General features: G+C 39.1%; 5 protein-coding genes across 9 annotated transcripts; 1 reads left to right on the top strand and 4 right to left on the bottom strand.

The window, feature by feature from the left end:
- The first annotated feature begins 9,833 nt into the window (after positions 1–9,833).
- On the top strand, positions 9,834–14,839 carry LOC102702697 (E3 ubiquitin-protein ligase RHF2A). Of its 3 annotated transcripts, none has more exons than XM_006662910.2 (9): positions 9,834–9,968; positions 11,263–11,420; positions 11,505–11,551; positions 12,702–12,764; positions 12,868–12,976; positions 13,075–13,460; positions 13,541–13,651; positions 13,738–14,109; positions 14,548–14,839. In XM_006662910.2, the coding sequence occupies exons 2-8, from the start codon at positions 11,280–11,282 to the stop codon at positions 14,051–14,053; spliced, it is 1,173 nt and encodes a 390-aa protein (XP_006662973.1). In that variant the 5' UTR covers positions 9,834–9,968; positions 11,263–11,279; the 3' UTR covers positions 14,054–14,109; positions 14,548–14,839. The 3 variants fall into 3 exon arrangements, with proteins under 3 accessions (XP_006662973.1, XP_040384625.1, XP_040384624.1); XM_040528691.1 differs by having other exon boundaries at positions 13,057–13,460; positions 14,573–14,839; XM_040528690.1 differs by having other exon boundaries at positions 13,057–13,460.
- Positions 14,840–15,393: 554 nt separating this feature from the next.
- Positions 15,394–19,170, bottom strand: LOC102699453 (sialyltransferase-like protein 5). Of its 2 annotated transcripts, none has more exons than XM_015842315.2 (11): positions 18,990–19,170; positions 18,802–18,881; positions 18,151–18,237; positions 17,974–18,051; positions 17,801–17,892; positions 17,517–17,718; positions 17,136–17,226; positions 16,649–16,707; positions 16,320–16,468; positions 16,138–16,219; positions 15,394–16,056 (listed from the first exon to the last, which is right to left on the bottom strand). In XM_015842315.2, the coding sequence occupies exons 1-11, from the start codon at positions 19,105–19,107 to the stop codon at positions 15,670–15,672; spliced, it is 1,425 nt and encodes a 474-aa protein (XP_015697801.1). In that variant the 5' UTR covers positions 19,108–19,170; the 3' UTR covers positions 15,394–15,669. The 2 variants fall into 2 exon arrangements, with proteins under 2 accessions (XP_015697801.1, XP_015697802.1); XM_015842316.2 differs by having other exon boundaries at positions 18,996–19,170.
- A 5,168-nt stretch (positions 19,171–24,338) lies between these two features.
- On the bottom strand, positions 24,339–34,565 carry LOC102722999 (replication factor C subunit 1). 2 transcript variants are annotated; one of them, XM_015842548.2, is made up of 22 exons: positions 34,254–34,565; positions 33,984–34,130; positions 32,805–33,407; positions 32,664–32,731; positions 32,449–32,524; positions 32,314–32,375; positions 32,081–32,232; positions 31,618–31,781; positions 31,346–31,534; positions 31,131–31,252; positions 30,844–31,051; positions 30,378–30,431; positions 29,954–30,123; positions 29,023–29,113; positions 28,220–28,401; positions 28,093–28,132; positions 27,878–28,002; positions 26,920–26,992; positions 26,460–26,552; positions 25,425–25,671; positions 24,976–25,035; positions 24,339–24,872 (listed from the first exon to the last, which is right to left on the bottom strand). In XM_015842548.2, exons 1-22 carry the CDS (start codon positions 34,254–34,256, stop codon positions 24,739–24,741), a joined length of 3,063 nt encoding a protein of 1,020 aa, XP_015698034.1. In that variant the 5' UTR covers positions 34,257–34,565; the 3' UTR covers positions 24,339–24,738. The 2 variants fall into 2 exon arrangements, with proteins under 2 accessions (XP_015698034.1, XP_015698035.1); XM_015842549.2 differs by lacking the exon at positions 33,984–34,130 and having other exon boundaries at positions 24,340–24,872; positions 34,254–34,564.
- A 4,227-nt stretch (positions 34,566–38,792) lies between these two features.
- On the bottom strand, positions 38,793–43,089 carry LOC102703160 (protein WVD2-like 4). The gene is made up of 9 exons (XM_040528957.1): positions 42,635–43,089; positions 42,266–42,512; positions 42,130–42,188; positions 41,968–42,029; positions 41,672–41,749; positions 41,478–41,574; positions 41,307–41,378; positions 41,118–41,225; positions 38,793–39,544 (listed from the first exon to the last, which is right to left on the bottom strand). Exons 1-9 carry the CDS (start codon positions 42,818–42,820, stop codon positions 39,098–39,100), a joined length of 1,356 nt encoding a protein of 451 aa, XP_040384891.1. The 5' UTR covers positions 42,821–43,089; the 3' UTR covers positions 38,793–39,097.
- Positions 43,090–63,292: 20,203 nt separating this feature from the next.
- On the bottom strand, positions 63,293–66,843 carry LOC102722722 (receptor kinase-like protein Xa21). Its single transcript, XM_015842211.2, is given in 3 exon segments — positions 63,293–63,723; positions 64,075–66,372; positions 66,375–66,843. Coding segments are annotated over 3 exon segments (3,138 nt in total). The 3' UTR covers positions 63,293–63,352.
- Positions 66,844–69,280: the final 2,437 nt, after the last annotated feature.

Below are 69,280 nucleotides of genomic sequence, written 5' to 3'. Positions count from 1 at the left end.
GTTGACCGGGGTTGCGTTCAACCGAGCTGGCACCGACGTAACGGGGGGAGGGGTATTCGTCGTCATGCCTCTTGGCGTCATGGCACGGCGCTACCTCATGGCGCCAACCCCTCGCAGTGCGGTTGGCGCCCACTTTCCCCTCCCTTACCCTCCCCTCTCTCTCCTCTTTCTTGTTTCCCTCCTCCGCCTTCCTTCTCTCTCACTCCTCTCACCAATCCTTTCCAAATTGACTGAAAACACAATCGCTTTGTGAAATCTCAAGGTAATTTCTCGTCATCCTATTCCTTTAGTTTTTTTTCTGGTTTTATTGGTCAAATTTGTAGATCGGAGGAAGATGATAGAATTGGAAAATTATTGGTTCTAGCAAATGTAGTTTGAATTGCTCATTTGTTTTGGTGGGATTTGACAATGCGATGGATAAACTATTGAAAACATATCACTTGTTGTCACATCTTATGTGGTTTTTAAGAATGAGTGAAAAAAATTATTATTTTGTTGTGAGTTTAAATTGTTATCGTTGTGTATGTAGCCATGAATGGATGTGTGCAAGCGGCGTATATAGTCATGATAAATTAGTTTGAACTATGGACATAAGTATGTGAAATGTGAACCATTGTTTTATTTTGTTATAAAGTTATTCCCTCCATTTTAGATTATAAGACCTTTTGGCTTTACCTATATTCATCCATGTCTCAATGTATATGTTTTGTATATGACTATATGTGTCTAGATTCATTAGCACATATATGAATCTAGATAAGATCAGAAAGTCTTATAATCTGAAATGGAGAGAATAATAGTTTTGGATAAAATAATTTTGCTATAAATGATACGTACACTTAAATTTGAGCCTCTACGTTACTACTTTATCAGTATCGTTGTCAGTGAAGAAGTAGTATCACAGAGGATCCCATTCCACTAGCAATATATATTTTGGACATCGTCTTCAAGATTTCAACAGCCACGAGAGGCCGTATGAGCCGCGGGATCACCCAACAAAGGCTAGCATCAATATCACCATATCCTCCGACCACGAGTTTTATTGGGCTCCCATATTTTTGATGCACCTCGGTGAACACTGTAACAACATTACGACCTACAAAATCGAAGACAACTACGTGTGGAGGCGGAATCTTCTAATTACATTGTCTAAGGTTGGCACAATAAAAAAATAGACAGGATAAAATATTTGTAGATTTACCAGCTATATCAAATATATATGCATGTACTTCTGTCTACGTTGGTTCTCTCCTCTCATATTGTGGTGTCCGTCTATATGTTTTGAGAGTCATGGTCGGGAGATAGGTTAATGTTTTTGTGGACATCGATTTTCATCCACCTCCCCGCCATTTTCAAAAGCCTTGAAAAGCCATTAACTTTGAAGACAGCTAGCATCATCAGTAACCTTGTGTCACGTCCAGAAATTTACACCAAATTTCTAAACAATAGCATGTATTAAATCTTGGTTCAGGAATCAGCCCGAGTACACACTATGACAAATTAATACATAGTTCCACGACTTAAAAATAAATAAAAACAATTATCTATCGAAATACAGCGGAAAAGGAAAACAAGACTAAACCATCTAATCTTCAGCTTCAGCTGGCGATGACGGCTCCACACCACAGGCATTCTCGACGACGGACTGAACTTCACTTCAACCTTGGGAACAACCTTTTGACTTCTGACTGAAACTCTGGCACTTGCTCTGGCACTTTCTCTGGTGGGGAAAAATTAAGCAAGGCTGAGTACAAACCACCGTACTCAACAAGTAACACCCAAGAGAGGGAGAATAATGAATGCAATAGGGTATCAAGGATAGGATAAGGTTAAATTGCATAAAGCAACAGTATTTTAGCAAAATAGTAGATAAAATAGACTGAATAAAAGTAAAGTAAAACATTTAAAAATAAACATCCACTGTCCAACGTTACACCACGTAGTAACAGACCCAAACCGCTGTCGAACGTTACACCACGTAGCGACAGGGTCAACCTCTGCCCAACGTTAAACCACGTTGCGACAGACTCAAACCACTGCCAATGTTACACCACGTTGACAAGATCAAACCAGTTCCAAATTAATCAGGTTATTAAAGGTTCAACTAATCCCAGTGAATTTGTCAGTTCACCCAATAACCGCGGGCATGACTATTCGAATAGTTTTACTCTGCAGAGGTGTACAACTTTACCCACAAGACATGGCTCCCAAGCATGTTACCATGCCCCAACGTATCATCACGATACCTCAGTACAGAAACCATGATAAGACCTTTCACCTAACCCTCCCTAGACAATCGCACCGCACTTCAGGTTTCACCCCTCCTTTACACCAAGTCAGGCAGTCCCCTCTTGTGCCTTGGTGAATCCGAAAGCAGCAGAGGCTTTCGTTACACCACGATTGCCCGTCCATACTCCATCACGCTCACCCTTGCCTTGGTACATCGAATAGGGACAAGCTAGATTACGAGTCTCACCGTTGCCCATTCTGGCTTGTGGTTAGTACGTGTAAGACTTCTAGGGTTTCTCGAGAACCGGTCCTTAATTGCCATGGGCACGACTCTCAAAACCATGCACCCACAGCCCACCATAAGCAATATTTTAGTTGTATTACTCCATATCGGGAAATTAACCATAATCACAACCATTACGGTTTATCAAGTCTAACAAATAATTAAATAAGAATTGGTGAGCTAGTTGAATTAAGCATGGCTAAGCATTGCCTAAGCCTAATTCTAGTCAAATTAACCCTGGGATGACAATAATAATAAATGGGAAGCAACAGATATAAGGGTAATTGCCCAATAGATAAATAAAGTAAATACATTTGAATACAATGCATGTTTGAATGTAAAAGCGGGAGATTTTATAATCAAAGGTTCAATATGATCAAAGAAGGGTGCCACTTGCCTTGCTTAGACCCACGAGGAACTTCGGCGACGACTTCGAAAACAAATGGCGCTGTGACGGGGTCAAAACCTACGACAAACAAGGCAAAACAAGCAAAAACATGCTACAAAACTACTGAAACAGGGAAAGAAACTATTTTTAATGGATTCTTCACATTTTTCTGGATTTAATGAAACTTGAGTGGACCTAAACGGAGACTAGATGAATTAGCTATGAATTTTAGAAGTTTTCTGGGTTTTTAAACTAAACAGAGAAGTCCTAAATCAATTATTGCGTAATTATTGGAGGAGCTGACGTCAGCGAGGAGAGAGGGGAGGCTGATGGCCGGGACCCACTGGCAGTGACAGAGAGAGAAGTGGAGGGGATGACACATGGGACCCATGAGGAGCGAGAGAAAGGGAAAAAATGACGGGTGGGGTCCACCCGTCAGAGAGAGGGAGGAGGCTAACGGGTTGGGCCCGTGGAACAAGGGAGGAGGGAGGCATCGGCTCGGCCAATGGAAGATGGGAGCGGGGCGTCGGCCGGGGCATCGGCTCGGCCGATGGTGACCAACGGAGGGCGGCGACGGGGTTGCGTGCTCGGAGCAGCGACGAGCGCGTGATCGGGTGGCGGCGACATCCGAGGGAGAGAGAGGCGGTGGTACGGGGACGGTGCCCGACGGCGGCAGCGACGGCGCGGAGCAGTGCCCGACGACGGCGGTGATGGCGCGGAGCAGTGCCGACGGCACGAGGATTGTGGTGGCGGTGTCTGCCGAGCAGCGCGACAGTGGGCAGTGGGCGGCGCAAAGGACAGCGGAGATGAGGATACGGTGCGGCGCGACGGTGGGCGCTGGGTTCGGGTGGAGGCGGCCGAGAGGGAAGAGAGGGATGGGCGGTGCGGCGCTTACCGGCGCGACGACGACGGCGAAGCGGAGGAGTAACGAGGGTGGCGAGTTCGGCCGTGGCGATCGGTGATGTGGCGGGCACACGAGGGGGCGATGAGCCGAGGGAGAGAGAGGATGGAGAAAGGGGGAAGGCACAGCTACGGCGCTCGGAAGGAGGCGATGCACGGCTGACGGCGTCGAGGGCGTGGCACGAGAGAGAAGGGAGGGAGAAAGGGAAGAGATGACGCACTGGTGCGACGATGAGGACGGCGAGGGCGTGGCGCACCAAGGCGGTGGCGGCCGCCGGTGTGTGCATGGAGGCGACATCCATGGGCCGCGCGCCGCTCGAGGGGCGAAGAGGGAGCAACGGCGGCAAGGGAAGGGAGATGATAACGCGAGGCGGTGCACGACTGGCGGTGAACGGCGTGACGCACTCGCGACAGCGGCGCGAAGGGGGAGCAGCGGGGGCGCCCGGGGTTTTAAGGACGGGAGAGGCGATGGTCGGCGCAGTGGTTGCGCTGGTTGCGGCCGGCGGAGAGCGAGAGCGGTGGCACTCGCGAGATCGATTGGCAGCGCTGGAACTTGGGTGTGGCGGCAGCACGGTGCAGTCGGACTCGGTCGACATGCCGAGGGCGGCGCTCGGTCGCAACGAGCGGTGGGGGAATTCGGCGGCGGCACGAGGCGATCGCGAGAGAGGAGCGAAGGGGAGCGACAGCGCTGACGGGGAAGGAATTTAAAGGGGGATGGAGATGCGGCAACGGGCGCGTAGGGCGGGGAGGTTGTTTGTGGCGTGGCCAGGAAAAGCGGGACGGCGTTTGGCGACGCCCGGGGGAAACGGGGGTGGTTGTGGGATGCGCGTGGCGCGGTCGGGATGCGGCGGCGACGCGGCACGGAGAAGAGCGGCGGCGGCGAAGCGGCGCCGGGGAAAGGAGGGAGTAGCGGCGTGAGCACGGCGGGCGGCACGGTGGCGAGCGCTGGCGCGACGCGGTGGTAGTGGAGAGCGGCGGCGTCGCGAGGTGGTGCGGCCGAGAGGAGGCAGAGGGGCAGCCGGGATGCGACGGCGACGACAGCGGAAGGCCGCAGAGGTGAAGGAGGCGGGAAGGTAGTTAGTGGCGAGCGCACGCATGGTGCACGCGGATAAGGCGGCGGCAGCAGCGGCCGGCTGTTGTGCGGCGACGCGACGCGGTAATCGCGTGCGTTGGATTGGCGGGATGAGTGCGGCGCGGCGCCGACGCGGCGAGTGGACGTCGCGGCGGCACGACATCGTGGCACGACGGCGAGACGTGCACGTGGGCTCGGTGAGCACGTGGGAGGATGCGAAGGGCGGCAGCCGAGCGGCACACGGCCACGGCGGCGACGAGGACAGGAGAGGGAGACGCCTCTAACAGGTGGGCCGCACCTGTCGGCGGCCGGGAGATGGGGAAGTGAGGTGGACTCCAGGGCAAGCATGCTTTTGGGCTGCAGCCTGTTCGGCCCAGGCGGGAAAAGGAGAGAGGAAGGGGCAAGCTGGGCGGGAGAAGGATTGGGCCGACCCAGAGAGGGAGGAAAACAGGGCGCGGGAGGAGACAGGCCAGGGCGGAGGGACTGGGCTGGCTAGCCAGGCCGACGGCCTGCTGGTCGAGAGGAGAGGGAGGCAATGAGGACTTCGAGCGCAGGTTGGGCCGTGGCTCGGAAAATTGCGAACAGATAACGTTTACGCTTAACAGAATCAAAATGTGCACGAATCAGGGATTCGCACGACGAATTAGATTCGAAACGCGAAATTGTGTACTGTTAGCGGGAAGACGACATGATTTAACGACTCGCTAAATAGGGATCTTGCGACTTTAACGTAAAACCAATCTACATGTACGAAATTAAACTCCACACTGTAGATCAATCTCACGCTAGCTAATAGATTGAAAAACCTAAGCAATTACATGGTAGATTAATGATAGATTGATTTGCATGAATAAAACGTATGCAAACCTGAGGTTTGGTGGAGAGATCAGTGACAGATGCGGTTGTTCCTCGCTGTTCGGATAGAAAACCTAAACAATAAACGGTAAATAAATTAGATTGATTCACAATAATAAAATATATGCGAACCTGAGATTCGTGGGAAAAAACCGGCAGACAGCTGCACTGCTGCTCTCTGCTGGACAGGAGGTGGCTCGAGGAGCACGGGAGAGGGAGACGGGGAAAAGAGGCGAGGCTCTAGGGGATATTTATAGGGGAGAGCTAGAGATAAATCTAGTTATTTATCTCCTATTAATAAGAAATAAATAAGATTTCAAAGAGATAATAGATAGATTGGAATTAGTTTTGGGTGGAGAGGTGGGGCTGCTCGGCTGGCAAGGATAGGGATGTGCGTGCGGCACTGCAGGGGAGAGGTGAAGGACGTGTGATCCTGGGGCAGGGTGAGGGTGGGAGATCGCACAAGCAGGAGGAGGGGAAGAGGTGGTGCGACCAGGGAGGAGAAAAAAAAAGGAAAAGAGAAAAAGAAAAGGGAAAGAAAAGAAAGATGGGAAAAAGGAAAGGAAAAAGAAAGGAGGAAAGAAAAGAAATTGCCTCTAATTTTCTGATTTTTATTGTTTATTTGAACAAATTTTATTGACTACAATTCAAATTTAAATCCTGTTAATCATTTAAAATGCTTTCGGGACATCTTAGAATATCCGAAGAGCTTCCAATTAATTAATTAATTTACACTAGGTTTTCTCCTGAACTCTAATTAACAAATTATTTTAAATACATTATTTAATTATTTATTGGCTAGGGTAAAACTCAGGGCGTGACACCTTGTAAACAATTTCGATTCTTATCTTAAAATTGAAGCAACAAACTAAGAGCAAGGCTAATAATATACAACAAGTTGGCTATAAAGCTTTTTATAGTCTTTTTTTAGCCCACACATATAATAGTTAGCTTATCATTAATGTAGGACCCACATGTTACTCTCACAGAGTTTATTGGTTGCTGTACCCAAGCTGGCTAGAAGCTAACAACTTGCTTACCCTCTCTCGTATCTACTCTCTCCTTCATATAAGCATATAGCTAGCTTATAGCCTGTTATTATACTTGCTCTAAGCTGACATCAACAGCCCTACGAGGCCTTAACAGTGAGGGTGAGATTAATTCACTTGAAGACGAGATTAATTCACCTGAGAGATAGAGAGTACATACGTCCGTGCTGCATCGAATTGTGTGGCTAGCCATGATGAAACCTCCATTTGATTATCAAGTCCAAGACCATTAGAATCTGTTTGCAAACCTCTATCAACTTCTTACCACGATCGCTTTAGAAACCTTAAAGGCCCCTTTGATTCAAAAAAAATTATAGAAATTTAGAAAATTTCATTTCTATAGGAATTTTTCCTACAAAGCCCTTTAAATCAAATGAATGAACCCTATGAAATCCTATAAAATTTCTATGGAATGCCTCTTCCATACAAGTTTTATAGAAAATTTAACAAGAGGTAGAACCTTTTGAAAAAAAAAGATCCTTTAAGTCTTTATCTCTTCTTAAATTCATATGTTTTTTCTATGGTCCAATCAAGCGGTCATTTCTACGTTTTTTCTGTGTTTTGCAATCCTCTCATCTTTAAATCACAGGAATAAAAAAACGAAGAAATTCAAAGGGGTCCTAAGTTCTTTGTTCAAATAGGAGAGAGAGAGCGCATCATCTGCTGCAGACTAGGTTCTGTGTTACCTTCGATTGGCTCTACATGGATTCAAGGCTCTTCCTGTTGGACAACTCTTGCAGAAGCTAGTGGCTTTCAAAGCTACGGTCAACACAAGTCAATTTAACCTCACACGATTCACAGTGTTGTGTGCCTTCAGCTTAGCATGTAGGTTTTTCTAATTCCCATTTATAGTGGCTGTTGATTTACCTTGCACGTAAAGGTGGGTCTTGGCCGGCCCATAACAAGTTTGGATCATACATATAATACATAATAAAATGAGTAAAATAATTCCATGCCATTGTAACTTTGGCTATTTGGAAAACTTGCATTACAAATCGTGAAACCACCTTAATGTAATCGATATTTCTTTGAAATTGGAATAATGAGACATTATAGGCCCACAAATCAGAATCGAGTACCATAAAAAGCTCCATACAAAAATAAGGTACGAGGAAAATTAGTTGGAATCTAATTCGTGGGCCCATAATAATATGATTCCAATTTCAAAGAAATACATATTGCCTCAATGCGGTTTCTGCACTAATATTTTTCTAAATATCAAAAGTTACAATGACATGGATCTAATTTGCTCTGATAAAATTAGGTTGAGTTACGGAGGCCTTAGCAATCAAGTCACGGACAAATAAAAAATAGTTACATTTAACTCATCGTATGTCTCCAGTGGTGTTGAAAGTTCTATAACAAATCCGCTACACAAGAGAGAGGGAGTACATTTTTAACCAACCTAGGCCGCGTTCGCATGCATGGCTTAGTTATCTTAGAGGATGTTTAGTTCCCAAATTTTTTTCCCAAAAACATTACATCGAATTTTTGGACATCTAAATAAAGCATTAAATATATATAAACAATAAAACTAATTACATAGTTATGGAGGAAATAGTGAGACAAATCTTTTGAGTCTAATTAGGACGTGATTAGCCATAAGTGCTATAATAACCAACATATGCTAATGACCGATTAATTAGACTTAAAAGATTTGTCTCGCGGTTTCCATGCGGAATCTGGAATTTGTTTTGTAATTAGACTAAGTTTAATACTTCAAATATGTGTTTAAAGTTTTAATGTGATGTTTTTGCAAATTTTTTTTGCAAACTAAACAACCCCTTAACACCCTCTTTTTCGCGTGCACGCTTCCCAAACTACTAAGCGGTGTCTTTTTTGCAAAAATTTTCTATAGGAAAATTGTTTTAAAAAACCATATTAATCTATTTTATATTTTTTTAATAATTAATAATAATTAATCATATACTAATTTATTGCTACGTTTTTCGCATTGGATAACTAACACACCCCACCCCCACTCCCGAACACGGCCCTAATCCTATGTCCCCAAAGGCCAAATTAGTAACAGAGAACCTGCCAGGCCCACGTGGATGGCTGTTAATTAAGGGTGTTTGGATCCTCCTAACTTTTTTTTAGTCTTTGTCACATCGAATGTTGGATACTAATTAGAAGTATTAAATATAAACTATTAATAAAACCCACCCCATATGCTGGACTATTTTTGTGAGATGAATCTATTAAGCCTAATTAGTCCATAATTAACGAATATGATGCTACAGTAAATATTTGCTAATCGTAGATTAATTAGGCTTAAAAAATTTATCTAATAAAATAGCCTTTATTTATACAATTAGTTTTATTATTAATCTATATTTAATACTTTCGAATTAGCGTTCAAACATTCAATATAATATAACGAAAGATTAAAAAAAGTCACTGCGACCGACTCGTCTGTAATTACACATGTGATACACCTGTCGACACAAGCAGTCTGGACAGGAGAAGTCTACGTAACAGCGCCATTAGTCTCAGTGGGCCCCACCTGTCGGTGACCGCCCACTTTTCCTACATTATCCTCGTAGACGGTGGCCGGGCTCGCGGTGCCGACGTGCCGTTACCCCTCGAAAGCCGCGCCCCTACACCACGCACGCACGCACCGCCAGGTCTCACTGACGCCGTGGCCCCACCCGCCTCTCCCAACCCCTACCCCCCCCCCAAAAAAAAGCAATTTCCACCGTCACGCTCACCCACCACCACACCCGCCCGCCCGCACCCCACCCTCACAATCACTGACGCGTGGTCCCGCCTGAGGTGGAAGCGGTCAAAACGTACTTGAAAGGCGACCCGCTTGTCTCACTCCCCCCCAGCCCCCGCGCGCGCGCTCCACCGCGCCGGTTCACCCCTACCTCACCGACACGTGGGTCCGCGGTTGCTGGTGGCCCACGTGTCGGCGTGTGGGCGGGCAGGTAGAGGCGGTCGGCGTGCGTGGCGGGTGGGGCCCACTGTGCGGTGTGGGGTGGGGTGGGGTGGCACGCGCTCGCCTCGTCGTCTCGTCTCGATGATACCCTTTTCCTTTCTTTCCCCATCCGTCTCTTCCTCAGAGAGAGACAGAGAGAGAGAGGGGGGGTTGGGAGGTTGGAGGAGGTGAAGAGGATAGCTAGGGTTTCGTGCTCCTCCACGCCTCGGAAGCCGGATCGGATCCTGCGCTCTCGGCCGGTTGCCTGCCTGGTAAGGCTGGATCCCGATCCCTCCCGTGCGCGCGCGCGCGCGCTTGGGCGCCTTCCCCCCCGTTCTGTTCCGGTGGTGGTGGTAGTGGTGGTGGTGGGGTGGGGACGTCGGTCGGCGATCTGTAGGGGGTTGGAGAGCAGGGCGGACTTTTGATGGGGGGTGGTGGGTTTGGTTTCTCGGGTCGTGGGTAGGGAATTGGAGCCGATGTTGGTGGGTTGGAAGGGGTTCTGTCTCGTGGCTTTGTATTTGCCCGGGGTTGGGGGTCTGATTTGGTGCGGAATTGAGGGGTGTTCGGGATGCGCGATTTGGAGAATTGGCATCTTTCCGTGGGTACACTGCGTGGTTTTGCTGAATTGCGTGAAAATTTTGGTTTTTAGGTGGTTATCTTCGGGAGTTAGATTGATTTGGGCGTGGCTTGGATTGTAGTTCCCGGGGAGCTGGTCCGTTCTATGTGTTGGTGGGAGACTCGGTGCTGTTCCCTGGTGGGGGTTGCGTTTGATTTGGTCGGCGTTTGCTCAGGTCTTGAGGTATTTATTGGATAGAATTTCAACTGGGCGAGGCTTTACTGACTAGAAAATGGGCCTCATTCTGGAACTGTGACTATAATTACGTAGCATTACATGATAGAATCATTCTGGTGCTACTGGAATTGTGATTTAGAGGAATAACTTCTTTTTAAAAGATTTTGGCTTAGGGAGCTTCTACTTAAATAAGTCTACTTTTGCTAGTACTAAGCTACCAATATCATTAGTTCAGAGGTATTGAGTAACTGATAGTTTTCGTCAACAAATATGCTTGCTTCAACAGAGTGTCCTATGAAAAATGGCATTAGTCTTTTAAATCCAATTTTTGTTAGGCATAGAAGTTATTGAAAAAAATGAACTACTAAAAGGGATAGGGGATGATATGTAATACAATCTGACAAAATATCTCGATCAATCAACTCTCACAAGTGTGAAAGAACATAAATTAGTGAGCAGTAAATTTGTATGCACTATCCAGCAATTCTAGTTGAGTTAAACAACTAATTGGATACAGTACTTGTCAATCCTCATCTGTGGTAGTTTTCTGGCAACTTATGAAAGCTATACCTAGTTACAACAGGATTGGCAACTTAAGTTTATCTTTTTTAACAACGTAACATGATTGTTTGATGTGTATTGTGTATAACACATTTGTTTTCATGGTATCCTTTTGGCTTGATCTGTGAATAGCTGAGTGTGTTAAGTCACTTTGAGGCTATGGTCAATTGAAGTGTTAATTCTAAGTCCTTTCTCCATATTCTGGATATCAGGGCTTGATTCCTTAGCAATGGCATCTGGAACTGATGAGAAAGCCAAGATGGAGAGTTTGTCATCAGCTGCAGCCTTTGTCGAGGGTGGGATTCAGGATGCATGTGATGATGCATGTAGCATCTGCCTTGAGGCCTTCTGTGAGAGTGACCCTTCTACAGTAAGATGCCATATCTTCAATCTGTGTAATTTTTCTCTTATATTACATTTTTTAAATCATTTGTATTGTTTCTCTCTTATGTAGTTGACTGGTTGCAAACACGAGTTCCATCTCCAATGCATTCTTGAATGGTATGGTACTGACTCCAATATATGCATATCACTGGTGACATATTTCTTATATTCCGTCTGTGCGCTGTACCTATGTCTGTGAATTTATTTGAGCAGTAACCCTATCAAATATATGCATGTTGACAACATATATCAAACTATCTGGGACAGTTTTGATGTCATGTGGTCAGCTCTGAATACTTGAGTGTTTGGGTAGGCTGACCTAATATCAATTGTCCCTTTTCTATTGAACTGTTGCTATAGAATTCAGTTAAAGGGCTGAATTCAATTAAGGAGTTTTCCAGACTTCTAGTATGCAATATCCTGCTTTCTCTAGGGTGCTATTCCCATATATTTGTACCTTGATGATATTATGTAATGTATTTATTGTATCACCTACCCCTTGCTACACCTCTTTGTCAGCTTTTCACAGTTATGTACATTTTATGTCATTGTGGCTAGACAAAAATACCTGCACCTTTTCAACTATCAATCTATTAATATTGTTTTCGTGTGCAAATCTATGTATTACATGCACACCATGAGTGTTTTTTTTAGATTAAATTTCAGAAAACCCTACTAACTTTGATTAAACTGCAACAAAACCACATTTGTAAGTGATTGTTTCATAGAACCACACTTATCTTTAAAGTTTTTTTGGCAAAACTAAACTTTTGTTTTTTCCATCATATTCAATGCACTGGGGCCATTTGACACTCTCACAAGCCTGTGTTCCATTTGCGAATTTGGCTAGGTTGGTGAGACTAACAGCTGGTGTCAATATGATGGTAATGCATAAAATATAATTTTGTAAATTGTGGTTATGAATTTCCTTCTCAACATTGCAATTTGCGATAGCTTTAGCCTTTTGCAAATGTCGTGCCTTCTTTGTTAAACATATTCCTCCTTTATTAATTGAAGGACTGTTGTGTTATATAACGTTTCATGTGGTAATGTCATGGTATGGGTGAAAGAAGATTTGCGATATGTATTTTCGTATGCCTAATTGAATAGTGAAACTTCACTGTTAGTTATGTTTTTGTAACTTGTATGGGAATTTCTCCATAGATTTTGACCGAACCGGGACACTTTCTCATGGAAATTCCCTTATCTGTCCATTTGTACCACTCAATATTTTTTCAATTTGATGATTGGTGGTCCTTTTGTATAGGTGTCAGAGAAGTTCCCAATGTCCTATGTGTTGGCAGCCTATCAGTTTGAAGGATCCTACCAGGCAAGTTCTGTCAAAATACATTATTTTCACTTGCCTATACAAATATCAAACACAATATCTCAACATGTAAAAAGGGTACTAACCTCTGGCCTACTGATGTCAGTCAAGAGCTGCTTGAGGGAGTGGAGCGTGAAAGGAATGTAAGGACCAATCAAACTCGAAATACAACTATATTTCATCATCCTGCTCTTGGGGATTTCGAGGTGCAGCATGTATGTGTTATGAAACTAACTTATGATATATTCCTTCTTATTTGACTAGGGAGCACTTTTTAAAATGTTATCCTAATTAGCAAGATGCACTTTTGCAGTTACCTGTTGTTGGAAATGATGCTGAACTTGAAGAGCGTATATTACAGCACCTAGCAGCTGCCGCTGCAATGGGAAGGTCACACCACCTTGGTAGAAGAGAGGGACACAGGGGTCGTTCTGGTTCTCATGGTCGCCCACAGTTTTTAGTTTTTTCTTCGCATCCAAACATGCCTTCTGCTGGTTCAATTTCTTCATCTTCCGTTCAAGCGGAAGGCGATAGTGAATCAAGTCCTATCCACCTAGCTGGTGAATTATCTTTACACGCTAACACCCATGAAGAAGCAGGAAATCAAAGTCCTGGGATGCTTACCTATGATGCTGATCAAGATGCTGTCGTTTCGTCTGGAAATAGTACTCCTGTGTCCAGCCCTAGGTTTTTCAACAGGTAAACTAAGTCATCTATATGCATACACAATGTCCTTGTGTTAATTTATGAAAAGCTATATGATGATCCTGGTGTATCAGGAGGCATTCCACTGGGCAGTCAACTCCTGTAAACAATGACAGAGCTGGACCATCTGATCTTCAGTCATTCTCAGACTCGTTGAAGTCTCGCTTAAATGCTGTCTCTATGAAGTATGGAGTTATATTTTCTTAAGTTGCTTCGAAGGTCATCAATCAAATTTTATCTTACATATGCTTCTCTTTTTTTTCCAATCCAGGTACAAGGAGTCTATTACGAAAAGTACTCGAGGATGGAAGGAGAGACTTTTTTCGCGTAATTCATCTGTGGCAGATCTTGGTTCTGAAGTAAGAAGAGAAGTTAATGCTGGAATTGCATCCGTATCAAGGATGATGGAGCGTCTGGAAACTAGAGGTAACAATAGTAGAACAAGCGATGGTCCAGCAACATCCGCTTCTGAAGCTCGTCCCAGTACAGAATCAAGCAATGAGAGAGTTACAGAAAACAATTCAACTACTGCAGCGACAAGCACTAGCAACACTTCTCCTTGTGTTACAACATCTGGTTCAAATTAGTGCATCTTATAGGATCTAAAAGAAGTCCTGCACATGCAGATTCTTCTCCATCAAAGGTATCACATCATTCTACTGTGGAAGATAATTATTCTGATATGTGCTATCTCTGTACACAAATATATGGGATGTCATCCATCCATTGTATTTGTGGAAGTTTAGATATGCATTATTTCTTCAACGGAAGAACAATTTTGTGTGACCTAGAGTTCAATCAACCATGACTGCCTTACCAAATGATGTAGTCATTTGGTGCTGCCAAGGCTACAGGGTTAGTTGTTTACTGTCTGAAATAACATTTGAAAAAATGCCATTTAACAATAATGGGAATTTCATTTTACACCCTATGTTTCAGATGATACATATTTACTGCATATAATTAAGTTTAGTTAATCAATATGGTTTGGTGATTGATTATATGATTAGCTCCATTGGATTCTCTTAATTCAGTTGTCAGTTTGCTTATAACTGATTCATATTAAACTAACGGATGACAGGATTGCCATTGCCATGCATGGGCAGGTGACCAGAGTTGAAACTGCAACGTCATGATGATGTCATCCTCAGCATTGCATAAACCACCAGAAAATCGGGATGACAATTTGATGTATTGGTTTGATAAAAGGGCTCAGCCCGAGGTATTACTTACCGTAGGATGCCGATTTGTTCTGCTTTTCTCTATGTAAAAAGGAAAAAAATCAAGGACGAGTTTTTACCAGTATAAATAATGGATTTTGTGACAATAGCACGCGCAATCGTGATAAATATTATTGACAGCAGCGTTACTCATTGCAGTACGAGTCAAATCTGTTCTGTTCAGATCCTACGGTGCGCACAACGGCATAAAGTATCAGAAAGCCAGGGGGTGATTGTGTTTGTTTTTTTCAAAGAGAGAGACGATATATTTGTAAACTAAAACTTATTTATGAATAAAATTTTTATACACGTATTTTTAGCGAGCTAAGTCTATAAAATAAATTACGATGAAAAAACCTTAAAATTAACTTTAAAATTAAAATTGGAAATTAAATTTTGGCTTATCAGCGTAAAAGATTTGCTCTCAGGGCCACTGGCAAATTAACGCGAATTTCCAATAAACAAGGCTCTATACAACTTACCCTTACATAAAATGGACTAGCCACATTGAAGGCTGATGATCAAGGTTCTCAGCAAATTTTCCCCCCTTAAACGTTACTAAATTTTCTTAAGGTCAGATTCCCTTGCTATTCATTGTTTAGGCAAAATTTTGGATTCCATTTTCCATCAGGATCAAGCGTAAATATCTAGAACAAATATTTGTTGGCAGCAAGCCAGCAACAACTGAAACCCAACGGGGAGGCAGCTAAGCAGCATATGGCATCCTGCAATTCATCAGTGTAAGTTACAAAATTGCATTTCGGAGTATCCTGATTACTGGTTCATGTTACAAGTGACACCAAAATCTCGTTACAGCCAAGTCCATAGCGAAAAATCCTTAGGCATGATTAAGCTACTGTACCTACAAAACTCGCTAGGAAACCAATAAAAGAATATTCTGTCCGGACAATGAGAAACTGAATTTGTTGCCTCTTGTAATCTTACGAGTAAAGATGCCATATCCATGCAAAGTTTTGATACCACTAACTAGATGAATGCTCATGCCTCACACAAACAAGATCATCTAGCTTGTTTCCATCCATCTTGTACAGAGATACGCCACCCATCTGGACATGGTGTTCCTGAGCCTCCCTTCGTAGACTCTCAAACGGGAGTACCTCCCACTTGTTGTAGTTTGAGTTCTTTCGTGTTTCGCTCATATCTGAAGTTCCTGATACAGGTCCGTAATCTGGGTCAACGGTTCCCCAAACCTTACAGTTGCTAAATGGCCCCATTTGATCTGATTGACCAGTTTCACGCCTTTTTAGACGAAAGGCTGCAGCATGCGCAGTTCTGATCTCTTCCCTGTCTGGTATATCTGACCAATCGTCTATTCTTTTTGCTCTCATGGGGGAGTGGATGCGAATTACCTGCATACAGGAAATCAGCAATCAAATGAAACGATTTCATGTACACAATATATGAACATGGCTGAGAGCATGAAGACTTACTCCAAGGCATTCCAAAAGTTGATAATAAGCCCGTCCTTGCAGTGGATTGTGCCCTTTCCTAGGGGATGAGAAGTACCTCGTCCTGAAACAACGAAGGGGGCAATAAGACATCCTTGTACAAAAATCATTGTAAACAATAGTGCTACCATGGAAATCTAGAAACAGAACCCTAGTGCAATTACCATTCTGTGTAGCCAGGATCAACTGTAAAACCGTACATGTCAATAATATCACACATGGAAAGTGCCAATTCTATTGACTTCATACCAGTCCCTTTAGCACCTCTTCTCAGGACTATACCTTGAAAAAGATAGACAGGATTCGGAAGTTCCTGCCAGTACAAATAATTGCCAAGTGTTAATTATGAATGATTCTAGTCTCCCACAAACTATAACAACGAAAAAACATAAAAACATCAAGGAAATAATTGTACGAGTCATGGACATGCAGGAAATAATTGTATCACATGCTCAACATGATGAAAGGAAAATGTAAGCATTATTCTTTTTACCTTTATCATTGCATTGATTTCTTTGTGCGTCAAACTTTTAATAATAAGAACCTCATCAACTGCAAGAAAAGCATGAGATTAGAAATACTGTTTTAGAAAGCACATCCAGTGGCAGCTATTATAGAAGCAATTCAACACATCTGATCTTTTTTTTTGGGTAGAAGAAAGCAACTTATATTAAATTCCAATAAGAACGACCAGAGTCATGTGTTAAAATTGTCTGGTCTAATTACACAAATGTCCTTGTATGGAACACTATATTACTAGTCCACAAGTGATGCATGCAATTAATTATTTCCATAGAGCTTAACAAGATTAGTATTTGAGTTGTGAAAACCAAGGACACTGCCAAGTGTTTTTCTTGTAGTTCAGAAATAATAGAAGTAACCACTAAACCAGTATGAATACTATTTTTCCTCTTATATGAAGTAAAATAAACACTATTATGATTGAAGTTGTCTGGAAGAAATCAGGATTACAGCATTACAGGAGCCCTTCAGTATTGCCGCCATGTTTCGAGCAGCACCCCTGACAACCAGTCGAAAGTCCCTTTTCAAACCAACAAATTTTGCATACTTCTGCAGGTGAAAGATGGAATAAGAACAACGTCAGTAAAGGAGTGTCAAGCTGCATCAACTGTAGAGGTAAATCTAGTTTTTCAATTGTCAGGAGTAGAAAGACACCTAAAACAACAAAAGAAAAACTAATAAAATGGCAAGGGCTTCAGGGTATGCATTAAGAACAGTGGATAGAGTAGTAACCTAATAAAAATGATCTTAGGTGGTCAGGATGTCAACAAAAAAAATACTAAATATAGGCCATTTACATAAGTTAGCTTAGATGCATATGAATAATTCAATGAGGTTACCTCATTAACAGGTGCTTCATTATCTCGGAACACAGCATCATGTGCATCAATCTCTTGTCCAAACTCTGTTTTCAAGAGATCTCCTGAGTTACCAACAACAGCACATGTTGCAAACTGGCGTGGATGGAAAGGAGGCTTAGCAGGCAACAGAACACTAAGAAGATCTTCGCACAAAGTACGATTGTAGCATTTGTCAGCACCACTGCACATTTTGAAAGCACATTAACCAGCATGAAGACTAACATTACTTCGTTAGGAATAACAATGCAGCATATCAAACTTACAGCTGTGCAATCCTTTTCGCTGCATAATCCAACCACCCGTCAGGTCGCACATCCAAGTACTCCCTTGTCAACACAGTTGTCATGTTACGGTACTAGCATCACATTAGCATTACACGTAAGTATATATGTTCATAACGAATAATCATATGTTATTTCATAAACCATGCACTAACCTGTTCCCACAAAAGGATAGTTTCGCAGACATCATACTTGTATTCAAGTGGTTCAAAATATTTGAACTGAGTGTTATACTGCATAAGTCAAAAGAAATGTTATCATGAGTGGATTGTTGACTGACACCTGATCCTTAACATAAGTAACTGCATGTGAACATTGCGATGCATACTTACCCAGGTGCTGTTGGTTCCTTTAGGAAATTTAAGGGCTAGCTTGCAATGATCAATGATATCAGCTGTGAGGCCAAGTCCCCTGCTTGCCTAAATAAAGTCGAGATTTGAGAAGCAAGCTAGAATACGAGCAAGAGAGTAAACAACCCACAAATAACACCTCTACTGCTGATTAAAGAAAAATGCTGCAATTCTTGAGAACTTGAAACTGAGTTTAAAATAGTTTCTAGATGGCCATTTTGCAGATATATTAATTGTTCATTATGGCACAGTATCCTATAAATGACACCTCTATTCCCCCCTACACAACCAAATTCATGAAGAGTAAAACAAGAGTACACCAAAACCGAAATGAAGCAGCAATTTTCATGAATAATGAATCCACAACTGACTGATTGCAAATACCACATGCTTCTTGTTTCAGAGGAGACAACACATGAGTAGACCAAAAAAGTATAATACTAGTAGCTAATTCCCCTGCCCTCCAGTGCCCCCAATTGCAGCGTATACACTAGTTGGCTAGTCCTGACCTATGAACAAACAAAATCCACCTCTTCACAGCAGAAACGCGCGACGCTAAAATCAATCAGGGTTTTCATGGGACTCAATTGATTGAATTCAAGCGAGAGCACAGAGCAAGCCGCAGCCACATACCACGCATTGCTGGACGCGGGACTGGAAGCCCGAGAGCGCGCGCACCTCGTCGGAGTCCAGATCCACCCTGTTCGCCGCCCCTGCGGAGGAAGAACCCAACCATCCCCCCATCAGGCCCAGCTCGATCACAAGGAAAGGGAAGGGGAACCTAGGTTTTCGGCGGCGGGGCGGGGCGGGGGGAAGCGCACGCTCACTCGACGCGGTGAAGAGCGAGGACTGGATGGAGAGGACGGCGAGGCAGAAGGCGAGGGCCAGCCCCAGCAGCAGCACCACCACCGTGGGCCTGCGCGGCGGCGCCCTCGCCATCGCCGGATCGGAGGCGGCTCGCCGGATTCCTTCTCGTCCGCTTCACTCCACTCGTCGGAAAAAGGCGGGGGTGGTCGGTGGAGGCCTCGCAGAGAGGAGGGGTTAAAAAGCTTTTTTTTTTTTTGTTTACACTCAAAATTGCGTCTAAATGTGAAATCACTTAAAACAAAATGATACTCTGTTTTTTTTCACGTTTGATGTCATTGACTTTTAAATCTACGCTTGATCACTCGCCTTATTTTAAAAAATTATGTAATTATTATTTATTTTGTTATGATTTGTTCTAGAGTTTAGTACTCCATCTATCTCATAAAAATCAAACGTAGAAAAGTATATGGCGCTAGTTAGTATAACGAATCTTGACCAGGTTTGGTTTTTATGGGTCAGAGGGAATAACTTTTAAGCGTGACCCTTTTTTGATATATTTGCATAAAAAATTGGATGAATCTATAAGTAAATGGCGTAAAACATAAAAGTTTTGGAGGGAGTACTACTATTTGAACTAATCATGTTCATCGACCATGTCTTTGGGTTTGGTTTGATATGGTATTTTATAAAAGAGGAAAATAGAGTATAAAAAAATTGTTCGATGGTAGTGGTGTAAGTTTTGCAAACAACTGAATAGGAGGGATCGAGGCGTAGAAGAATTTGATTTTGATTCAGATACCATCTCAAGAGCAGAAAATTATGGGTGGTGATATTTTTGTTGGTAAGGTTCCATGGGCTTATGCATACCTGGCAACAGACGCTCCTCAGTTCCTCTTTATATGATAATTGTTCTTTATATGATAATTGTTGTTCCTATGCTAAACGCTTATGTTTCTGCTTATAAGTTAAAATTTGGGTTTTCAATATTAAATTTAGAGTTCATTTTAGAGCTTTTTCACCGTATTTTATTTTACAGGCTTGCCTTTTGCTTCGCAAAGAATACATATATAAAAATCTTTCTAGCAAATTATTTTTCGTTTACAAATATACCATTTAGAAAAGCCAAACAATCACCCTAGAGTTTGAGAGTAAAACACCAAGCTGAAACAACCAACAATATACAAATTATTAATTCAACAGTTCAGTGGGAGACAATTGAACATGCATGCGAATCATAAACAAAATTAATTTAACGTCTAGTAAGAGCTGATCAGTGGAGTTAGTGAGTAATAATTTAGTGTAAATCAAGGCCACACATACCACGTATGTCGGACGATGAACAGGAAACTCATATTCAGTGTCACTCTCGTTGCTCTCTTCGGTTCAGCTACAGTTGAGTTCCTGAGATTATGAGCAGAATTACCAAACAGTTAGGCTTAGCTTTATTTAAGAGACATTCAACTAGCAATAACATCATTCGACGAGATAGAGGTATGGAGAAACCTATCTGTTTACCACTCGGAAGATCCGGTTGATGGAGGATACCAGCTTAGTTTATTCAAAAGTACCACAATATTTCTAATATTCCATCCATTTCATATTATAAGACCTTCTGGTCTTATCTAGATTCATATATGTGGTAATGAATCTAGACATATATATAAAATATATATATTGATACATGAATAGATCTAATCAAACCTAGAAAGTCTTATAATATGTAATTGAGGGAGTAAAAGACATCAACGTTCCAAAGCAAGTTTTTTTTTCTACCGGAAAGAAGATTACAGTGATAACTGTCCTGCACTATTTTTTCCAGTGCATTAGCATGTTCTTACTTGCATCTCACATGCAAAATACCGGCCAATACACTAGCTAGCCAGCAGGGTTTCCCTTACCGCGCAAGCCGCCAAAACCACGGTACCGCGCTCCCGCGGATCCCGCACGGCAACCGTAAAAACCGTAAAAACTGAAATGAATTTGAATCTAAAAAATTTGAATTTAAACTCGCGCGATTTTCGTGGCTTACTGCGCAGTAAGCCACGAAAACCGCGGTACCTACTTGCTGGAACAACACATGAGAACGGCGGTTACCGTGGATTACCGTGTGGTTTTTGTAGCGGAAACCGTGGTTACCGTGAGGAAACCGCGGTTACACGAGGAAACCACAGATGTGATGTCAAATAAAAAAAACTTTAAAAAATCTAAAAAAATACATGAAAAATAGGAAAATATTCTGTGATTATATTTATGACAATAGGACATGTTATAGGGAAAACAAGAAAATTTTCACATGACATTTTCTAAATTCTTAATATTGCAACATACACACATACACCGGCATATCACCCTTCACTAAATAATTCACTCCAATAATAAGTAATAACAACCTCATTTTGATTGTTGCGTTACAACTATACCTACTACCCATTATTATGAATAAAACTATTATGTACATACTAAGATGCACGTATAATTTTTCTCTATACATATTTTCATATATCCATCGTTGTATATTTGTATTTCAACATTATGTACCCTAGTATCTAGTGTAAATTAATAATGACTCAACACAAAATATTCTTGACCATATTCCTATGAAATATTACTTGCAATAGGCTATTTTTTAATTTTGTTTCCCAAAATACTCGTTTATGATTTTTAATTATGCTGGGAGTACATTTTTTCATTAATTTCTTTGACAAAACTACGCTATATATCAACATATACCACATATATTTTTTCATTAAATTTCCTCTAATTTTTAAAATTCTCCTCAAATTTAAACTCGGTTACCGCGGCTTACTGAAACCGTGCCTCCGCGGAGAGCATGGTTACCGGTTACCGCGGTAACCGCCGCGGTTTTCGCGGTTTTGCAAACCCTGCTAGCCAGGAGCTAGCCCGTGAAACATGCTATGTCCATAAGATATAAACTCTGATCGTAATGACAGAGCACACTTGTACTAACCTTTTGTTCATGGCAGCATGGCCATATATCAGCCACATCAGTTGCATGTTAAGCAACAAAAAATGTCAGCAAATCTTTTTTTGCAACCACAATATTATGGTTAATAGTCTGTCAAGTGGTCACCCCCACACTTTGGAAAAGAATGTGTATGAACCACAAGAAGTACTCTAGTAAAGCTAAAAAAAAGGCTAACTTATGAGATAACCATATATATAGAGGTTTCCACCAACACAAAGACAATCTTGTGTATGAACAAGACTACACAAAGCTAACTAACAAACTCCAAAATCATATAAAAAATAATTATCACAATCATTTTGCACACATGAACAAGTACTAGTACTCTTGCTTAATGAAAGAACAACGATGTAAAAACTCAACATATGCTATTGAGAATGGAAAAGAATGTAATAGAAGGCATTGAGGAATAATGGAGTTTTTAGAGTGTGTTTATAAGCTGGCAAGGTAGCCTAGGGCCGCGTTTGTATGGAGGGCCGGTAAGTTAACTTATCCTGGCGCGGAAAACGTAGTAATTGATTAGTACATAACTAATTAGTTATTAATTATTAAAAAAATATAAAATAAATTAATATAATTTTTAAAATAATTTTCCTATAGAAATCTTTTGCAAAAAAAATACATCGTTTAACAGTTCAATAAGCGTGCGTACAGAAAATGAGACGGATAAGTTAACTTATTGGGGGAGCCGAGCGCGGTCTAGGAGGAGGCATAACGATGGTGCTTTGTCAGTTTAGGATAGAGTTTTTAGACGCACCTTCTCCCACCACTCTCACAAGTAAAGTATTAGGTGTACATTATTTTTAGATATCATAGCATTTTTTGTTTGTTGAAATTATAGTTATTTCTATCACTATCAATCCGACCATTAAGTCATCCTTCCTGCTAAAGAAAAACAATTTTGGACTTACCCTTATGTGAGGAAGAATATAGATATATTAGGGGGTGATTGTTTTGTTTTTTATAGAAAAAGTAAAACGACATATTTACAAACAAAAAAAATGTGAATAAAAAAATTATACACATATTCTTAGTGATCTACAAGCCAAAACCGAAAAATAAATAACTTCAATTAAAAAACCTCAAAATCCACTCAAATTTAAAGCTAAAAATTAAAATTTTGGCTTATAATCATATGCAAAAGCAAAAAGATAAGTTTGATAGACATCAACATGCATGTGAATATGTCATGCTTAGACTCACACGTACATAGGCTTATTTTTTAAAATGCTTAGAATCATCAAGCACATACATATTATCCTTAGTTCCTAGTAGCTCTTAGGCAAAATGTACATTCGCATTCTATGCCATTATGGCAAATAACAGACATAACCGTGGTACGAGGAAATAGAGAATCTAGTCTCATGCATAATCGGACGCATGTATTGATAATATCATCACAATGCATTTTGAAGAGCGCCGTGTGACAGAGCGGCGAAGAGCTTATTGTTCCATCATTCGCTGTTGTTGCCGATGTCACCATTTCTATGAACACAATTGGTTAGGTATGAAATTAAATAAACGATTTAGAGAATAAAAGGCTAAGCATATAACTCAGGTTACCTGATGATAGCAACAGGAGGATTAATAAACTAAATATGATCATGCTTCCCCTCCTCATCCTTGCTGTATCAGAAAACTCTTTTGTTGTTTCAGATTGATGGTGTATATTGACTGTCTACTTTGTTATGATGACTTGACAGTGTTTTTATAAAGGAGAATGTACATTACCACTTGGGGAATCAAATAAAAATTAAACACAAGATAAAGATTATATATGCAGATCTCAATAATCATTATAGGAAACAAATAAATGCCTATGCGTACTAATAAAAGGCACAAGTTATTAGCTTCTTAGTTATATCTAATTGCATTTCTAGATAATAAAGTAATCGTGTATCTCATTGTTTGAAAAATAGATAAATGGATGTGTATTAATATAAAATGGAAAATTAGTGCTACACTTTAATATGAAACATCAATTTTGTACAAGAGGCGATGATATGCATTGCCATTAGAGGCAAGTATTACCTTGATTATAAAGACTGACAATTCATTTTTTTAAATAATGGAAAAAACGTATCACACCTCTAGCCTCACTGTTTGTAGCCAAAAAGAAAAAAGATGGGAAAAATTAGATGGGCTAAATTTACTTATGTGCTTAACTCTTTCACAGAAATGAGGTTGACCAATTTTACTTTTGGGATGAACTTTTCACATGGGCTCATTTTTTTGGTGTAATGATGATGTAGGCCAAATTTATTTATTTGTTTTACGGGCCCAATTTGATTTATTTGCAGAATTCGTTCACAAATTATACAGACCAATCGGATTAATTGACTGAATCCATTATCAGCCAATTTCATTTGTGTTCAATTCCTCCATGTAAAGATGTGGGAGATGAATGCAACAAGATACCGAAGGGCGCAGAACATGAAGCAGGCGTTGCAATTTCATCGAGCCGAAGCCAACAATAAAAGCATACGATCTCACACTACATGCACTCTCAACAGAACTGTTTGCACAGCATTTGGTTCACTTTGCAAGGCTGGAAACTGGAAAAAGGCCAGTAAAGTGAAGCTAGTACAGGTGGGTGGAGACAAAAGTCACAAAATATTGGAGGATCTGAAGCAGAGTTATCAGTTGCCTACTACTGCCTACAAAGATGTTGGGGCCTATGTACAAGCAAAAAAAGAATGGACCTCTGTCTGCTCCAGCATATCAGAGGATGATATGATCCGTTGTAAACTCGCCGCCGGCAAAATGGCGGCAGCCGGTTACCTCTTCCTCTTCCCACCTGAGCCTCCAGCAGCCTTCCCAGCAGAGGCAGGAGCTCTTGATCTACCAGCCGGCGCCTTCTTTGAGTTCGAGCCGGTGCCATTGCTCTTCAGGTCAAGCTGCACTTGGATCCCTGGAATAATAATAGTAGTAATAAAAGAGTCGGTCAGGTCCAGTCGTGAACAGCAGAGGTAAGGCTGGTGAGAAAAATATCCAGCAAGTTGAAGTGTGAGAACCTTTCTTCTTATCACTCTGCAGGTCCAGTTTAGGTTTCCTATCACCAGGCACAAGTTCGTCTGCAAGAAATAAACAAAGAAGGTGGTAAATAAAATCAGAATGAATAAATTATAGATTGTAATGTCCTGAAAATCATCCTGAACCTAATAAAATGTTAACTCCAATGACACGTCACTGGAATGCCAAACACTAGTAGCATCACAGCCAGTGAAAATAGGATTGCATGACTACGTCCAGTAAAGGTATGAAGACAATACAACAGACTGCCACAGTTTTCCCACACAACAAAATTAGTCGGATATTTGCAGATGCTAACTTTTCAATTTCTGCAATCGGTTTCCCTTCATTTCAAACAACTCATCTGATGTACTCATTTCAATTTTTGCAAACCAGCTATAGCCTACTATTTAACACTGGTCATTTCATTTAGTGAAAAAGGACAACCTACCATTATTTTCAGCATCAGAGGAATCCTCATCGTCACCTTCAGCTGATGCTACTCCATTTTCGTCAGGCACACTCTCTTCAACCGGCTCAAGGATTGCCGCCACTCGTTTCTTTAGTGGTTTTTTCATGCCTGGGATATTTACTAGATCTGCTGCTCGAACAACACGAGAACTACTTCCCTGTTTGTATGCTTTTGTCAAGGCACTTTTAACAGCTGGTTGAATACCATCCATAGGATTTGGATGACCCTACAGAACAAAATATGTATTCAGAACCACCATTAGCATAATGGCAAGGCTAGTATCATGATAACCAAGTCAGAAAGTTTACTCAACGAAAAGATACATGGACTAATGCTTCCAAAAAATGATATCAAACAGTGAATTCAGTAACAGGCTTACAGTGAGACAGATCTGAACCGAATTACAAAAAGAACGATTATTTTGGATTGGCAATGTGACTCAGACGCATAAACCTATAAATCTGTTCCACTAATCAAGCGATTATTGTGGCACTAAAAGATTCATAGGACAAATTGTTAGTACCATTGGAAAATTTTTGTAGTTCTCGATTTCATATCCTATATTGACAGAGCACACACGGTGCATTTCCTATGTTTCTTCTTAGTACTATTAGAAAATTTCTGTTCTTCTCGATTTCATAGTCAAATTGTCACATGCTTACAAGTTTCAATATACTTGACCAGAGGAAGCAGTTTTCAACGAAATATTTTTGGTTCAGATAATGAATCATATGTGAATGGAGCACAGGATAAGAAACAACAAACGAACTTTGACCAACATGTTGTCAAATCAATTGAAATGTCATCATTAGTACAGTGGAATATACAAGATAGCAAAGCAACCTAGAACCTAACATATGGAATAAGTATTGTCACTTTGTCAGCACCAGAGCAAACCTAGCATGTTTACACATTGTAGTATGAAAATGTAACAATTCAAGGAAACTAAAGATAAACATGAAATACATGACACAAACATAAGGCTGCTATTAGAAATTTGGAATAACTACCAACCTTAAATTTGGATAATTCAACAATCGTGTCAAAGTCTTCCTGGCTTAAAGAGTAGGTATCCATAAACTCCACCACTTTTTGCACAGCTTCATCCTGTATTTTTACAAATATAAGATTACCAGAAGATAGCTCAGGTAAGAATTCTAAATGGGAATTGCGTCGCAAGAATACTGGCAAGACTGCATTACATAAGAGCAAGAAACTCAGGTTAAAACTCAGAATTGATAATCTCATATCTGAGGCAAGGTGCGTACACTGCTCTGCAGAATTTTTCCACAAAATGGAGTTGACAACAAAGATTCCTAACTTCAGAGTACTACACAGAAGATGGCTAGTCCATAAATACATTCAAAAGTATCAAGATCGACTACTATAATGCTTAATGCTGTGCAGACTGTCTTGTTCATGTACAATGCCATAGAATGAAATATGGAGTTCATTAATAAATCACATCATATACCTTAGGCATTGTCTTGAGAGGGTCAGTCAATTGTTGCAAGAGAAGAGTGAGGTAATCCAGCCTCAGTGACTCCCTGCAGTCCTCAACAATATAAAATTCGACTCATGATAAACCATAGCAAAGACATCTCAAAGATCAGATTATGCTCATGCGAACTACATCATGAGAATGCATGATTTATTTTGTTCAATGTTGCCAGAAAAAATGTTTAGCTTATAAGGTTTGAAAGGGAAAACCATAATCTTATATCTTTAAGATCTGGTTGGCTGGCCCAGGAAAGTTTAGAAAAGGGTTGTTTAATTTGCCATTGTGAAGGTTTAATTTCAAAATTAGTGACATCAGGACACGAGAATGACATGTCCAACAACTAATAGGTGGCAGATCGAAAAGATATTCCATGGAAATTTAGTGCCTATATTTTTTTAGCATAGATGGAAGGTGGTAACAAAGGTAAGGTATATCATGCTCGAAGTTCCATATCATTTGATTGAGTTGAAAAGGCTTCACGACAGGGTAAGGATTAGGACTAATACACACAACATGTTTATTGATATAGTATCAAGAAAGTGCATCTGAAAATATGAACTGGCCTAAATTCATTCAGATTGATATGCAAAACGGAGTCAGCCTATTTAGTCAACTCAGTACCATCAATTAGAAATCCAAGTAGTGATCATTGCAGTGCATTTGCACTATGGAAATTCTTTTTTTTTCAGATAAGATCACCGCAAAGATGAGACAATATTCAAATCCTTAGCTCAGCTAAAATAATAGCTACATTCAAGTATTTAAGACGCTGTTTAGATAAAACCAGATAAGAAAAAAAAAAGAGCAAGCACCTCACTTTACCACCTATTACACAATGCATCACACAACTGGAGTAAAAAATAAAAGTCATAGAATGCCAGAAAATCAGCAGGTTAAATTTCCAGAATATGTTAAAGGATAAAACATCCACCTGTCCAAGTTTGCTTGCTGGGAGGCAAGAATATGACTATGGGCATCTTCCAGTAGCCGCTTATTTTTATTTGTGGTAGAGTACTTGCCCAACCATCCACCAAACCTATTGAAGTTCCGTTCACCCTACAAATTTAAAATCCAATTCAATCAGTGAGAATCACCAATAGTAAACTAGACAAAAAAAGTAATTGATAGTGAAGGTTTGGAATTTACTGCTTCAAGGATCTCTCTATTCCCATGCATCAAAGCAGCACTGGAAAGATGTGAAAAAGATTAGTGAATCAGTGAAGCACATTTGAATTAAATCAATTCCAGAATATATTAGCCATCATATACTTACGGTACTATAGATGAAGATAAACAAGCAGCTTGTGACAGTTGCCACTGCCGATATCTTCTTATTTGTACATTTACGATATCACCATCTGCTATAGATTCAGCAGCTCGGGCGAGAAAATTCATTCTTTTAACTCCACTGTCATCCTTCCCAACAGTGATAGGCCGATAATTGATATAGTTTTCCTATAACAGGCATGTGTTAAGAAATGATTGCAAACATACATGGCGTTATAGTAAACTATTAAAAATAGAATTGGAGCATGCTAAACAATGACCATATGGTTAAAAAAAATGGCTCAAAGGAAAGCACCCCTAAAGGGCACATTTTCAGGCAAAAATTGGGTTGATATCAACAAAAAAATTTGGGAATTTAGTTGATATAATGGCTGGTATGCTATGCATAGATCATGTGGTGACTAGAATCCCAGCTTTCAAAGAGAATGGGGAGTCGTTAGAGGAAAAGTTGGGATATAGCATTCAGTAGGGAGTGCCTGTGCCCATATTTAACCAATTAAAAATTACCAATCCAGTTCTCTTATGCACAAACTATAACAATTGCTTGGTTATAATAATACATACAGCATTGCAACAAAATAATGGGGTTTCAACTGATATGAAAAGGTTGTGTCATTGATTCACAATTACGATTACAGATTTCACTAAACAAGCTGCAAGCCATGATGAGCTACTGCTAAACATAAAAATATCAGAAAACAATTCATAGCACAAAATACCTCAGGACACAGGACCCATAGGAATTGTCATTTCTACAGATAAACAAAATGCGCTATCAGTATTACAGACCTGGATAATCAGGGGAACTAAATCAGGATCGCTCATGCTCAAATCAATTCTCTCATCCATCCTTAATCTCCCACCATTGAAACCAAACAGCCTGAAAGTTGAATTACAGACTCATATTTTGTTTTTTATAAGCATAACCAAAACGGCTTACTAACGATTAAAAAATAATTTGTGGGTAAAACTTTTATATACGTGTTCTTAGATATCTAAAAGAAAAGGCTGGAAAATAAACTACGATACTTAAAAAAAATCAACTCCCCTTTTCAGTTTTAAAATTCAAACTTTGGCTTTAAGCATAAGCATTAGTGAAAAGATCCGGGGGGCTTAATATCTAGCATGAATATAAAGCAACACACAAAAAAAACACATATTACAGACCCAGTTATTAGTAAAATTTGACAGCATAGAGTTTGCACTTGAGTAAACACATCATTATGCACAGTGGACAAGTCCCAATTAAAGCTAAAAATCAAATAGGAAAATAAGGTAAAGAGAAATAGTTCAAAGGGGCCAAAACAGGTACAATTTTCAGGTAAGGTAAACAAAAATGGCAGTACTGTTTCTAAGTCCCTCCGAAAGTCATGTTACTTTTCCCACTAAAATCAACAAATATATAGAGATGTTACCAAGTACATCTCCAGGTTTTCCCTTTAGTTTAGCAATGGATGAAACTATCAACTGAATAATTGTCCTGTGCCCATTCAATGGATAACAAAGTAGAGATACAATAGTTCTTGGCCGTAAAATTTGACAGACAATATTAATATAATGAATACAAAATTGGAATAGCATAAATTCACATTTGTACAGTGTACACTAAGAAACCGTTGAATATTAGTCAATACAAATACGGAAAGGTTCTAGAAAGGCTGATGAGCAAATAGAGAATTGGAAACCATGGAATTTGTAAAAATATAGTGAATGAGTATACTTGTCAACAGCCGTGAATGGGGAAATATCTTCATCTTTTGTGCTGCTACTAAGTCGTTGTCTTATATCATCGTATTTGACCACAGACTGGGAGAGGCTCATATATTGCAAATGGTTAAGAGCCATGCGAATATCCCCATGTACTCGTTCAGCAAGCTCTTCCATTGCATTCTAGCAAATGAGGAAACCATATATTAGTAACAGGCACTGAAAAGTCTACAGTAAAAAGAAACGTGGATAAAACAAGGGAAAAAGGAACTATATTTTTTTTTCTCGAACTATGCATGAGAGCTGTGTTTCATTTCATTAAGGAAAAAGGAGCTATAAATGGTTTTGCTTTTGTTTCAGTTGTGTATTTAGTTTTCTTTCAAAAACATTTTTTCTAAGTTCAGAAGCTGAGAACTCTGAAAAGATATTAAGCACACCTCTTGAGCTTGAAGACCTTCCTTCTTGGCAATTTCCATCAACCTCTTACCCATCTGTTAAATGCAGAAGTTAAAACAAACTCCAAGTTGCAACTTTTGAGTCACAAGCACCAGATTAATAATGCTTTTGCCCTTCCAAGTAATCGTATAGCTAATACACAATATATACAATGTGACAAAATGAAAAAAAAAATAACCAGGAATAACTTAGAAAGCTAGCAGCCAATGAACTCAAAAGGCTTTCCACCACAAAATATAAGGTTTGTGCACAATACATATGTGCGTGGAAAGTTATGTTGGTTGTCAAATCTACAGTATGTACTACAATTAAAAAATATATAGTACACCCCCTATTAAATAAGCAGCTACTCTAACAGCTAAAACATATCATAACTGCCTAAAAATTGCAAGAAATTGAGAAAAGGATGTCTAGAGGTCACTATAATTGAATGTGGTAAGAGATAACCTGTTGCTTTGTTGGTTTTCTGAAGTTGAGCAATAAGCAGTAATTTACTAGGCTCTTCAATTTCTGGCTATAACGGTCATTACAAATGCAAACTATAGGAATCTTAGATATCTTGATGCTAGCAATAAGATCAGCAACACCACCACGATCTCCAGCAGACATACCATCAACTTCATCCATGACTAGTACAGCCTTGGGCTGTTTTGATCTGTCAAATTATTGCCAAATTTATATACAAGATAAAACCGAAGCTTCAAAAGGTTCACTAAATTTCACATGATACTAACCGGTTGTTACTGTAATTCAAAGTCACATTACTGATAAGCTCTTTGATAGAATTTGATGTGCTCCCCCCAACGCCTCTCTCAATCTTGGAGTCTGCCTTACCACGGCTATCACTCGCATTAACCTGTTACAAGCATTTAGACATTGCACTTATGCTTCAATAAGAAACAAATAGTTGCCAAAAAAGGTTACTAAGTATGCAAGAGTGTAGAAGTACCTCAATAGCCTGCAATCCAAGCATCTGACTCACGACTTTAGCAGTTGTGGTCTTACCAATACCTGGAGGTCCACTCAACAACACAGCCTTTTTAGATCCACCATCAGACTGCTTCTTTCCCTTACCCTTCTGGCCAGAATGAAGGAATTGATCATCCCAACCTTTCAACCAATCATGAAGTTGTTTAACCTGCATGTATAAGTTCATACTTCATACTAAGAAAAGGTGCATAGACGTACATAACCATCTTAATCAAAGGCAGAAAAACTAACCATTGATTGGTTCCCAACTATGTCATTTGGAACCTTGGGCCGATACTTTTCAGTCCATTGCATAGAACCACGGTCTATGATTTTGGCCTTCTGGTTATCAGTGGAGACTCTTTCTTTATTACTCTTTGGGGAAATATTTTTGCCTGTGGTGATTTGATTAGCATCTGAAATTTAGAAAATCAAAACATATGTAAGCATAAACAACATGAAAAATGTTAGAGATCAAGAAATAAATCAAATAAAACTAGAGTAGCCAGATGATGTCCACAATAGATACAACAATTGCTGGGTCAAGCTAGCATCTACAATTGGTTAAAAAAAACACAATGAACAGTTGAACACTAGAATCAAGGCTCAAACCCATGCAGTTTTGATAATACAAAGCATCAAAAATTTAGGTTATGTTAAGCAGGACTATCCGTGTGCTATCCAGCTAAGAAGCATTTTATAACTTCTTGGTTACCTTTTCTTTCAACTTTAACTGGACAACTCTTTATTGGTGATTTTTGTTGCTTTTCTGAATTGTTATCGCTTTGATGTTTGGCTACAGTAGACTTTGCAGGCTTTGATTTCCGGATCATATCAAATAAGCCATCTTCAGTTAAGAATGGGACGCTGCAAATAATTATGGCTATGTATTAGAAATGGCAATTAACAAAATATCGAGTTTTCTTAAGTGAAAAGAGCAAATTGTACCCCAGTTCTTTTGCTTTATTAGATTTCACTCCACCAACGTCTTCATCAGCCAAAAGGTAACTCTGTAAACAAACGATGTAAGCATGTTATAGGCTAAAACATTGCCAGCAACAAGTATCATAGTATTATCCATACCGTCTTTTTGCTAATAGAGCCAGTTACACGGCCTCCATAACGCTTAATTAGATCAGTTGCCTCCTCACGTTCAAGACTGCAAGTGTACATAAACATATGATGGCTTGCTGGCATATCAATGCAATCAGAAAATTTGAGGCTACTAAAGGTACATCCACCATTACACGAACATAAAACAAATTAAAATATCAACAAAGGAAGACAGTGGAAAGCACCTGTCAAGAGTACCACTTATGACGAATGTCAAACCAGTTAAACAGTCAGGAGCACCCTCTGGGACTTCCTATATAACATTAAAAAAAAAGAAGGTTAGGATTGAGTTTTCAGGCAAATTATGACAGCAAGGAATAAGCTACCTTCTCCCCTTTGTGCGGAGGATCCTTCCTTTCACCAAAATTCATGAAACCTCTCCCACCCCCTCCTCTCCCTCTTCCCCCAGAAGCTCCTCCCCTTCCCCTCCCAGTTGATTTGGAAGGGGTTTTAGCGTCTTCATCCATCCTGTCCTCCTCACCATCATCATCAAGACCAACTGCCTTTCCATGGGCTGCTCCTGCTCCTCTTCCTCCTCTCCCCCTCCCCCTTCCCCTTCCCCTTCCACTTCCAGCTGCCTTGGAAGGGGTTTTAGCATCTTCATCCATCTTGTCCTCCTTATCATCATTATCAAGGCCAACAGTCTTTGCATGAGTTTCAGCATTAGACGCACCCTTCAACTTCTTTGATGGTGGCTGCTTCACTGGAGTTTTCCTTTTTGAAGGTGCCATAAAGTCATCATCATCTTCTTGTTCTGTTGCTCGCAAAGGCTTCATGTCATCCTCAAGCTCATCACTGCCTTTCTGAAGTTTTCTCTTAGACAAACCTCTCCCTGCACCATTTCCTGCACTGGCATCTTCCTCTTCAGTTTTGGATGCAAAGTACTTGCTAGTCTTCCTTCTAGCTGAACAATCTTGATCACAAGGTGCCTGGATGAACCGGTAATTAAATTACTCAACATCAGGAAAACACAGAGTATCAAACAATTAAGGTAAATGGAAGCAACACAATTTTTTTAAACTGCATTAAGCTTGTAGTGAATGCCAACAGAGGCTAATGTAACAGTACAGCAAACTTAGGATCAGCGCAGAGTACCCTGTTACACACTATTATAGTAGATTTATGGCGCATAACGGAAAATGACATACTAAATGCAATCCATTATTTTAATTGCCTTCATAATCTACGCCAAAACTAAATGCACTACTTTTTTATAGTTTTCAAATGCCAGGGATATTATCAACAGTTCGATAGAAAAGATAGCGCAGTTGAAATGAGTAGAAGGGAAATGAAGTATCGTCATATGGTGAGCCTATTGCGCCGTAAGAATTTCCTTAGTTGCATAAAAAGTCAGTTACCGTTGGCAATAGTTGAGTTTCTAATCCAATTCAACCTACAACAGAATACGCATAAATCTCTCAACGAGAGACCCATCTACAGCAGGAAGGATCAAAAAGGGCACAAGCAATTGGACAGAGCCAGTGATAAAAGGACTGGCATTGTACCAAAGACGGCGCTGGCTTCTCCGGAATGCTGAGCACAGGCTTCTTCGCCGCCGGCGCGGCGGCGGCTGCCCCTCCAACCCCAGCCGGCTTCGCTGCGCCACCATTCTTGTCTTGCGCCTTCATGAACCATTTTCTGATATCCGACGACTGCGCCCCGCAAAAGAAACGCAAGGAGGAGAAAGAGAAAGAAAGAATCAGCCAAGAACCCCCACTCCCGCGTCGAACCAAGAAACCCGCGGATGGAAACAATGCGCGCGAAGAAGAACTCACCATCTCCAAACCACCCCCCGGAAAAAAGACCGGATCTTCCCGGCCTCCGGAGCGGAGCGCGGCGAGATTCGATGCCCCGCCGATTCTTGGCGCGGTCGGAGGGGGGCCTAGGGTTTTAGGTGGGTGTGGAGGGAGCGAGCGAGCGAGCGAGTGGGGGCCCCGCTTCCTTCCCTCGTCTCTCCGCCACCTGGCGCCTCCCTCCTCACCGTGGTGTCACCGCCGCGAGGTTAGGGAGGGGGGGCAGAGGAGGAGGCGGAGGGCGGCGGCGTGGTCGGGAAGGCTCGTCGCGCGAGAGGAGAGGGGAGGTGAGGGGTCGCGGGTTTGGGGCGGCGCGCGGTTCGGTCGAGGAGAGGGTGGGCGGGAGGAAGATGGGTGCGTGGCTGGCACAATGGGTTCGCTCGCGTGCGTCACATTATTTTAATGGTACAAGTAATAAAATTAAATATTACTATCTTATCTTCGTTTAATAACGTAAGATGGCTGACTTTTTTTTATTACAAGCATTCGTCTTATTTAAAAATTTAGTACAAATATAAAAATAACAAGTTGTGCTTAAAGTCTTTTTATAATAAAGTAAGCCACAAGAAAAATAAATGATATTTCCATAATTTTTTGAATAAGACAAATGCTTAAACATTATCATAAAAAATCAAATATCTTATATTATAAAACGGAGGGAGTATAAAGTATGATAATTTTTTATATAGAAACTTTTTGCAAAAACATTATTTAACTGTTTGAAAAAATATGAGCATAAAAGACCAGTAATAATCTAGCAAAGAATCACACCCTAAAATAAAAAGGCATGTGCTTCCAAGTTCCAACGTGTGTTCATATAAAGTTACAGCGATCCATCTGAAAAAAAAAAGAAAGAAAGTTACTGCAGTGTTTCTCTTTAAAAAAATGTGAACAAATTTGAGATAATGTTGGCTCTATGGAAGTGTTAAAGCATGTTATGTAATAGAATGGTAAAATTGTTATCGAAATAGTGATTTGAATACACTTAGGATGTTTTTTTTTCCACAAGATTATTTCTTGACCTTTGTGCATATGCTTCCCAAACGGTTAAACGATCTTTTAAAAATAGTTTTTATATAGAAGCTCATCTTTGTAAAGTGTATTTTAATTTAATAATAGATAATTTTATTAATACTATTAAATAGTTGTTAAAAGATCAAATAATATTTTATCAACCAAAAGAACACAGTCGCGAAGTTAATCGATGCTCTAATAAGAGGTCTTTTGAAAGGAAAAAAACATTATGGCTTAGAGTTCTGCCGATGTAGCCAAGTATTATGGTACCTCTACTATTTTTTGCTTATGCTTCTGTTTATAAATTAAAAGTAAAATTTTTAATCTTAATTTTGAAGTTGATTTTGGGGTTTTGTAATCGTTGTTTACTTTTTTAGTATGGGTTTTTATATCACTAAGAACATCTATATACAAGTTTTATTCACAGATTATTTTTTTTAATATGTCGTTTGGCTTTTTATTAACAAAATTCAAACAATCACCCCGCGTAATTCTCCCACGGCACGTCTATAAAGGTTTATCAATAAAATAAAAAGTCTATGCATCATCAAGTTAGTAGTGGATTTACCTAGTTTAGCATTCGTATAAGTTAACAAGATAAGGCAGCACAACAATAATCATCATGGTAGTCGGAACATTGATCGAGCTTAGTGTGCTTATTCGGGGTGTTCTATTCTTTAGTCATGTTTTTATGCAATTTAAGAAATTTAGAATGTGTTTGATTCTAGAGATGGAATGTATTGGCCAACCCATCCCTGACCCAGTTTGGTTGGTGGATGAGTAGGATGGGTTGGACCTAGGAGAGAAATATTCCTCCTAGATCCAGGTCCAACCCATCCCACCAAAACAGTGGGACAGATCCGTCCCAGGACGACTACGACGCATCGAGGGGTGTTCATTTTATTTATTAAATTTATTTAAAATATATTACTGGTATAAATATACATTCAATTACTTTAGATTATTCATATATTAATCCTAGTATTTAATATTTTATTTTGGATATGGGAGGTAACCTTTATTATTTCTCATCCTTTCAAAAAAAAAAAACAGGTCTAACATATCTCATCTCATCCCTTCCACCAAACAAAAAACAGGGTCTAACACATCCATCCAACCAAACAGAAAAATGAAACCAACCCATCATACAATCCAAGATGAAGTCAACCCAACCCACCTTATACACGAAACAAACACATCCTTAGATTCATCCAGAGGACTTAGAACATGATTGTATTCCCGATTTACAATAGTAAATACCCACTTAGCAAACTTTAGTGTTATGATCGTCTCAGCCCAAACAAGCTATCATGGTCATTAACATATTGTTCTCCATCAAGGCAAGAAAAGAAAAGCAAAGGTATCATGAAAAATTTTCCTAATTAGTATTTCCTAATGGCACCACATGTTTTCTAATGATAAAAATGAGCTTCCTTCCAAATTTCTACCTCAATGTTAATGTCATTTTTGTCCTGTTGCAAATGGTCATCAAACCCAAACATCCTCCACAAACATGTCCATATTGTTCTAGATGTAGCCAAGGAAAACCGGGAAAAAAAAACAGGAACACACTTTGAAGTTTGTTTTTGATTTCAACTGAATTATCAAGACACCTCAACATCCACTGTCGATTGCAGCAAATGCAATAATCCACCAGCAGGGACTTGCGTCGCATCCATCTATGATTTTTGAATAAATTACATCTTGGGCCACTCTTTTCTACCATTGTTGTAACTTGGATTATAGGTAAACAAACATTTTTTCACTTTAGACCATTTGGTTCAGTTTTGGCTGGTTCATCTACCTCCAGCTTCACCTTCTCCTATCTTCTCTGTGTTTGAGTTCCTATCTCCCGTCATCTCTCTCACTTCTCGTATTACCGAAGATAGAACAACAAGCGATGCTCTGCAGTACATATATATATAGTATGTGTCACTGACATATAGACCTCATCTGCACGAGGACCACATATCAGTGACACTGACTGTCACTGCATGGACAATACAATGGAGGATCGATGGCCCCATTACCGATTACACCATAGCCGACTTCTCCTCGAGGGTCACTAACGTCAAGGTGAACGTAGTACTGCACTGCCATCTTGCCAATCTACCATGTATTTAGCATTGCTCATTACACCCATCTTTTCAATTCTGCACTGCCATCTTGCCAATCTACCATGTATTTAGCATTGCTCATTACACCCATCTTTTCAATTCTGCCTCTGCTTATAAGTTAATTTACATTTTCAGCTTTAAATTTAGAGTTGATTTTAAGATTTTTTTCACTGAAGTTTATTTTATAGCCTTAGCTTTTAAATCGACAAAATAGATACATAATTGTTTTTTTACTTGCAAATATGCCGTTTGACTTTTTTTTATAAAAAAACTAAACAATCACCCCCAATAGCTTTTAAATATAGGAGGAGGGGTCTGAAACCATGGAAAAAGCCAAATAATCACCACGAATAGCTTTTAAATTAGTCTTAAAACCCATGAAAAAAAAAGCAGTACGTTTTTTGTTGGTGATAAAACCAGCTATGCAGGGGTCAACCATGTGTGTTCAAAGTTAGCTCCTAAAGCTGTCCACTTAAAAAATATTAATTACCGGAAACTATTTTGATAAATTTGGTTATAAACTTACAAACGCTACTCAATGGTTGGATGGTAATAGCAGTTCATGGGTTTTATCAATGGAAGCATTGTTGCTACAAAGTATTTTTACCTTGCATACTGAAAGAGAAAATTCTACAACCTCTAACACATCGATTGAGCATTGAAACATAAGGCCGAGTTCAGAAGTTGAGAGTTGAGACTGTACCGCAAGGAAATATTTTTTTCTTGAATTTTTTTGTGCTTTCATTCATACTACTTTACCTAACGTTTTTCCAGCTGTGCCGCTAACTTAAAACGGGATAAGTTATTAACACACAATTAATTAAATATTAATTAGGCATTGTTCTTTTTTAATTATTTTTAATTTTTTCATAGTTTTTTTGCACATGTTTTCCAAACCATTAAACGTTACTTTGTTTGCAAAAATATATTCTATATAGAAGTTCATCATCTCACATTTGTTAAATAGATTTCTAACTTTGTACTCCCCCGTTTCACAATGTAAGTTTTTCTACCATTGTCTAGATTCATAAGAACGCTAATGAATCTAGACACATATATAAATTATATACATTCATCGATGAATAAATTTAGGCAAAACTAGAAATACTTACAATATAAAATTAGTAGTTAATTATATTATTTATTTGCATTACAAATGGCCTGAGATATTTGCATTACAGATGGCCTGAGAGGCTATGCAAAGCACGCAGCAAGGCAAACAATGACCAGTGAACTAGCTAGAGAACAAACTTCACGGTTCCCAAATATTTGTTTCAATATTTAAAGTTCCAGCTAAATGATTCAAGTTCGCTTTTAAATCCACATTTAAACAAACTAACATTCGGAATCCAGAAATCAACAGTTGCAGCAGGTGGAGACTGAAGAAGGATATACTGGGCAGGGAGAATCAACTTATAACACAAAATAATTCACAAGTTGCATTGATGTTCTGCAACAGTCCTAGGATGCCCATTGACATATAACTCCAATATACACAAGAATTGAAATTTGAACATGGACAAATTTTCAAGCAATATACAATGGCATGCTTAATGACAAGCTGAAAAAAAAGGATGTCTACTCCAGAATTGACAAATCCACGGTACCTTTGAGCGAATCAACTTTCCATGAAGCACACACCTCACTATTCACAGGACTGCAAGAAGGGATTAAATAACAAAATGTGCAATAAAATCAACCTTGGACTGGAACTTCACTCGAAGCAACCAAAGTGGCGGCCCTGTCGGGTGCTGTTGCATCTTCAACACCATGTTCAACTGTGACCCCTTCTGGGCCAGAAGGTTCAGCCGGAGGGATTTCAACCGGGTTTTCTTGCAATTGCTCTACTTTGGCTCTTGGGGCTTTGGGTTTTGTGTTTGAGGTTTTCTGCTTTGTACCAAGGGGTTTTGTTTCAGTCTTTGCAGTGGCAGATTCTTGAGGAGTTCTTGTGACTGATCTTTGAGCAGGCTTTCTGGCAGTAACACGAGATTTGTTATTCTCTGCACTTTCAGTCAACTTGGCCAAATTAGTTATGCTCCGTGGACTCTCACATGATACAGAACCATCGGCAGAAGCAACAGCAACAGAATTCGTTGGCTTGTGTCGGCCAAGCTTTGGTGACCTAGCACGTGTTGGTGGTATCTGCAAATGGTCATATGAATTGGTATCATTATTTCATTACACAAATGCATGGAAACAGGATCATCGGGAAGAACTTCAGTGTCATGAACGAAATAGCAAATAAACAAGTAAACTGAACATCAAAAATAAGAAACTAGATCTGAGCCTGGCAACCCATTAGAAACGACAAAAAAAAAGTTGTTTACCATGTTCTGAAATATGAATGACTTGCGGAGCTATTACGAAAAGCAAAATTGTGACACGGTAGCTTGCCATAAAATCACAAGTTGGTTTTGCTACCATACAGCTTGGATGAAGCGCCAAGCATTACTTTACAAACTACAAATCTCGGTGATTATTCCGTAAAACAATTTCTAATGTATTTTGATGGATGATCATATAAATTAGGCACTTCAGTGATTCAAAACCATGAACAATAAATACAAAAAAGTATAAACTGACAAGATGGAACCTGACATCATTGTACAGCCTTAGTACCAAGACATGCAAGAAAGATGCTTGGCATACTCAGTACAGTACAAGCAGTGAAAGTTGTACAGTTACTTCAATGTTCAATGCTGTGCGCAATACTATTATGAAGATTCAGTAAAGCATAAGTAATATCATGCCAGAAGATCTAGTAAAGCACGCCTGCCCTGGATGCTTACTACCTAAGTTTCCCCTCCAAATTTAGGCCTCTTTCTGTAAGAACTGGACTCAGGTCAGTTGGTGGGAAGTGTGGGTGTACACTCCACCACCAAGGTACAATCCTTCTTGGACTTGAATTTGGTGCCTATTTTCTTTAATTAAAAAGATACTAAGTTCCTCCTAGGTGTTCTACTATTCTTGCTTTCTTTTCTTCATAAAACAAAGTTATTTTTTTTAGTAAGTTCATAGAACAAAGTTATGACTTATCAGTTATCACATACCATCTATCTGCACTCAATAGGATTAAATTTCAAGCTTCAATATGGAACCACTGAGTCTACCAACAATTGTTAGCTTATAAGTTTATGTTGTATTGGAATTGGAAACGAGCAAGTATGAAATTGAAACCAAAATATGTCAGTGAACATAAACATATGGGGTAGCAATCCTATAAGGCTTACAAGTAGGGTATTTTCATAAAGATAGTGCACACAGCCAACTGTAACATGCATTTTGATTGTTATACTCAACATTCTGCTATTTATGTAAGCATTAAAAAATCTCAAATGTAATACAGCTTCAAATTGAACATAAACTTGCTTATCATGTAGGCAAGTTTTTCTTAAGACATGTTGACCCCTAACACCTCCAGGAACATTGCTAATAAACAAGTTCTGGTATTTTAAGCTAGAGACAGATAATATGTAATGTTTCTTTCTGTGTTCTAATAACAGGAACTAGAAACAAATGATTATTCTTTAATCTTTATTATATGATGAACAGAGGATCTCAAATGCCCATGACCCCATGCATTCTTGTCAAGGCATTTTTGGTGAGAATATCGCATTAAGTTGGGTGCACTAGAACACTAGAAGTCTTAGAATCATGTGGAAATGTTTTGTCAAAGACATCAGCAAACTCGCTAGATCAGGTTGGTATGAGGTACCTTCTTTAACTCAACTTTAGGAGGCTGCTCCTTGTAAAAGCTTGGCATGGGCGTCGCTTTAAATGTCAGGCTTTTCCTAAGCAGTTTGATCTCAGCCTCTTGGCTTTCCTGAGTAATGGATTAATTTTCAGATCCAGGTGGTAGAAATATTGAAAGGGTTTACATAAATGGTATCAAAGAAGTTCTCACTTTCGACTTGGCCTGCAAATTCGTTTGTTCAAGCTCCTTTGCATGGATTTTCTCTTCAAGCTTTTGGTAGAACTGAAAGTAAAAGTCAGCGCAATACCTGATCAGTATAAGCAAAAACAGAACGCAAATGAACATATGGATTAGCAAAACGCCTTAATGGGTATAATGTACCTCCTTTCTTTTCTCAGCACGCTCCTGCAATCTGAAACTAAAACCAGAGGCAGCAGCATTCTTGCGTTGAGCTGCTGCTCGGGGAGTATTGGTACTCCTGCAACAACAATAAATGACCATGTTTCATGTCAATAATAACACATGACATTAAAAAAACGAGCAACTTAAAAAAAAAAAGAAGAAGAATGCTTTACGATGTGGTGGAGTGCACATCATCCTCCATTTTCCCTGGCAGAGTTTCTTGCAAAGCATTGGTGGTGTTCTCGTTTGACCTGATATAAAAGAACAACCATTTCAGGTCAAACAAACAGCAAACAACACTATAATGGATTATCAGCTGAGTAGCAGCATCATTGTTTTTTTGGGAAGCATCACAACTTGGACGCACGCATTAATTGCATGGTGCTAACTGAAGAACAACTGAAACTGCAATCCACAAGGAAGAAAAGGACGGGCCAAATTGCTGGTTGGTGACAGAATTGACACCTACTCTTGGGGAGCTTCAGAAGAAACATCATTTGGAGTTGCATCCACTGATCCAGATTTAACAGGCTATGCCACAGAAAAATCTGTAATTAATTTTTACTGCAATGCAACTAAAAATTGGCAAGATTTTGACTTGCAGAGGATCAATTCGAAATCTGATCTTTACCAAGGAGCGGCGAGCGGCAGTTGTCCGAGATGAATTCACCTTCTTCTCCGCAGCGCGGCCTGCGATTCAGCCCAAATTCAGTAAAACGCAGCACCAACCATCACAAGCACGAGCGAAGAACAAAAACCCAACTAACCAGCCGCCTTCTCCGATCCATTGGACACACCCGTCTTGGCCTGCTTCGGTGTCGCCGTGGCCGCCGCCGCTGCCGCCGGCACGGCGGCCTTCTTGGCAACCGCCCCTCTCGCCGGGAACGACGCGCTCTGCGACAGCACGGGCTTCTTCCCCCGCGCCGCCGGCGCGCCGGCCACCTTGCCGTTGGGCACCGCCACCTTCCCCGCCTTCCTCGCCGCGGCCGCGGCCGCGCCCCCTGATCCACCCTTCTGCGCACAAGCAAAACACCCAGAGAGGTTAGCAACGAGCACCACCAACCGCCGCCGCCGCCGCCACACTCACCCGTCACCGGGGAGCAAAACCAAAGCACCAGAATTCCGTGACCCCGCACCTTGGCCACCGTCCCCTCGGCCGTCGCCTCAGATCCACCCTCCCCCGCCTCCCCACCGGCGAGATCCCCATCCCCATCCCCCGCCGCCACCGCCGGAGCGGCGCCTCCGTCCTCCTCCCCGCCAGCTTTCACCACGACATAATCCTCCGCCGCCGCCACCTCCACCCCGCCATTCTCCGCCGCCATCCCCCCCCCCCAAGATCCGCTCCCACCAACGCGCCAAGATCAGGCCCAACCCACTGTGCTGCTACTACGACCACCACGACCACTGATCAGCGCGGAAGCGAGGAGGAGGAGGCCATCGACCGATCGCTCGCCAGATCAGCGTGAGGAGGTGGAGGAGAAGGCAACCACCCAACCACCACCCACCACTAGGAGGGAGAGGGAGCGCTGGCGCCGCGATGCTGGGCTGGCAGCAGCTGCTGCTGCTGCTGCTGCTGCTGCGGCTGCGGATGCGAGAGGGGGGGAGCGTGAGTTGGTGTAGGGGGAGGTTGGAGACGGGACGTCGTAGCCGTTTCTCTCCCGAGACTGGACGGTTTTCCTGCCGGTTTCCCGAATGGACGCTTTTGCCCCCCTTCTCCATTCTCCTCTCTCTCATCCGTAAAAAAAATCAATTTTATGTTTTTGCTAACTCTTTTTAGGCACCTTCGATTCAAAGAAAATTCCTAGAATTTTTAGAGGATTTTGTTTCTATAGGAATTTTTTCTACAAAGTTCTTTGAATCAAAGAAATAAATTCTATGAAATTCCTATGAAATGTCTCTTTCCATATAAGTTTTGGAGGAAATTTAACCAGAGATAGAACCTCATGAAAAAAAATTCTACGAGTCTTTATCTCTCCTCAAATTTCTGTTTTTCTTGTGGTCCAATCAAACAGTTATTCCTATGTTTTTTTCTGTGTTTCGCAATCTTCTGTTTACACTTACATTCATGTCAGAATCTTATATTTTTTCTATTACTTCGTTTTTTTATTCCTGTGATTCAAAGGTGCCCTTAAACTATAAATATAAATAAAAGATTATCCTTTAGTTACTTTGATGATCAAATTTTAAATTGATTAGATTTTCCTTCTAAGCATCTGATCGGTTCTGAAATCATTATGATGATTGAAACTATGAGAATTAGTACGAAAATACATATATTATATCGTGCACAAAATTATCCATATATTATATCGTGCACAAAATTTACGTCCTATAAATGATTATATTTTTCAACGAAGAGAGAAATAAACAATTAAGAAAAGATTTTGGTTATCACGTTATCTATTTATTGTATTTTTACTACTAATATTATCGTTTGTAGAAAAATTTTGACTATTGATTAAGAGTTCTACTGTTAATAGAAAAAATATCACTACAGTAATAGATGTGGCAATATCGCTATCAATAATAGTTGTCGTAGTAAAAATAAATTTGATTTGTTCGATTAGAAAATATGCACGATCTAATTAGTTATATGACTATATCACCAGGAGATAGCATTATAAAACACCTATCAACAGAAACGATTAAAAGACCAAATTATGCTTTATTAACGAACACAATGTATCGGTGGATGGACAGGTGGAGGAGGATGAAGAGATAAATTTTCTCCATTTACGAACTGATGGTAGGTACTCTAGTAAAGTATGAATTTATTTTTCTTAAGACAGTTTAAATTATCGAAGCCGACTTTATTCTACAATGAGACAAGTTTTTGTTTTTTTTTTTTTGCGTGCGTTCACCCGTGCAAACCAACCACCTCGTCTTGAGGACGAGAGAACGTGTGAGTTGTCGCTGTGTCAGTTGTTGTCGATGATCACTCTGTACTTTCGCTTGCAGGGCATATGTTAATCGGTGAAGGCTGGTGCTGTTGCTGTAGGTAGTGATTCGTTTTTGTTTTAGGTCAGCTATTTGTGTGACTATTCTTTTGAAACATTGGCTATAGCTATGGTTGGTCTTATATCCACTATTATGAAAAAAAATGTGCTGTTGTTAAGGGGGTTAGATTGGCTTTTGCAAATTTGCTATTGGCTTTTTTTAAAAAAAAATATATAAGGATGCTATTTTTATTCTAGTGGTATTGTTGTAATTTTTTAGTGACAGTTTTACGACAACTTTTCAAATCAGTGATAAATTTGTAACTATCCCTAGATTATATGTTTACACTGATGACTAACTAGAAACAATCATGGATCTGTAATATATTTTGTTTATGTAAAGCTGGTAACTGCTATGGGCGTTCTCCTCCCTCTTCTTTTTGTTAGGATGGTTGATAACATGGAGGGACTATATTCATTTGGAACATGCATATTGAACATAGAAATACTATGAAACGGTAATATCATTAGAATAATATCATATATAGGTTGATATCTAGGTATTATGTATGCACGGTATGAAATGATATAGCGTGGCCCTCTATTGAATACGGGGGTGTAGAGTGGGAACTAAAAAAGACAAAATTAAACCGGCATCGCTTAGGTCGATGCTAGGCTAGTTTCTCGGTTTTGTTGTTTTGTGAACTTCGGTCGATAATTCAGTCGGTTTCTTGTTGTCGCAAACCGAAGAACCCACTTAATCAGACTAAAGGAAGCACACCATACAACTGTTCAATCATGGATTAACATTCTATCATAGCTTTAGGCCTTTGGGTCGCGTTGTAATTTCACTCTTTTATTAATAAAAATTATACCGTGGGGCCTCCCTCATTGTCTTTTGATAAAAAAGGGGGAAGAATCCACAAAAACCAAAGCATGCAGCCTTGCTAATTTAAGTCCAACAATGCATAAATCTAGCTAGAAAAAGGAAGTTGAGCACGCCTCACGTCTCGTTTCGCGCTTCGGCCTTTTAGGGCATTTACAGTGTAGGGCATGGTCGTGACTCGTGAGTGCTCCTGCTTACCATCTAAGCCCAGGTAACCCATAGGCAAGGTCATAGTGCAAAGTTACGTCAGCTGAGCTCAAGACTATCAAAGACATGTCAGGATTCGCTACAACACATATCATACATGATAAAGCCAAATAAAGTAGTTGCGTTCAATCCACTCGCTAGGACACATGTACTACAGTGTGTCTCCTACTGACGTTCACTCCTACATGACGAGCTGAGACAACTCATCCCGTAGGAGAAGTGTGAAAGCCCTTAGTCAGCGGCCAATCACACTGGACAATTGCTCCACTTTTGCAACTATAGATCCTAGTGTATTGCACGCTTGCAGCTGTACACTGACGAGGATCAGAGCCTACTTCCTCCGTCCTAAGATAAATAAATCTACAACAATTAGATCAGATATATTCATATACTGCCACATTCAATTCAAGATTTATTTATTTTAGAACGAGGGAAGCAAAGGCGCAACAAATATTGCTATGGGCTTGGATTCAACTTGGCCTCGAGTTCACGACTACGTGATTGTGGAGTTCTTTGGTTGAAATGGAGAACCGATTTCTTGGCTTGGTATTTTTTTACCCTACATGGTCGTTGTCTTATCGAAATCTGATAAAAATGATTGAACCATCTAAACCGTATGCCCACCTCCAACTGGTGCATCTCATTTTATTGACCAATTTCTACTCACTATGTTCTGCAATATATACAATATAAACATTTATGGGATTTGAATACTATATCAGAAAATGAGTATTTCTGGCATTATTTGTAGTATTAATTGTCCCATCAATCATTTTCATTTAAATTTTTTCTCATGCACTAAGAGCCATCAGCCTTTTTCTCTTTTAATCTTAATTTATGCTGAACAACCTAAAAATACATATGTTTTGGAATGAATGTATTACGTTATTGCAATTTTCATATATACACACACATACATACGACTTGTTAAAAAAATGTTAGCAGGCTGAGGAGTTTCTCAAGCTTTATGCGGAGTCAAAACATGTACTAAGAGTTTTCTCAAGCTTTATGCGGAGTCAAAACATGTACTAAGAGTTTTCTCAAGCTTTATGCGGAGTCAAAACATGTACTACATTGCAACGCTATTAGATGTTTTAATATGGTGATGCTAGTTGTTTAATAAGGTTATACATGGTGATGCTAGTTGTTTTGCCATATATGCCATCATCTGAAAAGGACACATAAATTCTACTTGTCAAGAAAAAATTCCTGGTGAATTAAAGTGGCTATACCTTCTGATGGCAAGAAATTTGGAATCATATCACTCTCAAAGATAACTTTCGCTTAAATACCATTCGTAAAAAGAAAATAACAAAATACCAATGATAACCAAGGGTACAAGGTAAAATGCCACTTCGGATAAAGTTGTTCATGTCTCCTCATACAACCTTTCTCTGCTGCTATAGACAAAGTGAGCAAGTTCTTTCCGACAAATTGGATGAGCTTCCTCAAAAGTGAATGAGATCCTTTTGATGGTGGCGAGGAGCGACAACTAGAGGATGAGACATAGAGACAGTCTCCTCAAGCTCGGCACGACGAGTAGCCTCCCCTCACGACCGTCTCTAGAAATTAGGGGCTCCAGTTCGAAATACTAATTGGGATCCTTCAATGAATGGTCAGTTGAACTTATTTTACTTATCAATATATATATATATATATATGTATCAATACAAATATATAATATGTAAAAATATAAAAAACATTAGCTGTTGTTGCCGGCGACGAAGTTGTCACTTGGACGCTCCGTTCATGCTGTTGGTCCGCTGCTGTTGTCGACGACGACACAAGACCGATACGAGAGGGCACGATGATGCAAGATGAATACGAGAGGTCGCAATGATGTGACTCGGAGCTCGCCGCTTGCGACAATTCTGTCATTTTCATTTCCAACTATCGCTTGGTACTAGATTAAGGGATGCAAGGTGAGAGCCCATGAATTTTGGGGTCCTGTTCGGTCGTGCACCTCGCACTTGGTTATGAACGGCCCTGCCTCCCCTGCAAATTGTACATGGAGTAGTCACATATACTAGCTAAGAGACAACTACCAAGGCAATGTGGTCAAAGGCAGACACATATGTTGTGGTTGGTTCCGCTTTGTTTATAAACTTGCCAGCTATTCGAGGGTGCACCAGAACCAAGAAAGCAGACCGAGGTTGTCGTCTTCTGAAGCTTAGTATCATTTTCATATGTGAGCTAGTCGCGAGGGTCAGTATATATGTGTAAAAAAGGGGGGCTACTTATAATTTTGTCAATAGTAGTATTCTTACGTAAAAGCTTTAGTTAAGGGTAATATTTTATCAGACGAGCAGCATTTAAACAAAACCTGTTACTCCTGCAAACGGCTTAATTCCAAACTTTCCCATAGATCGCTGTTAACCCGGGGCTCCCGAAAACAAAACTCGACGAGCAAAACAAAAACCCCTCGTGAAGGAATCTAATCTGATCTAATAATAAACCGTCAACGGCATCAAACCATCCATGATCCATCCATTACAGCGCGAGGGAGAGGAGGGAATAATTGTCGCGTCAGCGTCAGCCAGCCCAAGCGGCCTAAGCCAGGGAGGGGCAGTCTCGTCTCTCGCCGATCGCCGCAGCTGCACCCAGCTACACGCACGTACGACGTGTCCACGAGAACCCCGCACGCACGCACGCGAGGCAAACGAGTAAAAAACCGCGCGCGCGCGTCGACCCGCGCCCGCGCCGTCGTCGTACGTGTTTTCCACCCCCCGTGCCTTCATGCGTGCGTGCCCCGGCCGGCGGTGCCGTGGTGGAAGACGGCCGAATCGGCCGTTTAGTTGGTGACGGTAAAAAAGAAATACTCTCTCCGTCGTTACATACTCGAGACCGTTGACATTTTTTTATACGCGTTTGATTATTTATTTTATTTAAAAAATTTACATAATTATTAATTATTTTTAAATCATTTCATTTATTGCTAAATATATTTCTATGCATACATGTAACTATTTTACAAAAGAATTTAAATTAAGTGAACGGTCAAACACGTATGAAAAAGTCAACGACATAACTATTTAGAGACAAAAGTACTATCATGTATTAGTGATACTACCATTGTTTATTTGTATGAATGATAACGTTGTATTTGGAGATAATTATCTAATTTTTTATTTAGGTGTCTGCATAATCCGTATAATTAGGAAAGTCTATTTTATAGTAGCCCGTTTGAATATATTTAATTTTTGCTACGTTTAACATTTATATCATTGAAAACTATTTATATTTATTACTATGTTTACTACTATTTTATACTTTATTGAATTATTTTATTGAATTATTTTATAGCTTATCGTAAAAAGCAAACAAAACTTATTACTATTTGGGATAGGATGGAATCGTAAACCTTCATGCATCATGATTCTTTTTTACGATTGCTCAAATTAATAACAACATAAATATATCCGTTTTATATAACCTTAACGTTGTAAACATCTAAAAAGAATAAATAGTAATATTCATAAATACATATATTAATACGACGTTAAATTTTCAGTATAGTTTTTATGAACCATTAGTATTCCAAACCATCGTTTGACAACGCCCGCATCCTGGACGCGTGCGTTGCCGGCTCACAGCTAGGTTACCCCTATGTTGTCTTTGTTGCCTCATGCGGTTGGCGCCGAACTGCTAGTAGTAGTAGTACCACCACTACCGGTGGCTTCTCGATCTCGGCCGGCGTTTTCTTTTCTTTTTGTGCTGCGTTTTGGAGCCTTGTCCGGTCCGGATCGGATCGAAATTGAACAGAACAAACAAAGCAAATCGCATGCGTGCGTGCCCGCCCGGTGGAGGCGGAGCACATCGCCGTTCCAATCCACCAACCAACCGCGAGGCCGAGGCAGGCGTCGTCCTGTTCTCTCCCGCTCTTGGCGCTTGGTTGGAACGCCGTTATCTGGTTTGTTTTCAAGTACATGGATGTAGATAATTAATTTCCCACTCAACTATACTTCCTCCGTCAAAAAAAAATTAACTTTTCGGTTTTTTATGAAGCGTTTGACCATCCGTCTTATTTGAAAAATTTTCAAAAAATTTTAAAAAAATTAGTCACACATGAAGTACTATTCATATTTTATCATCTAATAAAAATAAAATTATTAATCGTAATTTTTTTTAATAAGACGAAGAGTCAAACATTGTATATAAAAACTGAAAAGTTGATTTATTTGGGACGGAGGGAGTAGGTGCGTACAGCTTACATATAATATATTATTATTGAATACAAGCTCTTTTTGAATAATCCTAATACAAGATACTAGTCATGGCTTCGATATGACTCTCCACGTCATAAACAAACTAGTACTATGCATTACTCTTATAAGACAAATATTACCAATTCACGTATGAACTTAATGTTACTCATGTCTCATCATGTCTTGGGCGTTGTGTATAAGCTGTATCTTATGCAAGACATAGGTTTCCTTACGTTTCTTATTTATTCACTTGCCACATCATCTTTTATCCTATATGACAACTCATTTAATTTTATAGATATTATCCTAGTCATTGCATCGTGAATGTCCTAAAGCCCGACGTGACAATCCGTGATTACATCTTTGCATTTAGGCCAGGTTTATTTTTACTTAGGATTATTTTAGTCTATATTATCAAGACATGTTACTATAAGCTATAGATAATGCATGGTACAATGTGTAATTAATTTAAAGCGATTAATGGTAATATATTTTTAGCCACTCAATAATATGAAAACTCATCCTCAGAGGAGCTTATCAGATTATATTAATCTTAGCTCTAGATTATAATAAGTTGGCACAATAATCTAATTATTGTTTTAGATCATTTCTATAATTTAGATTACAGTAATCCTATGATGAAATAAACATGCCTTAATAACTATCGATCGACTAGGGTCCCGTTTGTTTTAACTAGGGATTATTGTAATCTGGATTAAGTCAGATTACCGTGAGCTGGATTATTATAAGCTAAATTAAAAAAAGATAAATGTATGTAATTATTTTAAAATACCAAAGGGCAGTGGTTTTAAAGTCATCCAATAATTTTGTTTTAAAAAATGCACATTTGGATGAACTTATCAAATTATTATAATCTAGGCTCTAGATTATAATAAGTTATAATAATTTATCCGTTTGTTTCAGCTTACTCTAATAAGCCAGATCATAATAATCCCAAACTGAATTGAATATGACCTACATGAAACTACTAAGTTCTTTGTGGTTTGTAAGAGATCTGTGAAACTAAAAAAAGAATTCAGTACATTACATATGGTATTTCTCTATATTACAACGGTCAAGTTTTACAATATCTATCTATAATGAAAAGACAACCTTGCGCTGTTTATATTGTGCCGTCGTGTCTGTTGGCCATGTTTCGTGGCAAATTGGGTACTTTCATGTAAAACAACTTTTGAATATATAAGTGCAACTGTGCAAGTAGCCAGATATGAGTTGAAAGGGGTGGACGGATTTTCTCCTTCCGGGGGCCCGAACATCAAGTTAGTGCTTTCGCTTGACTCTCGACACGATCGCTTTTAGATCGCACGCTTAAATCGCACGCTTAAGTTGCATAACATTTTTGCCACAAGATACAAACTGGGTTATTGTTCGGCAGTTTCAGAGAAAAAACCAAATAATATATCTATAAGTAAAAAATAATTTATGAATAAAACTTTTATGTATGTGCTGTGAGTGATTTAAAAGCAAAGACTGAAAAATAAAATATGATGAAAAAAATTCCAAATTAACTTAAATTTAAGATCTAAAATTTAAATATTAGCTTATAAGCATAAATGAAATTAAAAAAAGCTAAGGTGAAAAGCTTTTTGGCCACTGTGTTAAAAAAATAGTGGTAAATGTTCTCGCTGCCCAGTAATAATGACGCCAATGCCGATGTATTAGGGCACTCCTAACCCATAACACTAGATGTAGTTTTCATAAACTCCACATCATCAAGAAACTAGTACTAGACACTACTCTTCCAATGCAAACATCACTATTCCATACTTCAATTTAATGCTACTTATCTCACATAATATCTTGAATGATATGTAGAAACCATGTCTCATGCAAGACATGGTTTCATTCTCTTTCCTCATTTATTTACTTGTCACATCATCTTTCATCCTAGATGATAATTTATTTAATGTTATAGACGTCATTGGGTTGAGAATACCCTTAGGATATAGCTAGATCTCTCTTGTCCAAATCGAAATGGAGAGTGCCGTACAAGCTAGCAAGACAGACAAATTTTATTAGTTAATTCGTATTCAGTCAAATTTCCCCTCCTTTTTTTCGGTTAGACAAGGCCGCTGGCAGGCCCAGGTAGAATGAGACATATATAAAGTGTAGCCTAATCATCCCTAATTATAAAAGCGATTCCTCAATACAAAATGCCGTTGTGCAAATTGTGCTATGAAACTGTATAAATCCGTTCTCCAAAAATGACATTGGTCCAATATTATGTACGAAAATTTTATGAGTACATTTGTTACGAGTTCTTTCATAATAACCAAAATACTATATAATACATCTTTGTATAAAAGAAGAATAAAATAATGCTATGATGGCATACAGATTACTATTTAATCAGGGAAAAAAAGATAAATATTTATGTATTCTCGAGATAACGATGGGTGCAAATTATAATAATATACTCTCTCTATTCATGATCAATTGACATTGGCACGGTTCGTATTTAAAATTTGATCGCTCGTCCTTTTAATGCAAAAATACAAATACTTAAAAATATGCCATACTATTGAATAAATATAACCATTCGCTATAACATAATATATAATTTTGTTTAAGAGGAATTTTGCGATTGAAGTGAGACGGTTATATATATAGTCACCCGTGATAATTATTCAAGAACATGAGTAGATACATTGACAGCTTTATTTATACAATTGTATTTTTAGAACTAGAAGTAATAAGAGTTTGTACACCAAACAGGTCCACATTTGCAATCGATTAGTTTTAGTGAGAAAATTTCTTGTCACATGTGGCATGCATGTTAGACTTTGAAAAAAAATAAAACACAAAATTTTTATTGAAAGGAGTGTAAATGCGAACATTCCTTCTGAGCTTTCGATGGATACACATATTGTTGCTTTGCTCAAAGGTTAATTTATCCATTAAATTTTAATATTGGTCGCTGTCGACCAGCTAGCTAGCGTATAAGTTGAACAATATTAGATCACTCATTCATGCACTCTGCTACTACTCATATCTCTCTCTAGATAATCTCTAAAAAAATGATCAGGCATTTGGTTGATTTATTCTTATACTCCATTATTTATATTGATTGAACAAATTAACTAACAAGACCATTTTATACTCATATGCATGTGTGGTGTGTCCTGCACTCTGACTGTGTTTATATTTAATTAATAATCGGGTTTAGCACACGTCCGATCCAGGGTTCACAACCACTGGCCGAAAAGAAGTTATTAAAAAATAAATACTTCGTGCACCATTGATGTTAGACTTGCCAACAAGACATGGAATATGTGTACATGGCAAACATTATTATTATTATTATTATTACTGTAATGTGCCCTTGAACAAAATAATATTAGTATATTAGATATGGCCAAAAATTATTTGGTGTCTATCATCATTCCATGATCCGTATAAAAGTGGCCCTTCTTATGTTTCTGTTTTGTTTTGTTCTCCCTATAGTAATCCATATTTGGACCAATTTGCGCAGAAGATTTTGAAGTTCAATTTTGTTGTAGAACATGGATTGGAATTAAGCATATTCTAGTTGATACCTTGCACGTTGCTACATGGATTATTTTTGTAAAACAAGATAAACAACTTGAGCAAATGCGACCCTAGCCTCATAGAACTGTATATGAAATTTATTAGCTTGCACCCCTATCTTTTTATTTCTGATTTGTTCATATAAGCCGAGATTTGAATTTTTAACCTTAAATTTAGAGTTAATTTTAGAATTTTTCACCAAAGTTTATTTTTTTAGCCTTAACTTTTAGATCACTAAAAATACGTATATAAAAATTTTATTTACAAATTATTTTTCGTTTGAAAATATGCTGCCCCCTTAGCTTCTTGATGATGTAGCCTCAAGCATGCGTTTATTTTTAAGTAGCAATTGCAGTTAGCCTCATGGAATTAATAAGGCGTTTCTTTTTAGCAGTAATCTTGACACATGTTGGAAAAAACACAACTGTGCACTATGAACTAAAATTCGAGTCGCTCTTTCCCTAAATATTTGAGGTCGTTGACTTTTTTTATACACGTTTGACTATTTGTCTTATTCATTTTTTTAAAAAAATATGTAAAGCTATATATATACATTAAAGTATATTTAACAATAAATGAAATGATATAAAAATAATTAATAATTATGTAAATTTTTTAAATAAGATAAATAGTTAAATGTGTATAAAAAATCAACGACGTCAAATATTTAGGTATGTTAGTAGTATTTCATTACTTCCTCTATCCAGGTTTAATCGTGGTCTAAGAACCGTTCAGAATTGATTAGCGCATAAGCCTCCCGGTTGTTAGGTTTGCATGCAGTTGTTGCTTTCACGTACTGCCTTTTTATTTTCCATACACGGCTAGATTAATTAGTTCGTATGCAAGGAAATAAACTAGGCAAAGAATCGTTTTTGCGATGGGATAAATGGACTGGTAACTCAGATTTTCTTCTCCTTGGTCTCGCTGCTGAGAGAATGGGGCGCGCGGTCGTTGATCTGTGTCCCCCCCTGGTTTGTTCCTCCCATGTGGCATCAGTCCCACGGAGACAAAGCTTTTATCGTTTGTTTTTTTTCCCGAGAAATCAAAAAAACAAATGGCATAGTTATAAATAAAAAATAATTTATAAGTAAATTTTTTTATATACATGTTCTTAAAAACAAAGACTAAAGAATAAACTATGAAAAACTCAAAAATCGACCCCAAATTTGAAGTTGAAATTTAAATTTTAAAAATATTTGGTACTAGTGCTTATTATTTAGATAATGGGCTAAACCTCTCTATACATCCAAACCAAACGTACATAGTCAAACTGTAACTATTGCTCTCTCTACGTTCTATATTATAAGTTACAAGTATTTTATATCTTTAGATCTAAATTTATTTATAAATTAATAAATATATTTTATAAAGGTATCTAGGTTTGTAAGTATTCATATAATATAAATAGATGTAACCAAAGGCTAGTATTAGAAAAGAACTCCATCCCCATGTGGCCAATTGGTGCCACCAGCCACCCTGAACAGAAGCTCTTGTAGCGTGTGGTGATCCTGATTCCGCGCGAGGGGGCAATCAGCCTATGTGAGGCTATGAGATCCTATGTACGTTAGTTTTATTTCCTCGGTCATAAACTACTCTACTAGGGTGATGCTTATTCCACAACACAAATTAATAATCAAGTAAAGGAAGCATCAAGTTAATTAGTTACTCCTAATTATAGGACAAGAGAAACACCCAGGGTCTTCTGGCTAGCTCCATAAAATGGTGGGCTAGCCAGCCTGTTCACACAAGGGTTAATGCAATAGGGACAACGGTAAAAAATAATAAATTTATGGAAGAAACTACACTAAGTCCAATTCTTAGCTCAAGATTTTATTGTGTTTCTAATAATACCGTATTATCAAAATATATTTGAGTGTATAAATCAAGCAAATGATCTCAATACAAAATTTCACTTCATAATTTTATAGGATAATGTATCATTTAAATATTGATAAATAGGAGCTAATAAAATGTGTAAAGATGAAATAAATTACTTGTAGTGGAGTATTTAACCAGTTTCATATGGCTAGTTAACTATATACATCAAGAAGTTTTGTCCCTATAAAACTTAACTATTTATGATAAATTCTGTGCTTACGTAAGGGACATGTCATTTAATAAGATACCTCACGGTGAGAATGCCCTACCAAAAAAAAAACAATATCAGCTGGGACGCACTGCAGCACACTGCCGTTGGCACCATCCTGTTTGCAACTGCTGTCGACGGGATGCGAACGAAGCGGAAACGGGCCGACCGACCGGTGGGCGGCATCCGATGCGAGGCGGAATCATCGTCCTTCCGTCCTCCTGTCTCCTCTCCTTCTCCTCCTCCTTTTCTTCTTACTCCATATAATATCCAGATCACCGTGCAGCCATGCAGGTGAGTTGCTGGCCAGCCAAATCCTTTCAAATCCACTCATGGCTTCTCATCACATGCCGTTTTGCCCTCGGATACATGTGCGTCTCTTTGGATTCTTTACCTCAGATTTATTATATATATAAAAGAAGAGTGTGTTCTGGATTCAGGTTACAGCGACAGATACATGGTAACTGCTGGGATGGATCAATGTCGGCAGGAGCATGAACACGTTGAGGGGTTATTGTTCGGCATATTTGTAAACAAAAAATAATTTATGTCTTTTGCCAGGTCAGTTGATGCTTACTGTTTTTGCACTTACTTCCTTTAATTCCATGCTTTGTGTTTAATCCGATCGGCAAGTTTTGAGGGGGAGTGTGTGTTCTTTGATGATTTGACTTCTCAGTTGCCTTTCTGAGCTTCTTGTTAGCTTAATCTTCTTGGCTGAGTCTCTTGATTTCTTCCTGTATCTGCTGTTGGATTGTCTTGATGCCCTATAAGCTATATGCAGTGACATGGGTTGACATTAAGAGATTCACGGAAACTGGTTTGGTTTATTCCATATGGCTTCAGTTCAAGGGGAGTTCTGTGCTTTGCTCTACATTTGTACATAGTGCATCATGTTTATAAATACTTGTTTTGCATTCTATCATGTCTTCCTGCATGTGAGCTTTGTATGTTATCTCTTTCATATCACTTTGTTATACATGGTTTACATATGTGCCAGTTTGATCCCTTGTCTAGCTTTGATGTGCTCTAGTAGCTTGTATGAACTTGCCATGTTTAATCAAGTGCATTGAAATTTGCCTAACTTGAATTTTCACTTAAACATAAATCTTGTGCAAGTGCTTGTTCTAAGAGTTTGCTTAAATTGAAGTTTCCTTCTCATACTTATGCCATGCTTTACTCATTCTTTGCAATAGTTGCACATGCTATCGGAAAGCTTTGCTATGGTCCATGTTTTGAATCTTTCATGTTATCTATGTCATCTTTTCCTCTTGTCCGGACTATTGAGTGTGTTTACGTGCGAGTAGTTCCGAAGATAACACGGAGACTGCCTGTAATGGGAACTCCAGCTGGATGTTCTGATTGACCAAATCAGAAGTACCATCGCGATTGTGCTATTAAAAAAAGGTGTGATGATGCATAAAAAAATGATGAATGGCAAAAAAAAAATGATGATGACATGCGCTCTTCTTGAAAAACATGGTTGATTCTTCATAGACTTTGACCTAGCACGTCAAGCATGGGCATTTTGTGGAGTTGGAGTATTCATTTCACTCTTATGAGGTCGATTGCTTCTTCTTAAGTCTCTTTTAGAATTTACATTGCACATGAAGTTGTTAAATTCAATTGAAAGCTTTTATTGTTGCTTGTGATACAATCTTATTTCTATATGTCATGATTCATACTTCTTTTGCGCATACATAGCTAGATATTGGCACTTTCTTGCTCTTATGTGGACCATGCACCTCATTTGGATGTTTTTAGATAACTTCCAAAGCTCACACATTTACATTGTGTATCTTTCATTATTTTACATTTGCTCCTTTTGTCTTGATGGCATCATTATCAAAGGGGGAGAAATTTATGCAATCTTTGAAAATTAAAAAAGATGAAAGGGGGAGTTTGTGTTAGGCATCTGGAGAGTCGTTTCTTCTCCTGAGCCTATTTTCTGTCACTTGGTTTTTGAGTTTTGATCTCTTTGACCAAGTTTGACTTTTGGCAAATCTTTTGCTTTTAAATTTTCAAATCATTAAAATTTTGCTTCAGTGTTGTCGATGTTTCCATCAAGGGGGAGATTGTGAAACCAAGAGTGGTTTGTATTAATTGTGATGGAAAATTGTCAAGTGTGGGTGAAGCGTGTGTGTTGACTAATGAGGGTCAGGTCGCGAAATCTGTGCCCGCAAAACGATAGTTCGGATTGTTTGTGTGTAGGTGCTTGGGGTCAACCTTGGTCACCGACAAACCGGGATCAAACTCAGGGGAAGTTGTGGTCTCGAATGACAGAGTGGGACACATGCGCGAACGCAAAAACAGAGGTGTTGGATATTTGCGAAGAAAAGAGAAGAGGAGTACACCATGCATGGCTGCATGCATGTACACACGTATGCATGGGCTTGGTTATTGGTTTGCCGTTGTATGCATGAGTACGTACTAGCTAGCATGCACACAGACAACAGCTCGGATTGGCTGGCCAACATGCAGGTTCGCATGGTGCATGCGGCTCGGGCTGATGGCAAGCAACAGCACGCGCGGCTCGGCCACTGACGAGCGGGCCCAGGCCACAGCAAGCGGAGACTGTTCGGTCACTGACGGGTGGTCTCGGCCGGAACCAGAGGCGTGCGAGTGCTTGCGGGCGGAAGCGGCGGCGCGGGGCTCGGTGCACGGGAGGCTGACTGGAGGGCCCAGACGGCAGCGGAGGCTCGCGGAGCAGGCTGGCTTGGTGTTCGCTGGCGAGTGGGCCCGAGGGGCAGCGCAGGAGTGCGCGCTCACGCGGCTGGAGCCGAGCCGATCCCTTCCTCCCGTGCACGCGTCGAAGGCAGCTGGACTGGTTCGGATTTTCTGTGGCATCTGGATCCCCTGCGGCAGATCAAAAAATGAGACGTGGCTCATTCTGAGGCATTGATCTTGCATCCAACGGCTGTGAGGACTTGGAGTAGCCGCCAAGTTTCAGGGGTATTGTGGTCATTTTGCAATGAAGGATTAGCCCTATAAATAGCGGAGGGATAGTTGCTTGAGTTAGCAATTTTGTGATGGAATGAAAAATGTTTTCAAGAGTGGTTTGTTACTCTAGCTTGTGTTGGCTAGATGTGACAATAACTCTCATGAATTGTTATTGTTAAGCTTGTGAACCAAGCTTTGTAAACTTCAGAAATGAAATTTGAAGTTTACTTGTGAAATGAAATTTTATTTACCACATTTCAATTTTTACGCTTTCCGCATTTAAATTCCTGTCGATATTTCATGCTCTATTTTATTTTTGATATCTCCATTCCTGTCCTCCTATTTTTCACGGAGATATATTTTTCGGAGTTTTGCGATCGAATTGAAATTTTGTTCTTTTCGGGGATAGTTACACTTTAGCTATATTCACCCTCCTCTATAGCCTAATCCGATCTCACACTTTTATATGCGTATTCTTAGCGATATAAAAACCAATGTTAGAAAATAGATTTTGGTGAAAAAACTTTAAATTAAATCTAAATTTGAGGCTGAAAATAATAAATCAAATTTTGACATATAAATATAAGAATAAGTGAAAAGATATGTGTGAAGAACGATAAAAGATGTTAATTCGTATTCCCTTTTTTCTTAAAGGTCTACAGTTTTATCGCTAAATAAATGATTTCTCCCCGGTTTTAAAGTATATCTTTAAAACCCAAAATCAACTCTAAATTTAGAATTACAAATTAAATTTTGGTTTATAAGTATAAACATAAAGATAAAGGAAAAGATAAGCCCACGTGTTTATTTTGTTTTTAACTAGCTGCAGTAGTGGAGGGCAATGGTTTCACTTGGTGTTTTTTAATTTTCTTAGTATTATCGGTTTTCATATTATTATTGGTTTTCGTAGGGAGCAATTTGTTATTGATTTTCTTATTGAGCGGTTTTGGGACTAGGAAATATGTAACAGTAAGGAGGGACGACTGCACTTTTTATTTTGTATTTTTATGTTCTTCCGTGGGTAGCAGCCTCAGTGTAGTCAGAGAGGTTGGTATATTTGTGACTTTTTCTCATGAATTTTGTCATTGACTTTTTTACAGAGTGTTGGGTTAATTTAGCAGCACACTGTTGTGCCAAAGGGAGGGGTCATCTTTTCGCTTGTCGAACGAAAGACCAAATGTTATATTTATAAATAAAAAATAATTTATAAATAAAAATTTTATATACGTGTTCTTAATGATCTAAAATTTAAGACGAAAAAACAAACTATAATAAAATTCTCTAAAATTAACTTTAAATTTAAAGTTAAAAATTTAAATTTTGGTTTATAAGTATAAACAAAACAAAAGGACGACAACACTAGTCTGTACTATTAGATTAAGGTCGCTTTCGTGGTTCGGTGAGTGTCCCAGCTTTCTGATTGATAGTTTTGTCACTCTTGTAGCTCCCCTGTGCCCTGTACATGATAACATGAACAGAACATAATCTCTAGTCTTCCCTCTATTATCTTTAGATGCATCAAACTTCAAGGCCTTATTTTGATGGACATGGGCCTTAATTCGGCTTATTTATGTTTGTGGTCCAGTATTTTCGTATAAATTTGACCCAAACGAAGGCGAAGGAAAACATGTTATCTTGATCTTGTTTTAATTAAAGCAAAAAACATTTCCCATTCAGATTCAGGTAATTAAACCTCACATATGCATGCATGAATGATTGACATGGTGATATGAGTATGACTTAGACGGCATGAATATGCATCAATATTTTAACGTGTAGATGCAGGGTTCCGACATTAGGTGTGACAACCCTGAGTGAAATACTGGAACTTAAGTCTAGAACAGAGAACATGATGTCATGATTTGGTGTGTAGATAAGGAAAATTGCTACTACGATTTCAGTTACTCCACTTATGATCTGAAGAATGTTGATAGGCACATCACCTGACAACGAAACATTCCAACCTAACATCAGCATTCATGTCTCCCATCTTCACATGCCGGATACCAAGGGAGTGATTATTTGGCTTTTGTGTAGAAAAAAAAAGCTAAACGACATATTTAAAAAAACATTAATTTAGAAATAAAATTTTATATATGTGAAAAGATCGTATGAAAATTTAAATTTTAATTTATAAACATAATCAAAAGAGAAAAGATAAGAGTGAATCGTTGAGTCGTAGGCTTAGGAATTTCATGGTTCTGCCGCGGGTATCTTTCCGGAGAGGTAGTTGCCACTGAGGCTCAGCTCCCTGAGGAAGAACAGGTCGCCCAACGATGGCGGGATGAGGGCCGACAGGTTGAGCGACGCCAGCCGCAGTGCAGCTACCCTGTCAGGATGCTTGCTCCGGCGACGGCAGACGTCGACGCCGGGCCAGGAGCAGTGCTGCCCGGAGGTGTTCCATGACGACAGCAGCAAGCCGCCACCGAACTGCAATGACGACTTAGAACGAGAGCGGTGCGAGTTCGTCGCCGGCGGCGCCGGCCGTGGGAACGGCAGATGCGTCGTCAGTGCTCGCCGGACAGAGCAACAGCAAATAAGAGATCAAGACCGACATTGGTGAACGGTGAGGGATCGAGGGCTGCGTTCTTTTAGACATTTTTCTCAAAATTTTTTCTTGCCTTTTTACGCGCACACTTTTCGAACCATTAAACGGTGCATCTTTTTAAAAAGTTTCTACAGACAAGTTCATCATCTCATGTTACTAAAATATATTTTTTAAACTTTGTAGCGGCTAATTATGTCGTTTATATCATTAAATGGGTATCACAAAATTAGATAATTTTTTATTTTTCATCGACTATTTTTAAAGGAATACAACCACGCCATGGATCGAAGAACTGGTCATATAATGTAAGAGTTTGACTATGGTGATCTCAAGTCTCTATCGATAGTATTCTTTTATGAGTATTATTGTCGGTAAAAGAATATTGATTATTTATGTGATAATATAAAATAGATATAATTCATTGAATTAGAAAAAAAATGGTCTGGATTAGTTCAAGTAGACATTACATATATAACACCTAGTAATATAATCTCACGTCCTAATTAAGAGATGTTATAGGTGCTCTCTACTAGGACTGGTAGTAGAATTAATATACACAATATAATTTTCTAATCTAATGGATCATAGTGACATATCATTAGTAGTAGAATAAATTTTAAACTAATAGTAAAATAAAAAAAAATCAATGGTTAACATCACTTCTACTGGATTGAAGCATTGGTCCAGAGTATACTCCAAGTACCAATCAAGAAATGTTTTACCGTACTATCTACTGGTACCATTATGGTCAGTTTATTTTTTCTAAGGGTTTCTTTATAGTCATTAAGATCATACTGAGAGTTACCAATTTAGTTAGGCAATATGTACATCAGGATAGCAACTTTTATGGTATCTAATGTACTTTATTAAGGACCATAAAATTTATCCTTTTTCTAATCTAATATATTTTATGTATTTATGCAACCTATTAGTAGTATAATAATTTATGTACTAACAATAGAATTCATAATTAACATTTGAAATTGCTTCTAGTAATGATTAATAATAATGATGTGATTGTTTGACATTTTCATGGAATTTACAAACAAAAAGTAATTTATGAATTAAACTTTTATATACGTATTTTTAGCGATCTGCTGAAAAATAAACTTTGGTAAAACCCCAAAATTAATTATAAATTTAAGATTGAAAATTTAAATTTTGAGCTACAAGTACGAGGGGAACGAAAAGATGAGGTGAATAGTGATGGTAGAATATAGCCTGAAAGAGAGCATCATAAATGCACTCACCATCCTGTGGTTGGCCTTTTTTTTTTCCAAGAAAAATAGTGAAACAGTACTGGTTAACTGTCGAAGCCTTTAATTCCCAGAAAAAATGGGTCGGATCAAGGTCTTGAAGGAAAATAAAAGGTATACGGTTGATGTCGTTATGTCAGTCACTATGCTCTTTTCTATTGCATCTAATGATGTGGCCTCTTGTTTGTTCACAATTCACACCTACATCTTTTTTCTTTTATGTGGTAAAACAAACAATGTAATAGCCTAATGCTGAATAAATTATACCTGTGTGTTGTGGATCACTTTAAATATGACATAGTAAAAACGCATTTATCTTATTGAAAGCAATAATAAAAAACAACTTCAACTAAATGTCGTGGCAAATTTATGTTACCATAAAAACACTTGTTATTTTGTTTCAAGAAACCCATTTTTGGTGCAAAATGTTTCAAGAAACTGTAGATTTATGTAAATGTATATATTACCTTATCATATATAGTATATTTTATGACAAATTACCTTGGACTACATGGAGCCTGAGCACCAAAAATTTAAATTGGATACATATCCAATTTAAACGTGTATGGATTTGTTTCTAAACTTTTGGGTATAAAGCTTAATTTGTTTAGTAACTAGTTAAAAAGTTTGAACTAAATTTTGAACCAACATGTGTTTGTTTTGGTTATTTCTTTTATTTTGGGTTTTCTCCATGAAAACTTATAATTAGCATAAAATGTAATACAACCTTGTGAAACCAGTTATTTTTTATAGGTATGTTGCCATATAAACATATATTTTAGGGCCCCTCTTCGGTGCATTCTGGTAGTATTATACTAGTAGTAGAACTAATCTTAGTCATTAATTAAAATAATATTTTGTACTTAATTAATTAATTGATTAGTAGTATTTTGTAATTTTGTTTTTGCAATAAATATCACAATAAAAAAAGACGATATTACCCTTTCAAATTTCTACTATACCTAATATTATTGGTACTATGATTTAATCACAATCGTCCGATAAAAATATAGTAATGGTGACGATTAAATTATACTACCAATAAAATACACTGGAGACGGATCCTATATTTTAAGGGAAACATATCATACTCTGTGCACTCCAACTAACGAATGTCACCAAAAATTCTTGAACAAAATGCATAAATACCACCAATAGTATTACAGTATGTGTAAAGTCTCATCTTCAAATTCATTATATTTTAGCTGTTACAAAAATTGAGAAACACAACACTTTTAAGAGAACTAGAACTCTCCTAAAAGTGATTGTTTTATGGGAAGAAGTTCCTTGATGATATACCCGGTTGACATTCTGCTTGATGGCATTTCCTGAGAGCAAGACATTCCCAGCCTAAGAAGGCAAATCAGACAATCGATCTTCCTCTTTCTTGAAGAATCATCGTTTCTCTGAAGATCGTTTTCTAGGTCCAAGAAAAGGCTTGAGTCGACGATGTCTATTGCGCTATTATGCAGGGCAAGCTCAACACATTCACGAAGGTTCAGTCCTTGCCTGAATTTGCTATCTGTGGGCCTATGGCCAGTTACAGTTTGCAAAACAAGAATCCCATAGCTGTAGATATCTCCACTTGTTGATACCATGTTTCCAGCACCATATTCTGCAGCATTTAATATTTTGAAGAAGAGAAATAAAATAGACTTCATACAGCACATGTAGTTTCTAATTGATTCATGAGATGTGTTTTAGAAGAAAGGCCGTAGGAAGAATCATACACATTCATGTTATATGGATTCTAAGTATCTCATGATATAGTTGTAAACTATTTTTTGATATATTTATAATTACACTTCATATACAATACCAAATGTTTACTAATGTAAAACTATTTTTTTGAAATAAACAATGTAAAAATAATTTCTTCATGCAATCTTCATGATTTATTCCTGAAACAAAGGGCAATATTTGGCGAAGAAGTATAAACTTAGGAAAGAAAGCAGATTAGGCTAACCTGGAGCAGCATAACCAATTGTTCCTCTAAATCCCATTGAGCTTGTTGATTCTCCAAGACATGAACCTCCGTCAAGAAGAATCCTAGCTAGCCCAAAGTCTCCAACATGGGCTACCATATCAGCATCTAAGAGCACATTACTTAACTTAATATCACAATGTACAACAGGTGCAGAGCCATGGCAATGAAGATAATCCAGGGCATACGCAACATCAAGTAATATGGTCACTCTTTGGAGCAGGTTCAAGTGCTCATGCTCCGGTTGGTCATTCGTGCTGGGATGTAACCAGCCATCCAGACTACCATTAGGCATGAAGTCATACACAATTGCTTTAAAGTCATTCCCATTGTTATCAATGCTTGAGCAAACTGTAACTATCTTGACAAGATTCCGATGTCTTATATTTCGTAGTGCTTCACATTCAATGATGAAACTCTTAAGTGCCTTCGGAGTTTGAAGTTTCAAAACCTTCACAGCAACAAGATTTATACTCTCTCCAGCATGATCATCTAACTCTCCTTTGTACACAGACCCAAATGATCCAGAACCCAGTAAATTGTTTGTTAAGAAATTATCCGTTGCTGTAACCAATTGCGAATAAGACACCACTGGGTGGCCATGCATGGAAATTGTTGAAGGGATATTTTCTTTGCTTTTCTTGTTCCAAGTAAGAAGCTTGTAGAGTAGTGCAAGAATTACAAGTGTTCCAATAATAGAAATAAGCACAGGCACAACCAGAAATTTATGTTTTTTCTTTGGTAATTGTGAAGAACAAGGAGGCAGATGTAGATTAGGTATGCCACCACAAAGTTTGTCATTCCCTTCTATTGATATTTTAGAAGCATTTGTGAAAATACCAAGAGTTGGCACTTCTCCAACAAAATTGTTGAATGAAAGGTTTAGTGAATTGAGCATAGTAATGTTCCCCAAGAACTTAGGTATGGGGCCTAACAAATTGTTGTTTGAGAGATCAAGATTTTGAAGACCTTTCAACTCACTTAGGTCTGATGGGATTGTACCATGTAAGAAATTGTTTTGCAGATAGAGATTTTGTAGAAGTTGGCATTCACCAAGTGTGCTAGGGATTTCACCTGATAGTTTGTTAGATTCTGCACGGAAGTCTATAAGATTTTTCAGATTCCCTATTTCTTGTGGTATTATTCCCTCCAAGTTATTATGCGACAGGTCAAACATCGTTGAGAGTGTTTGGATGTTGAACAAATTGCTGGGTATTGGACCACTAAAGTTATTAGTTGAAAGACTTAGTGAAAACAAATTTGTCAGGTTTCCAAGTGTACTTGGTATTCTACCACTGAAAGCATTAATATCGAGCCACAAATAAGTTAATTCAGTAAGGTTTTCTAAGGTCAACGGGACCAACCCATTTAAGTTGTTGTGTGTTACACTGAGAATGGCCAAGTTTTTTAGCCTTCCTAAGGAAGAAGGAAGAGTTCCAATGAATGAGTTGTTTGAAATGTCAAGAATCTGCAAGTTGATCAGCTGACTAATTTCTTTAGGAATGCTTCCTGATATTTTGTTGTGCCCAAGCTCGAGACTATTTAGTGAGGTGGAAAGATTGGAAATTGAGTCAGGAAGAACTCCCCCAAAGTTATTACCAGACAATTCCAGCTCTTCTAGCTGGGAGCAATTTGTTAGTCTGGTTATGAATTCCCAATCTTCTGGTCCTTTAGCTTCAAACAGATTGTAAAAGAGAACAAGATATTTGAGTTTTTGTAACCTTCCAATCTCTGGAGAAACAACGCCACTGAAAAAATTACCATCAAGCTGAATAATTGACATATTGGAAGCATTGGTCAGAGAGACCGGGAAGTACCCATGGAACATGTTTTTGTTCATCAGTACTACCTGGATATGGGGGAGGGCACTGAATGCATTAGGAGGTATCGTGCCATTTAGCATGTTATACTGGACATCAAGCACCCCCAGCGATGAGATGTTCCAAATGGAATTGGGAATGGTTCCAGTTAATTTGTTCAACGCCACCTGGAGTTCCCGCAGATTGGGCAGCTGGCCTAGAGTTGAAGGGATCTGTCCCGACAGCATGTTCTTCTCAACATATAGTCGTCTAACAGTGGTGAGGTTGCCCAAGGCAGGTGGAATCTCACCAGATAGCATGTTTGAATCCAAGAACAGTGTCCGGATTGATGGCAACTCTGCCAGTGACAGAGGGATCTCTCCTGACAGATTGTTCTTCCAGAGGGACAAGGTGGCAAGTTTTTTCATGCTGGTGCCGATCTGGGAGGGGATCGTACCTCGAAGCTGAGGTCCAGCCATGTCAGGTTGGTGCACCCTCCAGGAATGGTCGCAGGAATTGTTCCCTGGAGGGCATTCTCGCTCAGGTTCAGGCTCAGGAGCCTGCTGAGACGGCCAAGCTCCGGAGGTATCTCACCGACGAGCAGGTTGCCACCAAGGTCCAGCTTCCGGAGAAACGACAGGTTGCCCAGGGAGGGCGAAATGTGGCCAGAGAGGCTGAAGGAGTTCATGAGCAGCGAGACGACCCTGCCAGGGTGACGGCGGCTGCAGGAGACTCCTGCCCAGCTGCAGAAGTGGCTCGACGCGTTACACGATTCCAGCTTGCCCTCGGATGAGCTCGACAGCATGGACTTGAAGGAGAGGAGAGCGAGCTCGTCGGCTGTGGTGTTGCTGCTGCTGCTGCTGCTGCTGCTGCTCCCAGGGGAGTTCAGAGCATAGCAACAGAAGAGCAACGACAAGAAGCAGAACGACAACGGTATTACTAATTGTGCCATGAACGATGTTACTAGCTAAGCTTAGATGATAACCTCCTTCAGATTGCTTCACGATTATGATTATATGCTAGTGTCTCTTATATTATTGGCAAGCAGGACTGCAGGAGGGCAAGTTTAGTGGAAAATCCCACCACTTGGAAAAGGATATCCATCTGGCTCAGCAATCAGTGGTTGGTAGTATACTGTGAATGATAGGATTGCTTCTCTTTCCAAGCTGAATAAGGAAAACCCTGCAAGTTGCATAAACCACATGATTGCCAAGAAGGTCATCTCGATAAAGCTTAGTATTATCTCCGTTTTATATTACAAGACTTTCTATGTTTGTCTGAATTTATCAATTGATGAATGTATATAATTTATATATATGTCTAGATTCATTAACATCTATATGAACCTATACAATACTAGAAAGTCTTACATTATGAAACAGATAGATAGAGTAACTTAAGCTCTATAACTATTCCATTCAACCTCAGAAGTCAGAACGCCTCATACTAATCACATAATATGACTCTCTTGCCTCAAGTTTAGAAGATGAACTTTCTGAGTTATCAAAGTTTCAGAGGCACTATTAATAAAAACTAGGAAAGTAGCCCGCACAAATGTGCCGATATCTCTATTAAATTCTGTTAAAATACTCAAACTTTTATGTTTCATACTGGTAATTTATTCCTTTGTTGCTTTTCACTAAAAAAACACTTTGGGGGGGGGGGGGGGAGGATCGTTTGGTTTTGCATATTTATAAATAAAAAAATCACGAATAAACTTTTATATATATTTTTAGCAATCTAAAAACAAATGTTGAAAAATAAACAACGATGAAAAAACCCTCAAAATCAATATCAAATTTAAGATTAAAAATTTAAATTTTGGCTTATAAGTATAAACAGAAGCGAAAAGATTGGACCGTTTGAATCCAGATCTTAAGGCTCTTTTCTATTTAATTTTTTTTCAATACTATGGAACATAATCTACGCATCACGCTGAGCTCACTCGTACCTCTTTTGCCCTAGGACTAATCTGTCGAACACGTACCGTCCTCGCCGCCGTTGGCCAACAAACACCGTCTCCGTCGCTCCCTAGACCTTGCTGCCTCCGTTTCTCTACTTGGTGAGCACCCTGCCATCATATGAGAGCACATGCACTAACCCTTTGCACTAACCAAGCTTTTGCATGCACAAGCATGGGCATACCGAGACACACCGCCCGCTGTAGCTCATGTTCCATGGGCTAAAGACCATCATTTATCTCGCCAACAACACTCACGAATGCACAAGAACGTTCTCTACATTTTCTCTTTTGTGCTCGAACCGATTCGCTGCACCGATCGCCGCTGGCGAGCCATAGACCGAGCTCAACCATGGCTGCACACAATCGTGAGCTAGCTAGAGACTTCATTTCTTGAATTTGATCAACTCTAGCGTCCAATCTGAAAACTGTCAAGACTCATATTACTGTAGCAGAACCTTGTTGGAAATAAATAAAAGAATGAGGACTCTTAATAAAGTCTGTCGTCCATGTGGCATAGGAGTGCGGGTTGATTCCACTAACTTCCGAGGGCCTCTCTGCAAATCTTCTTTCACTGACACGTGGACCCGACTGGAATTTAATTTCAAAAATTGATTTCTATTTTGGTTTAAAGTAGAGAATGAGCAGAACTTTTAAAATTTGTAGAAAATTCATTTTGACTTCAAAAATTGTGAAAACAGTTTTGTTAGATCCATAAAGTTGTGAACTATGTTACAAAAATATAAAACTGGGTACTTTCTGTACAAACTTTTTCTTTATTTTTATTTTTCCATGAATGTTGCCTACAACTTGTTAAATCCATAACAAATTCAATATAGCTCTAAAAGTTGTGAAACCACCTCTGTTGACTTTCTAAAATCTTGCTCTGTAACTTTGTAAAAGAAATTTTGTTCACTTCTGTACAAAAATATTGCTTAATAAAACTTAGCCTTTTTAAAACCTTTTTGATTGAAAAATGCATATCTCTATAACTAAAAAAGTGACAAAATAACATTTCCTTCACTAGATATCACCTGAGACCAGCACACTCACTGCATAAGTTTCATGCATTTTGGTTTTTATGCATTTTCGTATTTATCATATACGTGTACTTTGCATAGAGGAAGAATAAGTCGAATAAGAAGAGAGTGAGTTTGTTGACAATCAGGTTCAGGAGTTTGCAGGCAAAGGCAAGTTTGCCCCTCCTTTGACCACTTTAATCATATGTTTTATTGGGCTAAATGATTCTATTACAAACATGCATACGTTAGCTAGTATTAGTTTTGGTAAAAATTTTCTATAAATGTGGGATGGTAGATCTGACCTAATTGCTGCATAATCCGCCTTGAAATATTGAATCCTTGCTGGTTGTAACCATAGGGTACTTTTGAATACAATTATTGTGTTCTTTGGGATTATACTATGCTTA

The sequence above is a fragment of the Oryza brachyantha genome, chromosome 11, assembly GCF_000231095.2.
Source record: "Oryza brachyantha chromosome 11, ObraRS2, whole genome shotgun sequence".
NCBI lineage: Eukaryota > Viridiplantae > Streptophyta > Magnoliopsida > Poales > Poaceae > Oryza > Oryza brachyantha.
The sequence above is the reverse complement of the archived record's forward strand: the minus strand, read 5'-3'. Positions and strand labels throughout refer to the sequence as shown.

Coding starts and splice junctions, on each gene's coding strand:
- LOC102702697 (XM_040528691.1), top strand. CDS start 11,280: ATGGCATCTGGAACTGATGAGAAAGCCAAGATGGAGAGTTTGTCATCA. Junction 11,552..12,701: donor CTCCAATGCATTCTTGAATG/GTATGGTACTGA, acceptor CCTTTTGTATAG/GTGTCAGAGAAGTTCCCAAT. Junction 13,652..13,737: donor TTAAATGCTGTCTCTATGAA/GTATGGAGTTAT, acceptor TTTCCAATCCAG/GTACAAGGAGTCTATTACGA.
- LOC102699453 (XM_015842315.2), bottom strand. CDS start 19,107: ATGGCGAGGGCGCCGCCGCGCAGGCCCACGGTGGTGGTGCTGCTGCTG. Junction 18,052..18,150: donor AAGGAACCAACAGCACCTGG/GTAAGTATGCAT, acceptor TGACTTATGCAG/TATAACACTCAGTTCAAATA. Junction 16,708..17,135: donor GGCAATACTGAAGGGCTCCT/GTAATGCTGTAA, acceptor CTTTTCTTGCAG/TTGATGAGGTTCTTATTATT.
- LOC102722999 (XM_015842548.2), bottom strand. Junction 32,376..32,448: donor GCTCTATTAGCAAAAAGACG/GTATGGATAATA, acceptor GTTTGTTTACAG/AGTTACCTTTTGGCTGATGA. Junction 28,133..28,219: donor TTATCTTCATCTATAGTACC/GTAAGTATATGA, acceptor ACATCTTTCCAG/TGCTGCTTTGATGCATGGGA.
- LOC102703160 (XM_040528957.1), bottom strand. CDS start 42,820: ATGGCGGCGGAGAATGGCGGGGTGGAGGTGGCGGCGGCGGAGGATTAT. Junction 42,513..42,634: donor CCGAGGGGACGGTGGCCAAG/GTGCGGGGTCAC, acceptor GCTTGTGCGCAG/AAGGGTGGATCAGGGGGCGC. Junction 41,575..41,671: donor GATGTGCACTCCACCACATC/GTAAAGCATTCT, acceptor TTGTTGTTGCAG/GAGTACCAATACTCCCCGAG.